This window comes from Schistocerca nitens, chromosome 1 (assembly GCF_023898315.1).
Source record: "Schistocerca nitens isolate TAMUIC-IGC-003100 chromosome 1, iqSchNite1.1, whole genome shotgun sequence".
Taxonomy (NCBI): domain Eukaryota; kingdom Metazoa; phylum Arthropoda; class Insecta; order Orthoptera; family Acrididae; genus Schistocerca; species Schistocerca nitens.
The window spans coordinates 812,394,096-812,466,184 of record NC_064614.1 but is presented as its reverse complement, the minus strand read 5'-3'; positions in this window follow the sequence as shown (position 1 = coordinate 812,466,184).

Below are 72,089 nucleotides of genomic sequence, written 5' to 3'. Positions count from 1 at the left end.
GTTGCATTGAACTTACATACAGCCAAGAGGCATTAGAGGAGCAGATAATGGACTGAAAATGAAGGCAAGCGTTCGAAATAGTCACCAATAAAAACAGTTACATGCACGTATGACAGAACCGTAATAAATTATGAGATTTAAGTGTTTTCTGCGAATCACTTATAGTTGTGTTCAGCTGTTATCTGTTCTTTGAATCTTTAGTTAGTATGCTTACGTCGCCAGCAAAGTTTTAGCCTTTCTGCGCTGTCCTTTCAAGACAGTAGAAGATCACCTATATTGTGTGATTGTCTATTATATGTGTAGATGAAAGGGGGCGATGAAACAAGCAAATAATCCTAGTATACATAGGTCTGGAAACCAAAAATTTCTCCGATACGATGTATGTACAAGCGCAGTCATGCCACTGCTACAACACTGATAATGACAGTGTTCCAGGTTCCAGTTCCCACAACGAAAAGCAAACGCAGTGTGCAGGTGTAGCATTTGAAGCGGTAGCTCCACACACTTTTTAAAATGAAGAAACGGCTGACATCCACTTCATGTGTCGGCTTGTTAATGGCAATGCATGGAAGACAGAACGATTTTATCACGGAGTGTAGCCTCAGAGGAGGCAAGCAGACAGCAGTGTGTTCACCAGGCCCCGTCAGTGCCTGCACGAAACCGGTTCATTTAAACCCAACCTACAACATGCAGGTAGACAAAGAGCAGTGTCGACACCACGAAGGGAGAAGAACAACAAGAGGACGCAACAGAGGGCGCAACTACCGGATGGCTTGCTGCAGCGCAGCATGTTTCGGCCTCCTGCACTTCTTGCAGCATAAGGTACTCGAATATTTGGAGGACGTTCCTTGTGGAGAATGGATGCGTGTAATGTACACGCATGATGGTGCACCACCACACATCCATGGGGGCGCTCGAGAGTGCGTAGTACGAATCTTCGTCAACAAGTGTATCGGTCGTGGCTCGCTAATACCATGGCTTCCCAACACCCCCGACTTCATCCGCTGGATGTTTTTATATTGGGGATTTTGGAAGCTTTTGTGTATTCTGGACCTGTGAATAATGTCGATGAACTAGGGACCGCATTGTGGATGGCTGTCACATAAGGCCCGGGATTTTTGAAGGTCAACGTTCACTGACCATGAGACGCGCTGGAGCTGCTTTCACGCGAACGGTGGAAATGCGGAACACTTGTAATATGTTTGTCCTGAAGTGTACATTTGCAGTTTCAGGGATTCTGTTTCAGGGAGTTGATGTACTCAGTCGTATTACGTCGTATAGAAAATACCAATGGTTTCCGAACTTATGTTTATTATGATTATTTGCTTGTTTCATCTCGCCCCTTTCGTTTTTACCTAATCACTATGTGTAGATTAAGAACAGAAGCGGAGCAAGGTCCTAATCTTGTGTGCCCCACTAGTTATGTCCCCCATCTGAGTTTGCGGTTATTTCTGTGACACAGTCTGTCAATGTGGTCGTGTGCCGGGGCTGTGGCATCGCTTCGCCACTCGTTATAGGACGGCCCCGGGATATTTTGTGGTACGGTCTGAGGCGTGCACCTCATTAACAGGAAAGGACCTTTGCCTTCTTTCCCTTTATGCTCGGAGGAAATTTTAATTGCGTGAACTCGAATTGACGGACCCGTATCCGGGGGCGCACCAGCATACCTGCTGCTCGTTCGACAGGGACTTCCCCACAATATACACACTAGCACGCACGCACACATGCACGCACACACAAACAAACTCTCTCTCTCTCTCTCTCTCACACACACACACACACACACACACACACACACACACACCTGTTTTGCGGAAATTCCAACCCGATTTCTATCGGTTTCGGATATTTACATTTTTGTTAAAAACAGAAATAAAGAGCTGTACCGAAGGCTTTTGTTTGCACTCGTGTAGTTACATTTTACATTAAAAACCGAAAACTGTTTCATTAGTAGGCCCGTTGCATGTGATAATGCAATTCACCTACGGACGGAAAAAGGCACGTATTAATCGCTTAATCCGATTGTGTCTCTCTGCCGTGTGTTTCCACCGATGTTGAAGATTATAAAATGGTTTTGTATTTCTATAATTCCAATTGCCGCCGTCGCACACTGGGAAGGGAGGGGGAAAAAAAGGAAATAAGTGTAATTGACAGCAGAGTGTCCGCTATCCGTAATTCGGAACGGCATTTTAATCGCATTTTTTAGTTCCGGTAATTTGCATGCCTGTCGCGTCCTCAGTAACCGTTTCGGGTGTCTCGTATCAATTCGACGGCGCATGCGCCGACAGCAAGTTCTTCTGGCACTGCAGGCTCTCCGCGTGTAAGGGATCATACTTTTTTTCTCTGCCTATATAACGTGTTTCACTATAGAATAATCCAGCAAAACATCTGTAAGGTATCGTCATAACGTTCGGTTTGCTGGCTGCTCCATACCGTTGTTAATCAGTATCGGCCAGCTCTTTTGTCGCTCGCTTTACGTTTCGTGTAGACAACTTCAACAGCGTCATCAGCCACAGTTAAATCTTGTTATTTTCTGTTTTTATTTCGGGCAGTTGGAAAAGGGATCGGGTGGGGTGGGGGGAGAGCATCAGCGCCAATATATCCACTTATAGTGAATGAATTTGCGGTATTTTTAACTTTTTTATTCATTTTATGGACAGTAAGTCCACGAGGAAAATAGATAACTCGTTTTGACTTACAGTGCGTAGCTCCATGGAGTCCTCGGAACATTTTTTCTCATTTACGACTCACTGGTCTTAGGGGACACATCGTATACACAATTTCTTCAAAAGTATCCGGACATCCTTTTGTAATACGTAATTGATCAGTCGAAGTCAGGAAAGACGGACGCTTGAGTATAAAATGAGGCTGTGAATAATGTGATGTCAGTAGAAAATCAGTAACGGCGGACGGGATCGGTCGGGAGGGCTCAGTGAGTTCGAACGTGGACTACTCACAGGGTTCACCTGAGGATCAAATCCATCACGAATACTTCAACTCTTCTAAAACTGCCCATGTCGGCTGTTGGTTGGTGTCATTGTGAAGTGGAAATGCGGTGGAACAACCAGAGCTAAGGCAAAACCAGGCAAATCTCATGTGCTGACGGACAGCGGCAGCCGAACATTGCCGCATGTAGGTGTAAAAAAACAACGCATGAAATCAACGGGGAAGGAATCACTCGTGAGTTGCAAAATGTTACCAGCTGTGCAGCTACCGCAAAGATAGTGCGTGAGGGGTGAAAAAGAATGTGGTATAACGACCGAGCAGCTCTTCATAAGCCACATATTTCTGTACGTAGTGTTAAGCGACTCACTTCAAACTGCATAAAATGGCTAAAAAAATGGTTCAAATGGCTCTGAGCACTATGGGACTTAACTTCTGAGGTCATCAGTCCCCTAGAACTTAGTATTACTTAAACCTAACTAACCTAAGGACATCACACACATCCATGCCCCAGGCAGGATTCGAACCTGCGACCGTAGCGGTCGCGCGGTTCCAGACTGAAGCGCATAGAAACGCTCGGCCTCCTCGGCCGACAAACTGCGTAAAGAGCGACGCCACTGCCCAGTGGAAACTTCTGGTGAAACTTCTTTATTATGTTTTTACATAAACTGAAGTAACTGAGAAGGTGAAACTTGTAAAAATCAATTTACTTAAACTGCTGACTGCTTATTCAATGTTCTTAAACTGCTCAGTGAAACTGAGTGTATTGTCTGTCACTTTGCTTGTCTTTATCGTTTGAACACTGACCTACAGAATTTTCACTGACAAGAAAGATTCAACCTAAATCCATTCATTTATTACGCATAATATACAAGCGCAACGCAATCTGACTGCAAACAGACACAAAAGAATGGCCCTGAATTAGAAGAAATCCCAACAAATACCTATACATTTCATAAGACACTTACCTCACAGAAAATCTTCATTACACGAACTACAGCGATACAGCAAGCACCAATACAGCCAGCTAAATAAGAGATTCTAACTACTGTAGGCTCTAACTACTAATAGGCATGTGGTTAGCAAAGGAAAGATTTTGTTGCAGAGCAAACAATGTATTTAGCAAATTTTACCTCAATAATGTGACATCCAGTTCAAAAATTTATGTACTCGTCCGTGACATCCAGATCCAAAAATTATACAATCATCAACAATAATACATTTCCATGACGGACACACGTCCAGATGGTCCACTTGCGCTAACACTTCAGGCCTCTAACCTCCATCAGTGCTAACTATAAACTTCCAACCTCCATCACTGCTGGCTTGACACCACTAACTGCGAGTCCGACCAGCCACACAGAGTCTCTTACAAAGGGCGCACAGCGCTGTCAAAGTTATTAATGCAGTCTATCGCGCTGCCAACTTACACACATATAAACAGTCTACTTACACTGGAAACGAGCGATTTGCAGTGAGGAATCACGCTATATCCTGCAGCAGCCCGAAGGAAAAGTTTGGGTTTGGCATATGCCAGGTGAACGCTATTTCTCGTCGTGCGTAGTGCCCACAGTGAAGAATGAATGAGGTTCTGTTACAGTAAGGGTGTGGTTTTCGTGGTCACGACGCGATCCCCTTACTGAGACTAAGAAATGCCTAACGTGGAACGATATGAACACGTATAATAGCATTGTGTACTGGGTACAGTGGAACATTTGGGGGGGGCGGTGACTGCTTATATCAGTACAACGGTTCACCCTGTCATAAAGCAGCATCACTGAGGGAATGGTTTGTAAGAAATAATGCACTGGTCTGCCTCGAGTCACGACTTGAATCCAATGTAACGCTTCTGGAATGAGTTAAAACGTCGACTTTTCTGCAGACTTCAGCGTCAAACATCACTACCTGCTCTGATTTCGGTTCTTGAGGAAAAATGGGCTGCCATTCTTTTACAGACATTCAGCCACATCACTGAAAATGTCGCAGAAGAGTTTAAGCCACCATAAAGGCGAAACTAGGACACATCCCGTATTAATGTCAACTAACGCGTGTTCGGATACTTGTGATTAGATAACATAAATCGCTCTGTTTCTCGTAAAACACTAAATAAATTTTAAACCGGAATTGTATCTGCTCATTCGCTGGATCGGGTTCAGAATACTCCAGTTCGCTATTCGTTTTAACGACAATTCCTCTAACACGTTTATCAACACGTCGTCCTTAGCCCGATTGATATGTTTCGTGTTGATTTTCACATTATGCTCTCTCGGTTCAAACATATCGCTAAACCTATGATCGTGATAGAATAATTAGAGGCCCCTCTATCGAAGGGGCGAATAAAATTTTGATTTGTAACAAAAAACAAACCGACGTGTTACTTTAACGCTCGGCGTCGCATAAAACACGTCAAGAACAGTAACTGTTTCGGCTGACGCCATGTACACATTGCAAAAACTAAATTACACGTGTGGAGTCTTGAAGCATGCCTTTTTCTTCCACTATTGCGTCGGGGGCCAATTTATACGCAGTAATACCTGTGGGTTCGTCGAAATAGTTCTCCACCTACCGAAGTACCATTCGTCGGATTGCGTGACGTCAGCTAAATAATACGAAATTGCCGCTCTTAACCTACTTGCCGTAACTTGCCAGCGTCCCGTGCGAAGTTCGCTCTGGCGTGTGTCATTTCCCCGAGCCTTGAAAGTTCTAAAGGCGAGTACTTACTGCGGAACTGATTACACGGTAGCGGTAATATCAGCACAGTTACTTCTCACAGGATGATCCGTATCGCGTAGGTAAAATATGCTACGTCAACACACTGGCAGAGAATGAATGTCGGATGTACGACGGTCATAATATGACAGACATAATCTGTAATGGTCGGCGTTGTCGCTACGGAGACATTTAAAAAAAAAAAAGCAAAGCTCTTAAGTGTAAAATGCATCCTTTCCGCGGTCCTACAGACACATTCATTCGTAATCAGTATTATTACTTTTCAAGTGGGAAAGTGTACACTATATTAGGTTAACAGAAGGGTCTGGATTTACAGTTTGGTAACTGATACCATAAGAAATCGCAAGTTTCGCTTTCTGACATAGTTAAAGTCAGTCGTAAATGCCATACATGTACCTTTCCTCATTTTTATCGATATACGTGTGCGTGTGTAGGCACGCGCGTGTATTCTACTTATGCGGCATTTCACACTACCTTGTACCAGAGGTGTTCTTTCATTACTATGTCTACTCACCAACTCCAAGGTAATTCCTTTTTATTTGTCTTTTTGTGGGTCGGAAGGGGGGGAAAACAGTTGTAGATTAATACTGTCACGAATGACAGTTTTACAGCACATTCACAGCATGTAGTGCTTAGCTAAATTGAATCTCCGACTTCACAACTTTTGGAAAGTGGCAGTCTTCTCAAGAACATTGCCAATATCGCCCAACGATGTTGTGCGAGGGCTATTTTATTTTTAGAGCTACGATCGGTCGCAAAGTGTAGCTGACAGTGTTTCATTTGCAACATTGAGGTAAACTTTCCAACTATTTCTCTACTTAGTCGCCGCTCCGACTTGGACATTTGTCGTAGCATGGTACAAGCTTCCCAATACTCTCGTCATACAAGGTGCCTTCAAAAATGTTCAAATGTGTGTGAATTCCCAAGGGACCAAACTGCTGAGGTCATTGGACCCTAGACATGCACACTACTTAAACTAACTTATGCTAATAACAACAACACACGCCCATGCCCGAGGGAGGACTCGAACCGCCGGTGGGAGGGGCCGCGCAATCCGTGACATGGCGCCTCAAACCGCGCGTACACTCCGCGCGACCCTGTGCCTTCCACCAGATCCCTACGCTGGTCTGTAGCTCACTGTGTGTGCCACAGTGCTGTCCTCATACCATGCATGAAATCAGAGGGAGCCAAGTCCGGGCTGTAAGGTGGGTGATCAAACACTTCCGATTGAAAACACTGCAGGAGAGACTGTAGCAGCTGCAATGTGTGGCCGAGCATTATAATGAAGAAGGGTCCATCTGATTAGCTGGGTGGTAACGTGCTTGCCTCCCATGCACTGGGCCCGTGTTCGATTCCCGGCCGGGATGGTGATTTTTCTCCGCTCGTGCACCGGGTGTTGTTCTCATCATCATTTCATCCTCATCATCGGACACAAGTAACCCAATGTGGCGCCGAATGAAATAAGACTTGCCCTTCGTGGTCAAACCCGACAGGGACCTCCCGGCCAACAATGCCATACGATCATTTCATAACATGAAGAAGCAAACGCATGGCAGGTACGTTACGTGGGCTGCGTTAATCAGGCGGAACCCCTCAGCAGGACTTCACACTTGGAGGGACACACAATTGCTCTTTATATTTTCATTGTGGGCTTAGAACTGAAAAGTACGACATGGCGCGATTGACGGGAATACTAGAGACATTGCGCAACACATCAGGGAAGATTTTCGTCGAATTTTCGCCGTGGCTTTAATTTCTCGACCGATCGGAGGTTTAAAAAATAGATAGTCCGCCTGTGTCGATATAATTCCAATTAATGGTTGTCGTCTCGTTTCATAGACCTAAATGTGAGATACAACGACCACATCTTCAAGCAAAATATGCTTCAGGCGTATCTCGTGTTACATACACTAACCGTTTTCTGGATATGAGTCTTCAGTCAAGTCTGATAGGGTCCACCTCGATTTCCTCTCCTGTGGCAAACGCTTCCTATCAGAGTGGCATTTACACCCAGCGTCTTCAATTGTTGCTGGGATATATTCCAAAATCCACCTTCTTCGCCGGCCTGTGTGGCCGAGCGGTTCTAGGCGCTTCAGTCTGGAACCGTGCGACCGCTACGGTCGCAGGTTCGAATCCTGCTTCGGGCATGGATGTGTGTGATGTCCTTAGGTTGGTTAGGTTTAAGTAGTTCTAAGTTCTAGGGGACTGATGACCTCAGATGTTTAGTCCCACAGTGCTCAGAGCCATTTTTGAACCCACTTCTTCTACAGTTTGTTACCAACGGAGGGATCAAAGCGATATTTCTACAACGGGCCACAACTGCTGTGGATACACATTATGTGCCTTTAATGCATTAATTTCCTTTGTCTTCTGGATCCTCGTGCTCTTGTCCATTGCTTTTTTTTCCATTTTTGTGGCAGTAGCCAATACCAAAGACAAGAAGATACCCTGAACATCTGTCCCTTCCTACACCCTCTTTGACGAGACCGTTGGCAAATTGATTGTGGCACATTATACCCGAAGCCTCCTGCTGCCACTGACGTTTATTTTTATTCAAGACCACTTCGCAAAGGGACAGAGAGAGAATAACTGGCGGTCTCGCTAGTTTGTTTCCTCTCTCTCTCTCTCTCTCTCTCTCTCTCTCTCTATCTCTCTCTCTCTCTATCTATCTATCTATCTATCTATCCATCTATTTATCTGTCTACCTGTCTATCTATCTATCTATCTATCTATCTATCTATCTATCTATCTGCCACTCCGTATACTCCAGCTATTCTCTCCACTGGCTGCTGGCAACGCTGAGACATGTTCTCCTATTCACGGGGACTCTCTTTCTGCTTCTGATTAGCCCTTGAAAAATTTATGAACAAGGAACGCTGTCACTCTCCATTCCTAAAGTAAAAATTGCAAAGCTTCCTTAGAGTCACCCACCTATAAAAATACAATGGCATAGTAGCCATTTCCAAATATTCACTAACACAAAAATGAGCACTTCCCGAAAAGAACCCCCTGACGTCATCGGCTGGTGCGTCACTTGGTGCACCACCTCTTGCTTCTGCGCATCACATCGTTAGCTGCCTTGTCAGCACCACTTATAAGAGTACAGTTTGTACAGACATAGTTATTACGCTCTGGCACATTGAAATGTAATACTGGAAATGTAATGATTTCCTTTAGAAACCCCGTATATTCCAAGAATTGGCTCGGGGTCGGGTACAACACCTCATCGTCCTCTTGAATGTTGAGGACAAATCTCTACATTAGCTGGATAGTGATGGAAGCGAACAGCCGCGGCATTTGTAGCCATCCCAGCATCCGCATGATATGCTTTAGAGTAATGAAAGGAAACATGAAACAAGAATGTCACGCAAATCCTAATACGTAGTGTTGTGGTGGCTTGTCACACAAGGATGTGAGCCACACTTGAACAGAACTCGACCACCGATTCGCAGTCATTTTTCTGCTACTCTGGCCATCCTAATGCTGGATTTTAGGCGGGTTTCCGCACATCTCTCGGCACTGCAGGGGTGGTGTCCGATAACAGCCGAAGAAAGACACTAGGAATTAATGTACTGAATCCTCAAACCAGAACTCGATTGCTGACCTTTGTCTAGTTGTAGAATTGAGGATGTCACTGTAGCTTATGAATCATGCGTGGAAAACACAATCGCTAATAAAGCTGGCCACAAAATGCAGGGTAAGAGCACGAGCCCTCGGTCGAACATCGTTGCAATCTCCCATGACATTGCAGAATGAAACTTTTATACTGGAATTACAATACTAAACCATAGAAAACCAAATTTGCACGATTCACAGACACACGGCCAAATCGACTGTCTTCCAATTGAATGAACTGCAGATGTGGCCACAGGAAAGGCACGCAGCACAAGCAAACGCTAGCCAAAAATAAGAAGCATATTGAATTGTGACGTGTCCGTGGCAGCATTGATTACAATAAATAAAGTTGCGCGGCCGCCACAATGTCTTTCATTAAAAATTGCCAGTTTAGGAGGATTAATCACCCATCGCAAGGCATTTTAACGTGTACAATTATTTTCATAGACAAAGCACTGTATAGGTCGCGTATTATATTTTAATGACCAGTTCCGGCCAAATTATTTCATTTTGGGAAAATTGGAAATTTGTAGTAAGTTCCTATGGGTTGGGTTGTTTTGGGCGAGGAGACCAAACAGCGAGGTCATCGGCCTCATCGGATTAGGGAAGTACGGGGAAGGACATCTACCGTGCCCTTTCAAAGGAACCTTCCCGGCATTTGCCTGGAGCGATTTAGGGAAATCACGGTAAACCTAAATCAGGATGGCCGGACGCGGGATTGAACCGTCGTCCTCCCGCATGCGAGTCCAGTGTGCTAACCACTGCGCCACCTCGCTTGTTAAGTTCCTATGGGACCAAACTGCTGAGGTCATCGGTCCCTAGGCTTACACACTACTTAATCTAACTTAAACTAACTTACGCTAAGGACAACACACACACCCTTGTCCGAGGGAGGACTCGAACCTCCGACGGGATGAGCCGCGCGAACCGTGGCAAGGCTCCTTGGACCACTCGGGTACCCCGCGCAGCCTTCATTTTCGGATCTTAAATATAGAAGCGATCATAAGTCTCACCGGCGCTTTCGTCCTCTCCATGTGACTCAACAAAAAATACCTGCACAAGATTGGAGTTTGTTCATAAAGTTGGGAAACAAGGTCATTGTTTTCTTCTGGCGAAACAATGCAGCGTTTCTATAACAAACGGCATTTGCCATGTGGCTATAACTGTTCTCGCTAAAATAAGATAAGAAGGATGTTTCTTTTCCTGCAACCGATAAAATTTAATAAAGAACATGGCAAGGATAAAATCTTGTTCACTGCAAAAATAAAACGAACACAAAAATTGTAATAATAGTGCTGGCCGAAGATTTGAATGATGTACAGGGGCTGGACAAAAGTATGGAAACAACGCGAGAAACGCTTGCTTGAATATAAAAGCAGATGCTAGCAAAGTAAGTGGCGCTGCTGCATTTGACCATTAATGGCGCCCGTGTAGCGCCCTCAACACAGTGCACGTGTCAGTCGTGATCGGAAGAGGGCTCAGTTGTTGGTGTTTCAAGAGGCACCGTACCAAAGATTTATACCGGAACGGGGAAAGCGGAAAAACATCATCCTCTAACTGACAACGCAGACGAAAGTGTGTGTTGAATAGTAGTCACAGACCGTCGTTGAAGAGAATTGTGGCGAATAAGAGGGCGACAGCTGAAAAAGTCACTGCGGAACTGAATATCGCACTCGCGAACTCTCTTAGCACCAAATCAACAGGAAGGGAGCTACATAAGCATGGATCTACAGGGCGAGCTGGTACTGTGAGTGATGCAAATGCCTGTAACAGTAAAACTTGGTGTCGAAGCCATAAAGCCTGGGCTATGGAGCAATGGAAGAATGCCATTCAGTCGGATGACTTCCGACCGAGTTTACGTCCTAAGACTGAAACATGGCGGTGGTTCAGTGATGATTTTGGCACTCATGAGCCCCATGATTACTCTGCAATGTTCCATTACTGTCAAGAATAATGTGACGATGTTGGCTAATCATGTCAATCCCCTTGTACAATGTTCGTTCCCCAACAGCGATACTTTGTTTCAAGACGATAGGAGCCCTGCTCACACTGCTCGCATCGTCCATGACAGGGTTTTGTCAGCACGAGGGTGAACTGTAGCATTCCCCGGGGCCGGTACAGCCACCACATCTCATTATCATTGAGCCTTTGTTGTCTACTTTGGAGAGAACGGTGCGTGATCATGCATCCAACTACATCCTCGTTACCTGAACTTGCCACTCTTTGGCAGGAAGAATGGTATAAGATTTCGTTGAAAACCACACATGACCTATGTTTATCCATTCAGAGGCGACTGGAAGCTGTTTTGAATGCCAACATATTTCCTGCACCGTCTTAAGCATGGCAATATATTGTGGGTTCCACTCCTGTTGTATGCGCTATATTGCATTGAAAGGAAATCTTCCCCTAACTCCTTTATGCCTTCCTTATTTTGTGTGTGTGTGTGTGTGTGTGTGTGTGTTTGTGTATGCGCGCGCACGCGCGCGCCGCTATGTATCTCGTGCTGCTGAAGACAAGTGCCCACGTGTTTCGGCGCCCGCAGTGTAAACACGAACACACCGAGCGGGTAGGCGTTGATTAGGCCTGTTTCCGGGCGCGAATGTGTTGTTGGCGCCGTAGCCAAAACTCATAAATCAGCGCCGCTATCAGGTGGGACTAGTGAGATCCCGTGTTGGCCGGCCGTGGTGCTCTGTTTGCGCCCGCCCGTAATTAGAGACTGGCGTGTGACAGCGCGCGCGACCAACTCGCGGTTCCTGCAACCGTCCGCGTTTCTGCCACTTAAGCCCATCCGTCGCCACAACAGGGTACGGAATGGCGTGCCGTGTCAGTTTATTCGCTTGCCTACTGTGACCGCGACGCTCCCCTCGTTGCTGACTGCTGTCACACGGCTGCCAATTAGCCAGTCGCTGGAGTTAGAGAACAGGGATTACTGTTTCAGCTCTCATCGCCAGCTGTTTGTCTTGCGCGTCACAGCAGAGGGGTCTCATTATTTGCCTCTGATACAGGTAAACCGAACACCGCAACTCTTTACGGCAGGTAATATCATTGGAGATGGTATATCCTTGACTCCTTTTGACATTTGAAATGGTTTACCCAGATAGTTATAGGAAGGAGCTATAGTTTTATGTAGAATCCATACCAGGGTACAACATGGCGTTTTTGTGTAAACAAATAACAATAATATCGTGTGACGAGGGCCTCCCGTCGGGTAGACCGTTCGCCTGGTCCAAGTCTTTCAATTTGACGCCACTTCGGCGACTTGCGCGTCGACGGGGATGAAATGATTGTGATTAGGACAACACAACACCCAGTCCCTGAGCGGAGGAAATCACCGACCCAGCCGAGAATCGAATCCGGGCCCTTAGGTTTGACATTCTGTCGCCTGTCGCGCTGACCACTCAGCTACCAGGGGGCGGACGTGTATACAAATTACTGCCATACATAAAAGATGCAGTAAGTCACACAAGAAGTCCTAGGTGTGACAGAAGGCTGAATCTTGGAACTTTGGATAAGTACGAGAGTTAGTCATAAAGTTTTAATTTCCACCTCGAAAAAATAAAGTTACGTAATTATTTTTTCTTTGTACGCAGGTATATGTCTTCACTCCTAGTAAATGCTCGCCCCCGGTAGCTGAGTGGTCAACGCGACAGAATGTCAATCGTAAGGGCCCGGGCTCGATTTCCGGCTGGGTCGGAGATTTTCTCCGCTCAGGGACTGGGTGCTGTGTTATCCTAATCATCATCATTTCATCCCCGTCGACGCGCAAGTCGCCGAAGTGGCGTCAAATCGACAGACTTGCACCCGGCGAACGGTCTACCCGACGGGAGACGCTAGTCACACGACATTTACATTTACTCCTAGTAAATATTGAAATCTCTATGGCACACTAACGTAGACGTTGCTAAGGGAACCAAAACGATGTGTCGTGCGGTAATTCGTTTTCTTCATTTGTGTGTTACTGAATTATCACGAAACAGATTTTCATCCTTCTAGCAATGTGTTGTTTCTTTAAAGATTTATTTAGATTAACGTGAGGCACGCAACAATTTTGTATCTAACTAGCCCACAAAACGTCTTGGTTAATCGTAACGTCCGCTTTAACGAGAACTAGGAAACCACGAACTACACAGCTACCTCATTAGATTTTTCAAAATAAGCTATTTTCGTAAATAATGCTGAATGAAATTTGTTGATATGATGAAAAAATCGAAGATTTCGTGTAATCTCGCGGAATATATGACACCCCTTGCTTCATAGGGGACGAGTAGCTGGAATTTCTGTGGGTATACTTCTACCAAACTGTAGTGCTGGAACATTCTCCCATACTGTAGTCTAGATGGTACTTTCTCCATATACTGGAAAAACATTAAACGGCCCAGAGCAACGAATGGCGTTAAGAGGAGAATTTCTGGCAGTTACACATGGCAGTAATTTTGACAAGTAAACCCCAAATTACTACAGTGTAACTGATTTAAAAGCGGCAGTTCATATGTCAGAACTAGCAGCGGAGCACTTTGTATAATCATTAAAAAAAAATTTGTTACTTATTTGTGAATGCTATTGAATTTCTACTGTGAGTAACAGAATTGACATATGGTAAACATGGTTGTATGTTTCATCGTTTGTTGACAACAGCTGTTGTAAAAACTGTTGCTAGATTAAGCCGAACAGAGTATATGTGCGGGTACGAAAAAGCAAACATAACATCTGTTTCACACAAAAGCAATTATGCGTTCAGACGAGTGCCATAGGGAAAGAGACTGAAGCATCAATAGCGTAGAAACATACTAGATAAACAAGTTGTACAATACGCTAAAAACTTTATTATGTGTTCTTTTTATAGTTTTCGCAAACATCAATTCTGTTACAGGACATGTTGTTGTTGTGGTCTTCAGTCCTGAGACTGGCTTGATGCAGCTCTCCATGCTAGTCTGTCCTGTGCAAGCTTCTTCATCTCCCAGTACCTACTGCAACCTACATCCTTCTGAATCTGCTTAGTGTATTCATCTCTTGGTCCACCTCCACGATTTTTACCCTCCACGCTGCCCTCCAATGCTAAATTTGTGATCCCTTGATGCCTCAGAACATGTCCTAACAACCGATCCCTTCTTCTAGTCAAGTTGTGCCACAAACTTCTCTTCTCCCCAATCCTATTCAATACCTCTTCATTAGTTACGTGACCTACCCACCTTATCTTCAGCATTCTTCTGTAGCACCACATTTCGAAAGCTTCTATTCTCTTCTTGTCCAAACTAGTTATCGTCCATGTTTCACTTCCATACATGGCTACACTCCATACAAATACTTTCAGAAACGACTTCCTGACACTTAAATCTATACTCGATGTTTTACAAATTTCTCTTCTTCAGAAACGATTTCCTTGCCATTGCCAGTCTACATTTTATATCCTCTCTACTTCGACCATCATCAGTTATTTTACTCCCTAAGTAGCAAAACTCCTTTACTACTTTAAGTGTCTCATTTCCTAATCTAATTCCCTCAGCATCACCCGATTTCATTTGACTACAGTCCATTATCCTCGTTTTGCTTTTGTTGATGCTCATCTTATATCCTCCTTTCAAGACACTGTCCATTCCGTTCAACTGCTCTTCCAAGTCCTTTGCTGTCTCTGACAGAATTACAATGTCATCGGCGAACCTCAAAGTTTTTACTTCTTCTCCATGAATTTTAATACCTACTCCGAATTTTTCTTTTGTTTCCTTTACTGCTTGCTCAATATACAGATTGAATAACATCGGGGAGAGGCTACGACCCTGTCTCATTCCTTTCCCAACCAGTGCTTCCCTTTCATGCCCCTCGACTCTTATAACTGCCATCTGGTTTATGTACAAATTGTAAATAGCCTTTCGCTCCCTGTATTTTACCCCTGCCACCTTCAGAATTTGAAAGAGAGAATTCCAGTTAACATTGTTCAAAGCTTTCTCTAAGTCTACAAATGCTAGAAACGTAGGTTTGCCTTTTATTAATCTTTCTTCTAAGATAAGTCGTAAGGTTAGTATTGCCTCATGTGTTCCAACATTTCTACGGAATCCAAATTGATCTACCCCGAGGTCCGATTCTACCAGTTTTTCCATTCGTCTGTAAAGAATTCGCGTTAGTATTTTGCAGCTGTGACTTATTAAATTGATAGTTCGGTAATTTTCACATCTGTCAACACCTGCTTTCTTTGGGATTGGAATTATTATATTCTTCTTGAAGTCTGAGGGTATTTCGCCTGTCTCATACATCTTGCTCACCAGTTGGTAGAGTTTTGTCATGACTGGCTCTCCCAAGGCCATCAGTAGTTCTAATGGAATGTTGTCTACTCCCGGGGCCTTGTTTCGACTCAGGTCTTTCAGTGCTCTGTCAAACTCTTCACGCAGTATCTTATCTCCCATTTCGTCTTCATCTACATCTTCTTCCATTTCCATAATATTTTCCTCTAGTACATCGCCCTTGTATAAACCCTCTATATACTCCTTCCACCTTTCTGCCTTCCCTTCTTTGCTTAGAACTGGGTTGCCATTTGAGCTCTTGATATTCATACAAGTGGTTCTCTTCTCTCCAAAGGTCTCTTTAATTTTCATGTAGGCAGTATCAATCTTACCCCTAGTGAGACAAGCCTCTACATCCTTACATTTGTCCTCTAGCCATCCCTGCTTAGCCATTTTGCACTTCCTGTCGATCTCATTTTTGAGACGTTTGTATTCCTTTTTGCCTGCTTCATTTACCGCGTTTTTATATTTTCTCCTTTCATCAATTAAATTCAATATTTCTTCTGTTACCCAAGGATTTCTATTAGCCCTCGTCTTTTTACCTACTTTATCGTCTGCTGCCTTCACTACTTCATCCCTCAGAGCTACCCATTCTTCTTCTACTGTATTTCTTTCCCCCATTCCTGTCAATTGTTCCCTTATGCTCTCCCTGAAACTCTCTACAACCTCTGGTTCTTTCAGTTTATCCAGGTCCCATCTCCTTAAATTCCCACCTTTTTTCAGTTTCTTCAGTTTCAATATGCAGTTCATAACCAATAGATTGTGGTCAGAATCCACATCTGCCCCTGGAAATGTCTTACAGTTTAAAAGCTGGTTCCTAAATCTCTGTCTTACCATTATATAATCTATCTGATACCTTTTAGTATCTCCAGGATTCTTCCATGTATACCTTCTTTTATGATTCTTGAACCAAGTGTTAGCTATGATTAAGCTATGCTCTGTGCAAAATTCTACAAGGCGGCTTCCTCTTTCATTTCTTCCCCCCAATCCATATTCACCTACTATGTTTCCTTCTCTCCCTTTTCCTACTGACGAATGCCAGTCACCCATGTCTATTAAATTTTCGTTTCCCTTCACTACCGGAATAATTTCTTTTATCTCGTCATACATTTCATCAATTTCTTCATCATCTGCAGAGCTAGTTGGCATATAAACTTGTACTACTGTAGTAGGCATGGGCTTTGTGTCTATCTTGGCCACAATAATGCGTTCACTATGCTGTTTGTAGTAGCTAACCCGCACTCCTATTTTTTTATTCATTATTAAACCTACTCCTGCATTACCCCTATTTGATTTTGTATTTATAACCCTGTAATCACCTGTCCAAAAGTCTTGTTCCTCCTGCCACCGAACTTCACTAATTCCCACTATATCTAACTTTAACCTATCCATTTCCCTTTTTAAATTGTTTAACCTACCTGCCCGATTAAGGGATCTGACATTCCACGCTCCGGTCCGTAAAACGCCAGTTTTCTTTCTCCTGATAACGACGTCCTCTTGAGGACATAGCGACTGAAAAATTTTCGTCTCTTTAAGGTACTAGTGCTTTCACCATAGTCCAGCTAAAGATATCAAAATTACACATACACGAAGCGTTTAACAGTTATATTGGACGAGTCAGCTTATATAACAATAAAACATAACCAGAAGTCAACAAACAAACTGAATGTATACAATCATGATTAATGAAAATGTGATACATGCAAAAGGGTTTTACATTCTATGTACTCCGTATGTTAAAGTTAAAAGAAATATAAGCATACAACATCCATGGGAATTTTCCCTTGAGTTAACTGCTGCGGATCGCATAAAGAAAAGCTCTGATAAACCATAAATTGCTGACTTTGAGATGTTCATGATGGTTATTGACAGTTTATACAGTTGGTTTCAAATTCCATGTGTAGCTTAAAAAGGACTCTTGTTATGTGCGTAACAGTTCACCGAACACACTGTGGGACAGAGACCTTGAAAAGAGTCACACAGAAGAAACGGATAGCCTTTATTTCTGCATCAGTAATATCTATAACTCAGGATGCATCATCATCATCGTAAGGATTTCCTTCCAACGAACTAAGTGGGAAATTGGTGAATGATATGTCTCCATACTGTATTCATATTTCTAAACTGCGAGTTGGTTTACTATAAAGAGTATCCAAACTCATGCACGCGTCAAAGGGAAACAACATAAAGCCCACACGGTGTTGAGTTTCAGATTAAATGGTTCAAATGGTTCTGAGCACTATGGGACTTAACTGCTGAGGTCATCAGTCCCCTAGAACTTAGAACTACTTAAACTTAACTAACCTAAGGACATCACACACCCCCATGCCCGAGGCAGGATTCGAACCTGCGACGGTAGCGGTCGCGCGGTGCCAGACTGTAGCGCCTAGAACCGCTCGGACACTCCGGCCGGCGCTTCAGAGGATGAGGCGAATATCAGTGTCCATTCTGTTTGTTTTTGGGCTGCATTAGCGTGTCATTTCTGCAGGATCTCCAGCACACTAAAGCACATAAATGCAGGAATTTGGCGTTTCTCTAATGGCGTATGTAGTACAAGATAGTGTAGATCATTATCTATATAAAGACGATCTGGGACAGGAATACGGTATTCCTCATATGGTAAACTACGTTAGCTGAAAGAAATGTAGTTGTCTCCCTCGCACTGCAGTAAGTTGCATCCCACTTCAGAATCCATGACAGTGTGTTATTCCACCTATCGAATGGATCTAGTGGGTTTGTCTTATGGAGTAGTCACACGACATGAATATTAAATTTATTGACAGTACCATCAAAATGATTTTCTTCTAAGACGTTATTTTATCACACACAGAATAAATTACAACTGAAAATTTTCAGTCGTCGGGGAAACGGGCGAGATGTAGTTACTATTTCTTGCTCCACCCTCTTTCTATATCTTTCATTCATTATTTAAACAGAAAACGGTTGTTATTCTTTTCCATTTTGCATCGCATAGATTTTCGAATAAAGACATCAACATTGCTGACACAAGATATTCCAAACGTTTGATTTCAACCACGCAATATGTTTTCGGGTAACTCGTAAATGATGTGAATATTGAGAAAGGCACATCTTTTCATTTCAACTGTTACAGGTAGGGGGAGGAGTCTAGGAAAGGTGGAAGTACATTTTCGAAGTACAACGGGCATTCACGACGTCAAAAGTGGCCCTGCTCGTTAGTCCAGTAATATACAGTACATTCATTCGCAACACGCAAATCCATCATCTCTCAAGAAATGTCAGCTCGTTTAGTGTGCATATATCATTTTTGAAGTTCACGGGTTCGTAAAGGTCTTTTTTTATTTCACTCATGATTATTCTAGTCAGACTATCAGCACGCCATAAAGAAAAGATAGCAAATCTCTGAAGCGTTTCAGTGCTTACAGCTGCAGACCACTCGTATCAGAGCTCAATCGTCCTTATACACTGCGACTCCAGAAATATTTGCGATTCTTACTTTATTAAATACCTGCTAACGGTTTATCTGTCATTTTTGGGTCGATAGCTTACGACAATCTGCTCTATTAAACGATGTTGACTGTATACTGCAATGATATCATTTTTATGATGTCATATAACATGTCTGATAGGAAATGAATCCCGGTTTCTTAGACTTGTGTGTGGATGTGCAATCTCGTGTTGGAGCAAAAGTTCTTTTGCATTTTTGTCAGGCAACACAAGACGAAAACCGTTCTGGAGCTTTTCCAGAGACAGCATATGTGCCACATAATTAATGGTTGACCTTTTTGGTCACAAAACTGTCATCATGTATTTTCCAACAGACGGTGCTGTCTTTAATTTCTTATTCTTTGGTGATGACGTGCAATATCACTACAGTGACTGTCTTTTCATTTCCGGGTCAAGGTGGTGCACCCAAGTTTCGTCACCTGTTTTGATTCGTGACAGGAAAGCCTTTCCCTTGGCCTCATACGGCTGCAAGACTTCAGATGAAACCGTGTTTCTTTGAATCTTGTGGTCTGTTTTCATAGAGCCTGTCTTGAGAAAAATTTGTGTATCTAAGAAACTAAGTCACTGCACAAGCACTTCCAATTCTCATCGATACCTGGGAATGGATTTTCACTATAGTTTCTTCCTACGCAACTAATAATTCTATAAGAGCACTTGCTTGCAACGAGTTTCGTATACGCCATTTTGATGTTTCACTACGGCTCTGCCACTTTTCGCAATTGCTAGAAACGTCGCCTCGGGCATGGATGTGTGTGATGTCTTTAGGTTAGTTAGGTTTAAGTAGCTCTAAGTTCTAGGGGACTGAAGACCTCAGATGTTAAGTCCCATAGTGATCAGAGCCATTTGAGCCACATATCTTTCCATGCGAGCTCTGATTTCCCTTATTTTATCATGGTGATCTTCCTCCCTATGTAGGTCGGTGTCAACGAAATATTTTCGCAATCGCAGGAGAAAGTCGGTGGCTGGAATTTTGTGAGAAGATTCCGTCGCAACGAAAAACGCCTTTCTTTTAATGATGTCCAGCCCAAATCCTGTATCATCTCTGTGACACTCTCTCCCATATTTCGCGATAATACAAAGCGTGCTGCCCTTCTTTTAACTTTTTCGATGTACTCCGTCAGTCCTATATGGTAAGGATTCCACACCTCGAAGTAATGTTCTAAAAGAGGACAGACAAGCGTAGTAAGTTCTGAGAGTCATAAAAAGGATTTAAAAACAAATTAAAGTGATAGTTAAGAAAAACAATACGACAACAAAATGTGACTAGTATTTCAGGCAATAATAAACAGTTTTTTGAAATATGAATTAACACCTACTATAGACAAAACACTGTTAACTGTAGTTGTGAAAAGCAATACAACAGCTTCTACCAACACTATTAATAATGAATGTTTTTATGTCGCACTCCATTTTTACAATAGCTATTGGATCTTCCATGGAAACCTTGCGTGTTTTTCTGATGATCAGATCACTTCCAAGTTGTTTTCCGATATCTTGCGTGTCTCCTCGCCACAAAGTATGAATTTTGGCTGAAACATTCCAGAGGTCGCAAGAAAATTCTTATAGTGATCTGAAAATTTAAAGAAGCAAACAGCCCCTCCAACGTACAGCCGAGCAATGCGACACCTCCCGCGGAAACAGAACCCAGCACGCTTGGGTGCTTCAGCCTCAGGCTACAGAAAATTTGTCGGGTTCGTGTGGAGCAGTGACCTTTACCTGCCGTGGGGAGTCCTGACCGAGAGGCAATCTGGTGGGCTGCGCCCTTTCCGTCCCCGTGTTATTACCAGTGATAAGCGCAGTAAAACTTGCTCCTAGGCACTGCGTGGTGTAGCCTCCTACAAAGCTACGCCCTGCCTCTGTTTCTAAAACAGAGGCAGGGCGTAACAATTTGATTGAGTTTTGGATTACCAGAAGCGGCTGGAATATAGCAACGCAGGTATAACGCGATTGCTGATTCGTCCATTGACACACAGGTATTCATATTGACTGACCCCAGTGCGTCAGTTTGCTCCTCTTAAAACATAATCAAGATGGAGGACGTGCAGAATTGATAAAGGAGTTACGTAAAGGAATTCCATTCCAGCAAAGCTATCCTTCATATATTATACACTTTTACATCTAGATTTATCCTCCGCAAGTCACTTTAAATGCACAGCGGAGGGAACTTCGCACCAGTATTAGCAGGTTTCTGTCCTGTACTATATTGTTATTGAGGAGGGAAATATTACTGTCCGTACGTTTCAGTAGGCGCCCCAATCTTTCTCACCTTATTCCTACGCTACATTTGCGGTATTGGCGGCAGAATGGTCACACAGACTGCTTTAAATACAGGGTTTCACGAGAAGTACGTCGTCTTTCTTCAATCAGCCCTCATTTAATTTTCTCGAGGACTTCTATGCCACTTTTTATATGGACTAGCAGCGCGCCCCTGAATTCCTTCAACGTCTGTCGTCATGTCTGCATGGTAAGGATTCCAAATTATATTGCCTTTTATGCAGCTTCCTTCACACACGAACAAATCCCCATTCACCTTCTCTACTACGTATTTCTCGCGATCATCGTATTTCATATCGCTTCTTAGTATAACCCTGAATATTTAAACGAGTTGTTCTCCAAATGCTCGCTAACAATCTTTTAATCGTTACATGACTGTCACAAATCCCTGCGCAACACTGACACTATTTTGTGGTTATTTTATTGAGAGCAGTGGTCATGTTTTCTTGGTATGTAAGATTTGTGTTTTTCCCGCTGGCAAGGTGTGCTTCCAGTGTGGCCTCTAAGTTCCTCTTTGTCAGCAGAAGGTCGTCAGTGAGTCTTATTAGGATAGGCGAGCATCCCCAGGTAGTTAAGCAGATTGGCAGAAGTGGGGTCTTGGCCTGCTCCCTGCTTTTGTTGGCTACAGCCGGCGCCTTTATTACTGAGGACAGAGACCTCCACGCCTGCCATCCCCAGAGAATAACCGAGCATGACATTTTGGTCTTTTCTATATTGACATCAAAGGAGGGGATGCCGTGGCATCACGTGAGCAGTATGGGAAAGTTGGTTGCTTTTGCTCCAAATTTTTGTTGTATCCAATCAAATTACACTACTGGCCATTAAAATTGCTACACCAAGAAGAAATGCAGATGATAAACGGGTATTCATTGGATAAATATATTATACCAGAACTGACATGTGATTACATTTTCACGCAATTTGGGTGCATAGATCCTGAGAAATCAGTACCCAGAACAACCACCTCTGCCCGTAATAAGGGCTTTGATACGCCTGGGCATTGAGTCAAACAGAGCTTGGATGGCGTGTACAGGTACAGCTGCCCATGCAGCTTCAACACGATACACAGTTCATCAAGAGTAGTGATTGGCGTATTGTGACGAGCCAGTTGCTCGGCCACCATTGACCAGACGTTTTCAGTTGGTGTGAGATCTAGAGAATGTGCTGGCCAGGCCAGCAGTCGAACATTTTCTGTATCCAGAAAGGCCCGTACAGGACCTGCAACATGCGGTCGTGTATTATCCTGCTGAAATGTAGGGGTTTCGCAGGGATCGAATGAAGGGTAGAGTCACGGGTCTTAACACATCTGAAATGTAACGTCCACTGTTCAAAGTGCCGTCAATGCGAACAAGAGGTGACCGAAACGTGTAACCAATGGCACCCCATACCATCACGCCGGGTGATACGCCAGTATGGCGATGACGAATACACGCTTCCAATGTGCGTTCGCCGCGATGTCGCCAAACACGGATGCGACCATCATGATGCTGTAAACAGAACCTGGATTCATCCGAAAAAATGACATTTTGCCATTCGTGCACGCAGGTTCGTCGTTGAGTACACCATCGCACGCGCTCCTGTCTGTGATGCAGTATCAAGGGTAACCGCAGCCATGGTCTCCGAGCTGATAGTCCATGCTGCTGCAAACGTCGTCGAACTGTTCGTGCAGATGGTTGCTGTCTTTCAAACGTCCCCATCTGATGACACCAGGATCGAGACGTGGCTGCACGATCCGTTACAGCCATGCGGATAAGATGCCTGTCATCTCAACTGCTAGTGATACGAGACCGTTGGGATCCAGCACGGCGTTCCGTATTAGCCTCCTGAACCCACCGATTCCATATTCTGCTAACAGCAATGTCGCGATACGATAAACCGCAATCGCGAGAGGGTACAATCCGACTTTTATCAAAGTCGGAAACGTGATGGTACGCATTTCTCCTCCTTACACGAGGCATCACAACAGCGTTCCACCAGGCAACGCCGGTCAACTGCTGTTTGTGTATGAGAAATCGGTTGGTAACTTTCCTCATGTCAGCACGTTGTAGGTGTCGCCACCGGCGCCAACCTTGTGTGAATGCTCTGAAAAGCTAATCATTTGCATATCACAGCATCTTCTTCCTGTCGGTTAAATTTTGCGTCTGTAGCACGTCATCTTCGTGGTGTAGCAATTTTAATGGCCAGTAGTGTAATTACACTTACCACTGTGCTTTGCTTGACAAGCGGAGGTTAACCAATTGGTAGGACACCGCTCCTCATCTTTGTTAATGTGTGTTTTGTATGCCAAGAACAGGAAGTTTGTTGTGTGTTCCTCAGTTTTTCCGGAAAATAGGAGATGCTCTGGCTCGTTACATTGGCAAAAGCATTGCGTTGTCCCCTCCATGTGAAGATTTTTGTTGAAGGCTGGTAATTGAGAGCAGAGATCGTCGTGTCTGGGCTGTTGGTCTTCAACCTGACGCCTGTGCTGATTGGCACACAGTAACTGATTTTTGAGGAAACGTAAGTGCACAGTTTCTCGGTGCAGTCCATATTCTGAGTAGTTCGCAAAGTACTTGTTGTCTTACGGAACGTGTGTCGCCTATTTGATTATAATTTTGGGTCCCTGTTTTCACGCTAACTTTGAATTCGTGAGCTGCCCAGATGAGCAAATCTTTCTGCATTTTCTTCATATAGTCTTCCAATTCAGTAACTGAACTGTCAGTGTCATAAAGAGCAAATAAAAATCTATTATATTCAGACCTGATTTAGATTTCGAAGTCCCGTTATTGTCCTACAACGTGTCCATGGATAGGCGACCCACGAAGAACAAATATAGCTTGTTGTATATCTAAATTATTGTTCTCACTGCGACGGTGTTTTCGTTGTATACAATGCCTAAACACAATCAATTGCTATCTGAAGTTGAAGAGAAACCCCCATGAATAATTACAATTTACTGAAGTCTTTCGGCATATCCTTTACGTTCGTCCAACGACGCTATCTACCTGTTGATAAAAGCATTCCCGTTCTTATAAACTGGATTCCGAAAGATTAGAGGAGAACGAGAAAACGGCCTGATGCAAAGTGGGGAGATGACATTGGAAAAAACGCAGAAGCAACGTTCGTGTGCATGGCGAAGACCGAAATTCATGGCGAGATCTACAGGAGTCCTTTATGTAAAAGTGAATGCCAAAATGGTACCGTCAAAGATGATCTATTTACAATACCAATGAATGATTTTGTTAGTTACACCGTGGGTTTGATTGTTGTTAAAATGAAACAAATAAAACGTTTTATAATAAACTAGTTGAAACCCGGCATTGTCCAGATAGGTATTTATTCGAAGAGTCTATTAGTCTATCTCCTTCTCCCCTCTCTCTCTGTCCATCTCCTCTTTCATCCTCTCTCTGTCCATCTCCTACAACCCCTCTCTCTGACCACCTCCTCCAATTCGCTCCCCACACTCTCCATCCACCTCCTTCTGCCCCTTTCTCTTTCGATCTCCTCCTAACCCTCTCTCTGTCCATGTGCTCTTCTTCCCTGTCTCTATCCATCTGCTTCTCCCTCTTCGTCCATTTGCACCTTCTTCTTCTGTCCATCTCCTTCTTCCTACTCTCTTTGTCCATCTCCTCTCTCTGTCCATCGCCTCCTCCCCCTTCTCTCTTTGCATCTCGTCCTCCCTTTTCCATGTCCATCTCGTTCTCTTCCCTTTCTCTGCCCATCACCTCCTCTTTCTTTTCTCTGTTCATTTTTCCTCTCCCTCTCTCTATCTCCTACTTCCCCTATCTTTGTCCATCTCCTTCATTCCCTTCTCAGTCTGACCAACTCCTCCTTCCTCCTTCTCTCTTCATGTTGTCACCCTCACCCCAATAGGAGACTAGTGGTTCTTACCCCCACTATATTTCTTTCCAGTTCGTAACTAAAATTTGTACTAATCGTTCCATGGTTCTAAAGTAAGGTTTTTATCTGTGGCGTTGTAGGGTACGCATATGTCAAATGTATTTCACATATAATTAACATATTTCACAAGTATTTTTTACAATTATCTCCAGCGAATTCCGTCCTGCAGTTTCATTTCCACGCATCTCAGTGTTTATGACGTCTTATCTCTTAAATTAATGTCGTACAATAATACAGTTTTTCTGCTATATTCAGCTTTGTATGTGAATACAGTCTGCAAAATATTCTATGAATAAAGTTGGTAGTAAAGAAGAAGTAATAAACTAAAACTTGATGCTTGGATGATAATTATACTGCATGAAAAGCGAACATGTAGTAAGTTTATCTTTCATCATTTTTTGGAGGTTGTCAGCGAGAAAAAGTTTCGTGAAAGAGTGAAATGATTTAGAAGTTTGTTGCGAGTCAGTAAGTTCTCTCATTCTCAATTACTGGATGACAGAAGTAAGGGCACTCGCGCATCGTGCTCTACACTGCTTCTTCATCCCCACTCCCACCCCTTTGGAAAATCGGTGGTTCTCACCGCCTCATCGATTCCTTCCAAACAGTAAGTGGTATGCGTTCCAAGTGTGGTTGTAATTGGTCCAATAGTTTAGGAGGTAAGGTGGAAAAAACATACATATATATGCATGTACATCCATTTTTGAGCCGGCCGAAGTGGCCGTTCGGTTAAAGGCGCTGCAGTCTGGAACCGCAAGACCGCTACGGTCGCAGGTTCGAATCCTGCCTCGGGCATGGATGTTTGTGATGTCCTTAGGTTAGTTAGGTTTAACTAGTTCTAAGTTCTAGGGGACTAATGACCTCAGCAGTTGAGTCCCATAGTGCTCAGAGCCATTTGAACAATTTTACATCCATTTTTGTAAACATTTGTGGATGATGTCATCTTGATTTTGTAACATGTCAGTTTGCTTTCGAATTATGATCCTTATTCTTGTTTCGAACAGAAATTGATTGTTTTTGAAAACTTCTTACTGCACGATGCTCATTATCCCCTCGAACTCAGATTCCACATCGATAAATAACGCAAAGTACCTTTATTTGTGTTCAGACGCACATCTTCGTGTTTTTACGCTGGTCCGCATTTATTGTTAGGCCGGAGGCGAGAGCAAAGGCTGCCCAGAGAGCACGAGACAAGCGTCCGTGTTTATCCCGCGTAATTACGGCTAACATTTAAACAGCTTAGCGCCCTGCGGTGCTGCACCGCACTGCACGGCTGCTCGCTTATTGAAAACGGGCCGTTTGCCACCAACTTGGCCGCTGTTTAATACCAAGTGTTTGTCCACGTGGAAACACATCCTGGCCAGTATTTTCCGTGTTTGGACACGGTGTTTACTGCGGCGGACCGGCGCGCAAATATGCACACGACCGGCCGGTGATGATCGCAAAATGTGCAAGCGAAATTGGGTGCGCGGAAGTAGGAACCCGCGTGTCAACTGTGCCCGCCGTATCGGTGTATAATTCGCAACAAGCAAAACGGCCAAGGACAGCTCCCCACGTGTCGCCTGCACCAGACCAAAAGTTCGTTTGTTGCGTCTGTAATAAGGCGAACTGGAATTTATACAGAGGTGTCTGCCGTGTTCACCTTAGTAAGTGCTCAGTAGCATTTAGCTCGTAGTTATTCCACAGGTATCTCTAGTTCTTCTAAAGCGTGTTACTAGATCCGTTGTATAACGATGTGTAGAGAGTCCATTGATTAGGACAGTTGATTCATATTTTGTAGCAGCCATGATCAAATTCCAGGTCCTCCATGGTATTTTACGTTCTCTATCTTATGATATGTCCGCCTCCTTAGCTGAGTGACCAGTGCGGCTGACCGCGATGCGGAGAGCTGGGGTTTGATTCCCGGTGTTGCCAGGGATTTTTCGTTGGCGAGAGGACCGGAACGAAATGCACTCAGTCTTGTGACGCCAACTGAAGAGCTACTTGTCAGACTTGTGGCGGCTCCAGTCCGTGAAAACTGACAATGGTCGAGAGGGCGGTGTGCTGACCACTCGCCTCTCAATGACGCATCAAATAACGCCATAGGTGAAGGACGACACGGAAGTCGTTAGTACCGATGGGTCAGCCAAGGTGTGTGGACGGAGGCTACGTTACGTTATGGTCTAAATCACTGTGAACAAATCCTGGTTTCTAAGGCTAGGCGTCTACCGTTGATTTCCTTACACAAGCTGTTCAGAAAATTACGAACTTCTAGGACTTGTAGAGGGGAGTGAGTACATCATATTTAAAATATGAAACCATGTCCGGAAACGTCATCCAACGACGCTAATAGCGTCAACGTTACACGCCTCACTCCGTCTTTAGACCACGAGTGGCCCATCGGGACCATCCGACCGAAGTGTCATCCTCAGAAAAAAAAGGTTCAAATGGCTCTGAGCACTATGGGACTTAACTTCTGAGGTCATCAGTCCCCGAGAACTTGGAACTACTTAAACCTAAGTAACCTAAGGACATCACACAGATCCATGCCCGAGGCAGTGTCATCCTCAGCTGAGGATGCGGATAGGAGGGGCATGTGGTCAGCACACCGCTCTCCCGGTCGTTGTGATGGTTTTCTTTGACCGGAGCCGCTACTGTTCCTTCGAGTAGCTCCTCAATTGGCATTACGAGGCTGAGTGCACCCCGAAAAATGGCAACAGTTGATGGCGGCCCGGATGGTCACCCATCCAAGTGCCGGTCACGCCCGACAGAGCTTAACTTCGGTGATCTGTCGGGAACCAGTGTATCCACTGCGGCACGGCCGTTGCCGTTCCGGGCCTCGGCGCCTCTAAATGTAAGTATTTACAGGGTGATTCCGCGATGATATTACAAACTTTGGAGAAGGATAAATGTATCAGTTTGAGGTAAGTGACCCTGTACCGTAAAGGAACTAGTCGAAAGTTATAAGTTGTGTGTGAAATCCTATGGGACTTAACTGCTAAGGTCATCAGTCCCTAAGTTTACACACTGCTTAACCTAGATTATCCTAAGGACAAACACACACACCCATGCCCGAGGGAGGACTCGAACCTCCTCCGGGACCAGCCGCACAGTCCATTACTGCAGCGCCACAGATCGCTCGGCTAATCCCGCGCGGAAAAAGTTATAAGTGAAAACCGTTCTTATACCTCTGACAGCAGAATACACGTGCCCGTACTGTAGTTTCTGAGATTTTAGGATTGTATAATTGAGGATTTTCATAAGTCCTAGTATGGACCAAACAAGAAAATATGGTTAGTAAACATGGTTTCTAGCGCCGGCCGGTGTGGCCAAGCGGTTCTAGGCCCTTTAGACTGGAACCGCGCGACCGCTACGGTCGCAGGTTCGAATCTTGCCTCGGGCATGGATGTGTGTGGTGTCCTTAGGTTAGTTAGGTTTAAGTAGTTCTAAGTTCTGGGGGACGGATGACCTCAGATGTTAAGTCCTATAGTGCTCAGAGCTATTTGAACCATGGTTTCTAAAATGCACACTTTAAGAGCTATGAGCTCTCGTTCAACAGAGGAGATGTGTTTCACACTAGCGAGGGTGAACAAATACTCATAGCTCCTCTGATATGCATTTTAGAGCCCACGTTTACTCGACATTTTTTTCTCGTTTTGGTCCATACTAACCCCTCTGAAAGTTGCTTACGCTACAATCTTACCAACAACAGTACCGGTACATGTATTCCATTGTCAGAGATATCAGAATGATTTTCGCTCGTAACATTCGACTAGTTCGTTTCCGGTACAGGGGCTCTTAACTTAAACTGATACATTTATCCGTCTCTATCAGCCTTGAAAGTTTGTAATAACATCATAGAACCACCCTGTATATACAGACATTTACGGGCTTCGGCGTCTATAACTTTGGCGCTCTGTAGCGTCGTTGGATGACGTTTCCGGACATGGGTTCCTGTTCACACTATTATGTACTCACTCGCCTCTACAACTCCTAGAAGTTTGTAACGGAATTTCCGGACACCTTGTACAGCGCCTACTGAACAATTTATTTACAGCTTCGTCTCTCCTGACATCTAGATGTCAACGGGACGTGGGACTCCAAATGTCCTATGATCTACTAGATCTCTATGCAATGGTTAAAGAGTGACAACCAGGAAATAGTTGGTGGTCCAGAACTTGATAAATGAAATGAGTGAACCAGCAAGGACTGGGAAAATGTACGAGCTGATTTACGGAATCCATAGAAATCCTAAATCAGAATCTCCATACATGCATCTTCAAACAGATAATGGGACGAAAGCTGTTACCACATCTTTATACAGTGGGTACGGTGCTTTCAGGTCTTGTTTTCTTTTCAGTCGTTTTCAGTAGTTACGTTGCACCATCTTCAGACCGTTCTATGATACCGCGTGATCATGAGAGTATCGGGTAATCATAATCATACAACCCATAGACGTAGATAAAATCACTGTTCGCTAATACGAATCTTTCTTCGAATTAGTGAACGACAGCAGTGCATTAACTAAAATTTGAAAACTGTTGGCTCTAGCAGACGATTCTGATGGCCGTACGGGTGAAGGTGTCATCGCTACTACTTGAAGATAAATCAGTATGGGCACATAGTAATATCAACTCAACAGTTCTCATTCTGAACTTCAGTCCCTTTAACCACTGCTGCAGTCCTGACCCCGGCTTCCTGGCAGCTATTGTACGAACCAGGAATTTATAATTCTCAAATTTATATACTTTTTAATTTTTTTTAAATTTACTGTCATTTATAGTGTCTAAATTACTTTTCAGGGTTGACTCACTGCACCTATAGACAGAAGGCACTAGACAGAGGGGCAAGGAGTAAAACAGGGGTGGTTCTTTTCACTCTTTTTAACATTTGTATTGACAAGTCTTCAAGGATTGGAAATCAGATAATTATTCAGGAATCAAATTAGATTAACACACTAAACTAAATGCGTTACTATTGACAGATAACAAATTAATGATACAAGAAACTGAAGGTGACCTCTACTTAATATTCCATCTGCTGAACCAAATATGTGCAAAATAAAATGTAAAAATTTCATTACATAAGACGAAAGTTGTGGCATTCCTACTTAAACACCCAGTACTGTCGAGAATCAAGAACAAAGTAACTGGACAAGTGTCACGTTTTTAAATATTTGATCTATGGCAGGGGTTACGATTATGATAATGATATAGATTGAAAGCTGCACAAATTTCAGGCAATTTGTGGAACAATAAACAAAATACTTAACTACAAAGCACGAAAAGATACAAAAATTAAGTATTATTATACTTTGGCGACACCATTGCTGTTGTATGGAAACGAGAGTTGGATAAATAAAAAGAAAGATGCCAGCAAAACACGAGGAGCAGAGAAGAGATTAAAAGTTACTAAATAAACACAGCCTAGGATCGCAAATAAGTCCGCTACGTAGCGACGGTGCGCAGTGTTTATCTTTGCTACATAGCGAGCTCCTCCTCGCTGCTCTGTCCAGCCGTCGTCATGGAGTTCTAATGGTCTGGCGATGATCATACTACTTTTTTATTTTAAAATTTTTTCCGATTTTTTGATCGCCGTTTCCGCAGAACAGTGTTCCAAAACAGATATGACACTCATGAGAATAGTTAAGTGCTGCACAAGAAGAGATGTAATGAAAAATGGAAAAATGAAGGTATTCGAAATGAGTAAAATGTAAATGCGTTTAATGATGAAATAAAATAACTGAATACAGAGAGAGGTGGAAACAGTATGTGAATATAATTCAAGATGAAAGACTGCCCAAGATAGTTCTGTAATACAACCTGACACAAAATAGAGGCTGAGTTCGACCAAGGAAACGATTGACATAAGAAATTGTGAAGAAGAAACAAGTTTATGCCCAATTCATGTATGTAAGACTTCGATGCGGTGATAGTGCGTCATCAATTCACCACTGAACAAAAAGTATAATGCGCTATAACAAAGATAAAAAGGAGGTGCTGAAGACAGTGACGTCCCCGAAATCCAGAGGGCAAAAAGTGCCTTCTAAAGTACTCAAAGAACACTAGCATCCCAGCGTCATAGGAGTTGATCGACGCGACTGCTTCAATTGTCGGCCCACGTGCTTACCCACATCTCGCACGACTGTACTTTCTGAATGCGATCCGCTTCATATATCTATTTCCGCTTAGGCCAGTGCACTCGCCGCCCCTCCCTTCCACCCCTCCTCCACCCCACCTATTGCAATGTTAAGTGCTTTCCGTAATTACGCTGTTTTATTAAAAGGTAGGATGTGGTGGTCAGTCACGCGCATTTATTAATTTCTCATAAAGCACTCTGTATGTCGATTACCTGTAATATCCTGCCAAGTACGAGTATATATTGGAGCTCTAATTAAACGTTTAATATTTAAAACTTTCGCCAACTGCACCTAGCCACATGGCAGGAACGGAAGCCTCGCCTCTCTTTTAAATAATTGGCATCGTTCTCCGAGCAACGAAAATAGCTTTCCTCTCATAGCCATCTGGGGAGCGTGCTGATATACAGTGAAATGTTCAGTCGTTTTCAACTTCGGAATACTCTATTCGAACATGTAATATTGCATCAGACCTGCCAAAATCACAACGGGGAAACTGCAGAAGGCAGTCCAAGAGAGGAAAAGAGGAACAAATACTCGTAAGGACTGTTGAATGGACAGCCGGAACTGCACAATTCCCATCCTAGAGGCCGTTTCATTGCTACCATGCAGCATATTGTACGTTACAACACACCGGACGAAACATTACCGCTTTCTGTCACTATTCTCTGGGAAACCAGCAAACCTGTCCATTGCACCTTATTTGTTCTTGATCCTCTCAGAACTCATCCGCATTGTTTACAGTCACCATGTGGAATTTTTTAGCAGTCACTGCCACAAAGTGAAGGGAACAACGAGTGTGCCTAATAAGGGTAATGAGTGCTATCGATAGGGGATCTCAAGTTGATTCCACATTTCTCGATTTGCAGAAGGCTTTTGACACTGCCAGCCGGAGTGGCCGTGCGGTTCTAGGGGCTACAGTCTGGAGCCGAGCGACCGCTCCGGTCGCAGGTTCCAATCCTGCCTAGGGCATGGATGTGTGTAATGTCCTTAGGTTAGTTAGGTTTAATTAGTTCTACGTTCTAGGCGACTAATGACCTCAGAAGTTAAGTCGCATAGTGCTCAGAGCCATTTGAACCATTTCTGACACTGTTCCTCACAAGCAGCTTCTAGTCAAATTGCGTGCCTATGGAGTAGCGTCTCAGCCGTACGACTGGATTCGTGATTTCCGTCAGAAAGGCCTCAGGTCGTAGTAACTGACGGGAAGTCATCTAATGAAACCGAAAGTATATCTGGGGTTCGAAAAGGAAACGTCCCCTGCTGTTCTTAATCTACGAGTATACAAATGTTTAAACGTTTTAGGAAACAGTCTGAGTAACCTTCAAATACTGTTTGCAGATGATGCCGTCGTTAAAGTCTAGTAAAGACATAAGAAGATAAAAATTAATCGCAAAATGATTTACAAAAGTTTCCTGTATGGCACGTATGTGGAAACTGACCTTCAGTAATTGAAACTGTGGGTACTTAAAAAATGTATTAAAATTCTTTTACACAGTAAATCACTCAGTTTTAAATATTCTCAATTCAGTCAAGATTACAATGACAACTCACGTTGGTACAGACATACAGAAAATATTGTGGGGAAGGCGAACCAAAGACTGCGTTTTATGGACAGAACACCTGGAAAATGCAACAGATCTACGAAAGAGACTGCATACGCTACACAAGTCTGTTCTCTAATGGAGTATTGCTACGCGGTATGAAACCCCTCCTAGAAGGGATTGGCAGAGAACATCGAAAGAATTCATAGGCAGGCAGCTAGTTTTGTATTCTCGCGAAATAGCGGAGAGAGTGCCACAGATATGATAAGCGATATGGTGTGTCAATCATTACAACGTAGTAATTTTTCGTTGTACGAGATCTTTATACGAATTTCATTCACCAACTTTCTCCCCTAAACGCGAAAATATTTCATTGACCACCACCTACTTAGGGAGCAAAGTTCATTGTAATAAAGTATGAGGAATCAGAGTTCGCACGGAACGACGTGCTATTCGACAGTGTAACAGTCGAGAAATGGTTTGAAAGCGGTTCTATGAAACTTCTACCAAACACCTAAGTTTCAATTGAAGATAGTCGTGTAGACGTAAATGTACGGTTGGCTATGAGAGAACACGAAATAAAGATGAATGTCTCGTCAGCATGTGGATCTGACATAGCATCGGCTCAGTCGTATCGCCTGTACCTTTATAAATAAACAATTCGCGTGACACGAATTATGGAAGCAACGGAGAAACATAATCAGGATGGAGTGACGTGACTATGAATTCTTTACAGTTCTATGAACTGAGCCACCCCGATCAGCAACTGGCTTTGGAGCTTTCACTCAGTAAATTACTTTCCTAAAGTCCTAGCTTTATAATGAAGATGCTAATGTCCCCGTCTGATCGTATTTCCAGCAAATGACTCAGCCACTTTCGGAGCATTGAGTCAGGTTTATTATCAAACCCTTGCGAAAAATTTTGAACGATTTTTGTATTCCTAGTATTTGAATAATCGACTATAATAAGGGTACAGTTCGCGCCACGGTTCACTAGATTTTATCCATAAGACATATTGCATTATAAAGAACCCTGATAGTATCGAAAATGAAACGTAAATTTGTCTGTACATGAGTTCATGTGAGGGTTTAGTTTAAAACTGTTCACTTAATGGTTGCTTCAACTAATGTTCTCCTTGACACTAACGAAGTTGGTGCCTTCTGTATATCGTATACTCATTAGTTATAGAAAATATTCCTGACTGTGACGCAAGAGAAAGTTGTAGAAACATTTGCAGACGATTAATAACGGTACCTGCAGCTTATTACGCAGACTTCACTGTTCTATTCTATTCTATTCTGTTTTATTCTAGTCTACTCTATTCCATGCCTAAGTGTGTGCAGGACGATAATAAATAGTGAGACGCGAGCAGGAGGAAGTAATTCATCAGATTTAGTTGTAAATCTGGCAAATTTTCCGGAGATACATCGTGCTCGCGCCGTCGCGCCATATTAAAATAGTTTACGTGATATGAAAATATTTAGTACACTGATGACTCGTTGAATAAGGGACCCAGTGACTATGAGGTAACCTGCTGGAAATGAAGAATTTTTCTTCATTTATAAGGTAAGGTGCGAAAGGGCGTTGACGATTTGCGATGATTGAGTACCATGTTCAGGCAGCAACACTTCCAGTCGCTTTGTCTCTATCTGAGCAGGAGCTCAAATATGATACAAGTATCTTGTCCTATAACGAGTCAAATAGTCGTCAGCTATTTTTCAAAACCCTGTCTTTATTAGCTGCCAGTTACAAAGTGCTGCTAAAAACCTATGCAAGTTTTCCACATGGAGTTGGATGGAAAGGTCACTGGCGTCTTTGGATACCGTAATTGGGCGAAAACCTTCATAAGACACTTCCAACATGTTGCACTACTGTTAGGTTGACAAGCTGATGAATGTTGCTACAGTGTGTAGCCATGTTTGCGGTCTTCGTATCCAGCAACACCACGCAGCACTGCTTTGCGTACATGGACGCCTTTTGCTCATTAAATTCTTAAGTATATGGTGATATTTGGGAACAAGAATGTGAGATGATTGTTACAGCAGCCAAACACTCATTTATAATCTCACTAGACAAAATATTACTCACTTTCTTGAAGGGTCTCACTGTTCACTTTGGAGCACTGTAGATGAGGTAGAACTGTTATCAGGCGGTCAAATGACCTTGCAACACTGACGTAAATCATGGCAGTAAAGTGCTGTGTATGTGCCAGTCGTTAGTATGGGCTCTTGCATTAAGATGAGTCAACATTAAGACTTGACAGGATGGACAGACAGGTGCTATCGGGTCAGGAGGCGCACGTAAAAACACCGCAAATAAAGTTATTACATTTGTTAGGGTAGTAAGGCAGATTCTCCAACGTGTCTACAAGCTATGGTGTACCACTCGCAGCTACACACAGTGTAACGGGTATAAGGAGAGGTATTTCTTTTGATGACTGATAACGTTGTACTGAACAACATTACAACAGTATTTACGATATTTGCACACTTACAATTACAGCCATTGCAAGTCGTGCGTTTTCAGGGTGGTTAATACCTCCAAGTACAAGTGACAAGGGCAAGCAAGCCATTAATGTATATTTGCCCTGGGCAGCAGGTCAGGTGTCGAAGTATGGACGCGTGTCCATACTGGGAGGCGTAGTCCACTTAATCCGACTGTGCAGAAAACATCAGTTCGTAAAGTTCGTGACGTGTTTGTGGGAAGACTGTTCGATGCAGAGAAGAAACAACCAACACACGCGGATATGTGTACATATTGAGGTACCACATATATAAATATCTGCACTTACACTCGGTACTCCCTGTATAACACGGAGTAATAACAGTTATCGTAAAAATATTCTAACCGACCGTGAATGAAGGTCCATCTCCACCAGTTTTCGAGCGAACATTGTGGAGGAAACCGCATGAAAAGGACGGTTGGAGTCGGCCACCTCCCAAAAGGTTCGGCCACTTCCCAAAAGGCCACTGCCCACAGAGGTACATGAGGCTACTCGTCTTCAGTGGGCCAAACAACATACAATCTTGAGAGTAGCATGTTGTGTGATCCTACGAGTCATGATGAAACCTGTTTTAAAATGGTGCAAGGCATCGATTGCATAGGTTCAGGTTACCTGGGTGTTTATTTCAACATTCTCGGAGACCAAGTATTGTCCTTTCTTCTATATTCTCATTATTGGTATGGTGTGGACACATCCATCTTCAAGACGGCAACAGCTCTGTTCACACGCTACATTCATACGTTCCTTGTTTCACGAACATTCAAGCACCTGCTCGCAATTCGACTGGCCTGCTAAATCATCATATCTTAATTCCAGAGAAAACAAAGTATAGTAGGTGCCCTAATCTCTTTATCCTAGGTCTGTACCCGTGTCAGTGCCTATTAATTTCGATGAAATGGAGTTCCACTGCTGACTGCTTTTACAGAAGAATGATTTATAAAGAAATATACAACATATTTATAAAAAGTGGAATACCAGCATTGAAATCCGGCACAAGAGGTATCAAAATCAATGATAAACAAATGCACTATATTCGATTTAGTGATGACGAAGTAGTGTTAGCAGCTGATAAAACAGATATGAATCATATGCAAATTGGAAATAAACACAAATATGACTAACATAGTGGTGATAGCTGAATCTAACAGAAAATAAAGGCAAATATTAAAGGAAGAAATAAAATGCTAATGAGTGAAAATCATTTATGCTACTAGGAGAATACATTAACAGATGACAGTTGAAGTATAAGTGAAAAAATAATTGTAGTTACTGAATAAGCCTTCAAAACTAAGAATTACTTATTAATAACAACCAGATTAATACAAAACAAGAAAAAAATTCATCAAGGTATTTATTTGGAGCGTTTTAAGCTCGAGAAACAATAAAGGAAACAAATCATGCGATAGGGATACGGATGTAGAGAAGAGCCACATAAACATTGTGGACTGAAAGAACATCTAATGATGAAATACTGCCGGCCGGTGTGGCCAAGCGGTTCTAGACGCTTCAGTCTGGAACCGCGCCACCGCTACTGTCGCAGGTTCGAATCCTGCCTCTGGCATCGATGTGTGTGATGTCCTTAGGTTAGTTAGGTTTAAGTAGTTCTAAGTTCTAGGGGACTGATGACCTCAGATGTTAAGACCCATAGTTCTCAGAGCCATTTGAACCATTTTTTGATGAAATACTAAACGAAATTAAAGAGTAAATAAGAATAATTAACGCAATACAGAGAAAAAAAGCTACTTTATTTAGACACCTAACTCGAGATAACAGCTTCATGAAAAATATAAAAATGGCTCTGAGCACTATGGGACTTGACACCTGAGATCATCAGCCCCTTAGAACTCAGAACTACTTAAACCTAACTAACCTGAGGACATCACAGACATCCATGCCCGAGGCAGAATTCGAACCTGCGACCGTAGCAGTCGCGCGATTCCGGACTGAAGCGCCTAGAACCGCTCGGCCACCGAGGCTGGCATGAAAAATATATTAGATGGAAAAATATTAAGCACTAAATCAACAGGAAAATTCCAAAATCGTCATATTATAAAGTATTATCAGTGAACGAACTGCAGAAGCTACAACCATACTGTAAAGATGCTGAGGAACAGGGAAAGATGGCTACTTCAACGCGACCTGCTTTTAGTGTCTGACGATGACAGAGGAGGGATACTACTTTAAGAAATAGTTTAATTGCTGGGAACTGTCAGGATTCGCGCATCGTCTTGTACACTGTGGGGGAATACTTAGCACTCTGGGCTAAATGTAGGGGTGAGAAGCCGTCACAGGGGCGCGACCGCATGAGGCCGTGCTACGTGAAGCATAGTTCGGCTGCGGCTGCGTCGCGGGTAGCCGTCAGCCAGGCGCCACGGCCCGCGCCTGCTGCGTCGGGCACACAAAAGGATTAGCGGCCAACTCTCACGACGACGCCAGCCATTTGAGACAGGCAGCGGTGAGGGAGTGGGAGGGGTAGGCGGGAGCAGGCTCCCTTTTTTCCGCCGCTGTTTCATTGGAAGCTCGCGACCAAAAAAAAGAGGAAGCGAAAACGTGGAAAAAAGTCGGGGTGTAGCGGTTTTTGGCGAGCGACAGCAGGCGCGCCGCCCCTGGCCTGCACACGAAAGGCGAGCCGCCACCGCCGCCGACGCCGCCTCCACCGCGGCCGCTCTTTCAAGTAGAGCAGAGGGCCGGCAAACAACGAGTCTGCGGGCAGCCTCTCCGTCACACTGGCCGCCACTCTGCGCCAAGTGGGCTGCTGGGCCGACCTCTGAAGGGCCGCAGCGAGGGAGCTGCGCTTTGTAATGAACCAGCTACCAGTCAGTCACTCTCATCGCATCGATAACTGACTACTTAGCGTTGCTCGATTACTTATTTCTCCCTGTATTATACAGAGTGTAACATTTTCGGTTAGTTGGCCCTATGCGTATGCTCTGAAACATGAGGGTGCTGTGTTGGGAAATCGTTACTCTAACCAAATAATGGGAACTGTAATGTCGTGCAGTGCAGGAGAGTACTCTGGCGGACACTAGAAATTCGTCCAAGCCCGCATCTCGTGGTCGTGCGGTAGCGTTCTCGCTTCCCACGCCCGGGTTCCCGGGTTCGATTCCCGGCGGGGTCAGGGATTTTCTGTGCCTCGTGATGGCTGGGTGTTGTGTGCTGTCCGTAGGTTAGTTAGGTTTAAGTAGTTCTAAGTTCTAGGGGACTTATGACCACAGCAGTTGAGTCCCATAGTGCTCAGAGCCCTTTGAACTATTTTCGTCCAAGTTCTCGCTTGGCAGCTGACGGCAGCCAAACCGCCTGTGTCAATAACCAGTAGACTGCCAGTTACGGGCAAATGTTGAGCGAGTTGCGGTAATCACAGAATCTGTCGCAACACGGAAGAACAACCGAGCGCCCGAGTCTGCAAACCAAGCATAATGACGTCACGGAAGCCGAGAGATACCGTCATACTAGTGACAAAGTAGTTTCGTCAGAAAGGTCAGTTTCAACGCAACTTTAAGTATTCATGTGTCGAGCCAGCAGAACAGAGCCCTGAAAGATGAAGCAGCTAAAGTCTGAAGTCAGTAGGAGAGCTGACAGCGAGGAAAAACCGGGACACATGATGCAATAGCCATCCCCACCGCTGCAGAGCGCACAGGAATCGCCAACATAAATGTACCAACCTTCTTAACAAATGTCTCATTGCTGATTGCTGAGTGATGGTTGCCGACTGCCCAGTGCTTAGTCTCAGCCCTCGTGTCAGTTGCAGCTATCATGTGATGCGGGAGCCCGTGGAGGTCTACCCTCAGCACGCTTAGCTGTCTTCGATCGTCTACGGAACTGCGAGCCCGGTTGTAAGGGCGCTGCTGCTGCCAGCTGTTCTGCCAACGTCCGAGGAAAAGCTGTTGGGACGCAGAGGCCGCCATCAACCTGCAGGCCTGCTGGAGTCTGGACGCGTCATCCGCCTTCGAGTGGGTGGATACCGCTGCTGCTCATTCCGTTCCTGAGGCCGACACCGATGCTACCGGTCCCTGTTTCCTAAATTGGAGCCGAGAGCCGACCTCTGCGAGCCAGCGAGTAGTTCAGGTGGACATGGGACGTGATTCCCGAGTGCAAATCATGGACGTCCACGAGAGCACTTTGGAGATCGATTCGTGAAGCTGGAGGTTGCCTGATTCCGCGGTCGACTGCCGCCCCGTGACGAAACAGCCTCCACCCAACGCTGCGCTGTGCTGGCCGTACTACTGCGAGTCGATCGCATGCTGGTATTCCGTCGCTAACGAGGCCCTATTCCACCGGTACGGCTGAGGAGCGGCGCTTTGGAAGACAATCCTGTATTACTGCCCAGTAAATTTGTTATTGTCAATTATGTTTTCTTGACGCTATCGGGCTTAACTAGGTTCTCACCACCGCATCCCTCCCGGCTCTCTCCCGATGGCTGTAGGAGTCTAGGACCGGGCCCCTATAGCAGTAAGGGACAAACTGAAATGGGCGACACGTACTGCGTCGTTGTCGATGACGAGAAACGACTGAAAAATACGTTTTCTCGTCGCCCATCGACCGTCCGGAGCACGTCTTTAGAAGCAAGCGTTGTCTTTTCTTGGCCAACATTCTCAAGAACAGAGACGCCAGAGCTGCGCACCCAAAGCGTGGCGTCAGTCTGATGGCGAATGTGCACGGAGGAAGGCGTGTACAAAGTGCGACAGCGTGTTGTAAGTAGTAGGGATGTTATTCTACTTCAGTTGTGTGTGATATATCGCTTAACCCTCCTAGTACCGCTTGGGTCAATATGTCACCCCATAAGCACTTTGAAAATATGTCTCTCTTATTTTCAAAACGATTTTTTTCCCCAAAATGTGTGGCTTTCTGTCTCTGAGTCAGTTGTATTCCGTGATTTTTCAATTTTTATATTTACAACACATTAAAATTTGTTCATGGTTTTTGCACTGAGTACCACTGTGGCCAATATCAGCCAGTTTAAATTGTTTTTTGTTTCTTGAATGTAACATTTATGAAAATATAATGTTGGATGCTACGTTCAACAGCTGTTGTACGAGACAATGAAAATACAACAATGAAAATATTATTTCCCATTAATTTTCGTATCGATTGTTAGCGTTTCTTGCTCAGCTCTTGTTGTGCCCTCCCTAGTACCACTGGGGGAAATGTGACCCCATAAGCACATTGGAAAAATCACATCTCCCTTGTTTTTCAACCTACTTCTTTTTTTCCAAAATATATGACTTTCTGTCTCTGAATCAATTGTATCCAATGATATTTGGTTCATTTTTACATTTGCAACACTCTAAAATTTATTCATGGTGTTTTGCACCGAGTACCACTGGAGTCAATATGATCCCAATCTAAATTTCTTTTTATTTCTTGAACATTACATTTATGAAAACTGAAACACTGCTGTTACGTTGAACAAACGTAATGCATATTTTTATGTAAGTTTATTAAAATACTGCCAATGTATCCGGTATAAATTACTTGGTGTTTATATGGCCCCAGTGGCACTCACTGAGACAAAAAAAAACCGATAGGGTGTTGTGTGATGTCCTTAGGTTAGTTAGGTTTAAGTAGTTCTTAGTTCTAGGGGACTGATGACCATAGATGATAAGTCCCATAGTGCTCAGAGCCATTTGAACCATTTTGAACTGCCGATAACAGGAAGGTTAAAGTGTTCCACGAGCATAGTTTTTGTGATAAGTAAGAAGTGTTATGCCATACCTAAGTGTTATGCCAATAGCCAAGCAGGCTGATCCTTCGATCCTCAGCAGATCCAAATGTATTGCTACATTCTTTAAAAGTGCCTGAAGATGGAGTCATTTGATTCTGAAATCGATACCATATAAATCTGCACCAGTGAACAAACTTGAGTCCAGAAATATCAGGAAGAGAAAAATAATGAAACATTTGTTTTCATTCGTAAAGAACTCATATTCGGATGACTGGAGTTAAATTACGTGTCCAGCCATGTAGGTTTAGGTTCCCAATGGTTACCTCAAATTGCTTGTGGAAATTGCTAAGATGGTTCTTTTGAAAAGAACACAGTCGATGTCATTCCCCATTCCTACGTAGAGTACGCAGCTCAGGAGAATGCCTGCGAGAAGACAACCTGCAGGGAGACAGTTGTTCCCCTCCTTCCATTTCTCCTCACAGCTGCCAATGCTCTGTGCCATTGGCTGTCCGAAAAATTTGCCTTGGTGCTCGGCCTCATTGTCAGACTTGTAACGTTTTGTTGTTCGTCGCAAACGGCCTCCCATTTTATTTTGCTCCATATGAGCAGCCCCAACACCAAAGGGGAATACTTCAATGAAATGTGAATGCAGACGTCATATCCTCATTGCTAGCAGACATGGAGTAAAAAGACCACAAATGTTTTAAGTGAATAAAACGAAACTTATGCTTTGACGAAAAAACGCTTTTCAGTAGTTGCCTACACCGTTCACATATAAACTGTATAACATACCTATTGACAACATATACACAAAAATTAAGAAAATAACCGATATTGTTCCAGAACTATCAGTAGACTGAAGAGCTGAAACGGTATGATATATGTACGTCTCTCGAAGCGATAGGCACTGTAGTAATCAAAGACTTAATATAAGAAGTGCAGAAGGAGCAAAATATATCTCTCGAACCTCATCAAATCATTTAAAGAACGCCATTGTTCCTCCGCCAAGGGCTGATAATAAATATTTCTTTCTAACAATCGGTTTCAGTTCTCAGACCGTCATGAGGTATCATTTATACCAGCGAAGAGAAAACGTGAAATGTAATTCATATTTAACGGTCAATACAACACTATCTGGTGAATACGCTCAGGAAAATTCACATAATAAGGTGTCTCACACTCACTTAATGTCATTTAAAACAGCTTACATGTCAGTATTGAACCTGTAGCATCTAAAAGCACAAAATTCCTCCTACATCACTGGAGTTCAAAGTACAACATATAAGGTAATGGAGCTGAAATTGTTCATACATATAACAAATATGTATTAAATATTTTGTTTTTGTACGATGTTACGTGCGATCAAGTAGCAAAACACATTACACTGTCAATAAAAAAGCGCCAAAGCTAATGAGCGCGTTAGTTACAAGTTCCATTGAACATTTCGAAAATTTTCTGTTCTTTCGGACATGTCCGAAAGAGCAGGAGACCTGGCTCCTATTCAGCCTTCCTCACCGATTTAAATCAGTGCCTACTCGCAGTCAATGTGTTTGATACCTTTCTGTCTTAATTCTTAGTGTCTGTTGGAACAAAAAGATATATATCCGGTCTTGGCGGTGAATCTGTGACGTTTCAGTGCCTATGTAATTGCTTTAAGGAAAATGTTTTTAGAACGGAACACGTTGCTCTGATCTAGACCCTAGAGCGCATCCGACGCTGCCGCATTCGTACCGCATGTATTCTTCTTAGCGGCGGGCGGTAGTCCCTTCCAGAACGAAATTTTCACTCTGCAGCGGAGTGTGCGCTGATATGAAACTTCCTGGCAGATTAAAACTGTGTGCCAGGCCGAGACTCGAACTCGGGACCTTTGCCTTTGGCGGGCAAGTGCTCTACCAGCTGAGCTACCCAAGCACGACTCACGACCCGTCCTCACAGCCCTAATTCCACCAGTTTGGTAGTCCCATCGTTCGTCATAATCTTGATGGCCTCATTACCAGCAGGACAGGTACACTTGATGCTCCTTCTCTCGCGTTATCTATAACGGAGTAATTTGCCGACTTCTGGAAAAGATAGCCGACAGAAACTACCAAGACAGAACCGTATTTGTTAGGCCAGCCGGGGTGGCCGAGCGGTTCTAGGCCCTACAGTCTGGAATCGCGCTACGGTCGCAGGTTCGAATCCTGCCTCGGGCATGGATGTGTGTGATGTCCTTAGGTTAGTTAGGTTTAAGTAGTTCTAAGTTCTAGGGGACTGATGACCTCAGAAGTTAAGTCCCATAGTGTTCAGATCCATTTGAACCATTTGTTAGTGAAGAGGTGCAAGTAGTACATGTTCAGAGAGATGGTAGTGCAGCGCAACGCGCAGACGGTTTTGGGGTGATTAGTACTGGCAGGTGGCGCCACGGAGGAGAGTTGTGCGGACGGCGCGGTTCCCTGCGGGAAGTGGTAGAGGGTCATTTCGGAAGCAGAGGCGGACGGAGCGGCCGGGAATTAAATAAGGCCCGCGTGAGTCGAAACATCATCCCGCAGCCCGCACTAATTCTGGAGGTGGACCAGGTGTCTGGGCGGCCTAATTGCTTGTTAGGTTTTCCGCGGCCCCCTCGCCCTGTCTTCGCCGCCAGCAGCCAGGGATCTGCAGCGCTGATTGCTGGCGAGGCGCGCGGCCTGTCCGCTGGGGTAGCCGCCCTGCGACCGCACCGGGCGCGCTGACTGCGGTCTGCCGCAGCTCGGAGGCTACAGCCTACACGACTCAGGTACGGGTGTCGGTGCCGAGCACGCGGCTGCCCTAATCGTGCCATTATCTTTCTTTCTGGAGCTATTTTGCATTGCGTCGCTGCTAAGGCACGCATTACGGAGTGAAAAATATACTCGAAGACAAAGAAAATTGTGCACCGCGAAGGAATCATCCGAGTGAGACGGAAATGGGTGCGTGTGATGTACATCTACAGACAAACAAATGATTACAATTTCACGATAACTGATGACGTATTCAAGAGAAAGAACTTCACAAATCGAGCAATTCAACAACACGTTGTTTCACCTGTGACTGTTACGCAAACAATTATTCGGCTTGGTGTTGGTTAACAGAAGTTCTTGGATATCCTCTTCGTTGATATCGTACACCAAATTCTGTCCAGTTGGCGCCTTAGATCGTCTAAACCCCGATACGAGTGGATGGCCGTGCCCATAATGCTTCTCAATTGGGGAGAGATCCGGCGTCCTCGCTGACCAAATTAGGGTTTGGCAAGCACGAAGACAAGCAATAACAACTCTCGCCATGTGCGAGAATGGCTTGCCATGAAGGGTAGCAAAACGGGGCGTCGAATATCGTCGACATACCGCTATACTGAAGGGTGAAGTGGGTGACAACCAAAGAGATCCTGCCGTGGAAAGAAATGGCACCCCGGACCATAACTCTTGGCTCTCGTGCCTTACGTCGGGCGACGAACATGTTGTACCCCACCGCTCTCCGGGGCGTCTCCAGACACGTCTTTGCTGGTCATCGCCGGCCGTTGTGGCCGACCGGTTCTAGGCGCTTCAGTCTACGGTCGCAGGTTCGAATCCTGTCGTGGGCATGGATGTGTGTGGTGTCCTTAGGTTAGTTATGTTTAAGTAGTTCTAAGTGTAGGGAACTGATGACCTCAGATGTTAATTCCCATAGTGCTCAGAGATATTTGAACCATTTTTTGCTGGTCACCCGGACTCAGTTCTAAGCGGGACTCGTCACTGCAGACAATTCTGCTCCATTTAGTGAGAGTCCAGGACGAAGACGTGTCTGAAGATGCCCTGGACAGCGGTAGCGTACCAACCTCCCTGTCATCAGCGATATGGCCCAACTATCAGAGGTTCTGGTCTAGGGCGCCGTTTCATGATTATAGCCATACTCACAAAACACTCAGGCATAACATGTCTGGAAACTGACTGCTCACAAAGTTTCAGTAAAACCCATACAAATGATCTGTGTAACAAACTACTCTATCACTACTGTCAAACGGAATGAGGTCTCCAGTTGGTGCTGTAAGCCATTTCCAACATCAAAATTTAATTATTTTAAATGTTACTGAGCATTATGCTCGTTACTAGCACTTTTAATTTCTCGAGTCACCGTGACAGGAACAAATTAATCTTAGTGCAATCTTCATTTAAAAAAAAATGGAAACGTGAAGCAAGTCCATTAGAGATTCTGCCGTGGAAGGGGAGCATCATTGTACATCGAAAAATGTGTACTGGGACGACATAATAAGGAAGAGCAGAGTTCACAGACGTATGAAGAAGTTTGCTACAGGGAAACCAACATAAATTGTGAAGCTTGCAGTGCCCACTGGGACGTCTCCAGATGCGATCACTGACTCCCAAGTCAGTGAGTGGACGAGTTGAGCAGACTGACATGTCACAATCCTTAAATTCGCTGAACAACTGAACTGTGCTCAAACTTCACACAGAAAATGATGCGAAGTTATGGTATCGCAAATTTTGTGGAAGTCGATAACTCGGCAGTTGACAATGGGTTTTGGGAACTGGAAGGGAAAGGAAGGGGGGGGGGGGGGAGGCTGCTCTAATTTTCGTTTGAAGTCAATGAAGACAATTTTTTCGGTCTAATTACAGAAAATCAAAAATCTGACCACGCCGGTTTCACAGTTTTCGCATGTCGAGATAGCGTGTGATTGAGGACCTGGAGTACTGGACTATTACATAACACGTTGTGTGGAGTTGTTTCTGTATTGTTTCTTTGAGAACAAGAAGGAAGTTATTGTTGTTGTTGTGGTCGTGGTCGTCGTCTTCAGTCCTAAGACTGGTTTGATGCAGCTCTCCACGCTAATCTATCCTACGCAAGCCTCATCATCTGCGAATAACTATTGCAACCTACATCCATTTGAATCTGCGTACTTTATTCATATCTTGGTCTCCCTCGACAATTTTTACCCTCCAGGCTTACCTCCAGTACCACATTGACGATTCCTTCATGCCTCTGCATATGTCCTACCAACCAGTCCCTCCTTTAGTGAAGCTGTGCCATAAATTTGTTCTTTCCCTCTCTCCCCAGTTCGATACATTAACGCCTCATTTGTTATTCTACCTATTCGTCTTATCTTCAGTATTCTTCTGTAGCACCACATTTCAAAAGCTTCAATTCTATTCTTGCTTGAACTGTTTATCGTCGATATTTTCCTTCTTTTCAAGGTCACACTAGAAACAAATGGCTTCAGAAAACACTTCGCAACATTTAATTTTAAATTAGATGTTAACAAATTTCTCTTTTTCAGAAATGTTTTTATTGCTTTTGCCAGTACATTTTACATCCTCTCTACTTCGGCCATCGTTAGCTATTTTTCTGCGCAAACAGCAAATCTCATCTACTACTGTTAGTGTCTCATTTCCTAATCTAGTTTCGTCAGCATCCCCAGATTTTATTCGACTACATTCCATTACTTTTGTTTTACTTTTGTTGCTGTTCATCTTACAACTTCTTTTCAAACCACTACTATTCATCCACACTGGCGTCCAAAATTAAAGAAATAAACGGAAATTTTGCAAGGTTGCGTTTATTTTGTCACAAAACCGTATAAACAGGTGATAGTAAAGTAGAAACAATGTAAAGAATACAGAACGAAAACTCCAACGTTCTATAACAGTAGACAAAAATGTTCTTCGTTTTTTCTAATTTACCGGATTTGCACACACATACCGCCAACTGGTTCAGGTGTTCAGTATGGAGTGTGACCACCTCTGGCAGCAATACAGGCTTGACAACGACGGGGCATGCTGTGAATGATGTCATCAGTCTCATGTTGAGGCAATAACGCCCTTCTTCCTCCAGAGCTGCTCGAAGTGTTGGAGAGTGGTTGATGGGTGCTGAAGTGATGCAAGTCGTCTCCCTAGTGCATCCTAGGTATGGGATTCAAATAGGGGGAGCGAGCAGGTCACGCCATGCGTGTAATATCGTCCGTTTCCAAGAAAACATCAACCACCCGTGCCCTATGATGTCGAGCATTAACGGCCATCAGTATGAAGTCCAGGCCCACAGCACCTCGAAACAACCGCAAATAAGGTCCCAAGATGTCGTCTAAATACCTGACAGTAGTTAAATCTTGCCGGTTCAGCCTACAATTTCATGAAGATGTGTTCGAGTAGTCAACATAATTCTTGCGCATACCATTTGGGATCCTCCTCAATACTGGTCTCTTTCCACAATGTCTGAGTTTCGAAATCGTGTTCCACGTTCCGTCCAGATGCTAAAGCATCGAGAATCACTCTCCAGACTAAATCGGGACTCATCTGTGAAAACAACATTGATCCACTGTTCGACCGCCCAACTGGTATGTTGGTGACTCCACCCTAGAAGTTCCTTCTGTGAAGACGCGCCAGAGGTAGAGATACAGCAGATCTCCGACAATAAAGGCCAATTTGCCGAAGCCTTTTACACACCGTTTGCCTCGATACAACTCGTCCAGAGGATGCTGTGGGCTCACATGCCACATGCCATTTGCCTTGCAGTTCTAGGGCGGTATGTCGCGCCCTTAGAGCCAAATGACGGCCCTTTCTTCTGCAGTCACACGTGGTCGGCCCTGCCCTGGTCTTCGGGGTACACTTTCGGTCTCTATAGACTGTCGCCACACCCGAGAAACAACAGAGCGATTCACACTAAGGAATCGGGCCACATCAGTTTACGACTGTCCGGCTTCCTTTCTTTCTCTAGTCCTCCACCACAGGGAGTCTGGTAGGCATCTTCTCTGTGCCACACCGCACCGGCTGTGACTGTGTACACAGCGATTGTGAATGTGAGACTACCTGGCAAATACTACCTCGTTTCATAGATGCCCTGACGTCATCGTTGGCATGGTTGCCCGTTGACCAGAATACCATCTTCCGTGCAGAACACGATCGTAAGGACATCTGGTTGACAGTCTGTATGATTGTATCGTGAATTAGACACAGGAGCGGAAATAACGCTTCGTTGCTTTAGTTTTGGACACCAGTATACATTATCGTCCCTGGTAGAACTACAATGTGTGCAGTTAATCTCAAAGTTTTCATTTCTGCTCCCTGAACTTCAAGTCTTTTTCCTATTAGAACCCAATAAAATACACAAATATCCAACTCAAAGCTGAGAAGCAATTCTTCTTACCTTTTTGCTACCTTACACTCCCTCTGTGCCCCTGTGTTTAGTGGAGCTAAAAGGAAATAAATATATATTGAAGGACATTACAGTCATTGAACGTTGAAGTTAATGTTTCCTGGCGAGGAAATCAAACGCGAATACTGCCGCGGAAAAAAAAACCGAAGAAAACCTGTCACAGCGTGGGTGTAAGACATTAGCTGACGTGTAGGAACAATTTGGATGCGAATAAATGAAGATTAGTCACGACGGGGCCTTTATGTCTAGCAGTAGGTGTCGAATTATTAATGATAATGGTAATGGAAATACCGTGTGGCTAGGGCCTCCCGTCGGGTAGACCGTTCGCCTGGTGCAAATCTTTCGAGTTGACACCGCTGAGGCGACTTGCGTGTCGATGATGATGCAATGATGATGATAAGGACAACACAACACCCAGTCTCTGAGCGGAGAAAATCTCCGACCCAGCCGGGAATCGAACCCGGGCCCTTAGGTATGACATTCTGTCGCGCTGACCACTCAGCTGCCAAGGGCGCTCAATGATAATGGTGGTGATGATAATGCTGTAACGAGAGCATGTTCGTGGCTGTGTACACGTCTGTTTGTTTTCACGTGCAGTTGAATACAGACAGGATAAGAAGATGTGCGAGTGTGCCGGGTTGTGTGTGTCTGTGTGTGTGTGTGCGTGCGCTCGTGTGTGTGTGTGTGTGTGTGTGTGTGTGTGTGTGTGTGTGTGTGTGTGTGTGTGTGTGAGGGAGGGAGGGAGAGAGAGAGAAAGAGAGAGGAGTGAGCGTGGCCTGTGGCAGGAGGCGGCTCGGCGTGGCCGCAGGACGTGGTCGTGGTGGGGCCGCCTCCCTGAGGGTTTGGGCTTGTCGCGCGCATCGAACAAGACCTGGCGCGTGTACTGGCCAAGCCGGGCAGCACAGCAGCCAGCCGCGCCGCTGGACCACCACCGCTCGATACCACACACCGACACACTACCTGCTGCCTGCCGTCTGCCTAGGCAGCGGCGTGCTACCACGTCTGCTCCTTCCAGACGTCATGAACGCGCGCTTTCCGCGCCCGGTTACATCTACGTCTCTACACTGCAGGCGTTCATCGTCCCCCACAACCATGTACCACGTTTCTGAAGAACCCCCCTGTAGTCACTTAATCCGGTCGACATCTACCTTTCGCTGTAGAGGATACGAGGGATCTCCACTTCTTTCTGTCCGCAGCCGCCATCAGTTTCTCGCTCGCCATCAGTCTCCTCTATTGCTGTGCCTCTTCCTTTCCATTTCCACCTGCCTTTCTCGGCTGTCATCGTCCTTACTTCCCGTCTACCACAGTCTTGAAGCGGTGCCCCACGGCAGACTCCTAACTAAGGTACGAGCATCTACATCTACATCCATAGTCCGCAAGCCACCTGACGGTGTGTGGCGGAGGGTGCCTTGAGTACCTCTATCGGTTCTCCCTTCTATTCCAGTCTCGTATTGTTCGTGGAAAGCCGGCCGGTGTGGCCGTGCGGTTATAGGCGCTTCAGTCTGGAACCGGGTGACCGCTACGGTCGCAGGTTCGAATCCTGCCTCGGACATGGATGTGTGTGATGTCCTTAGGTTAGTTAGGTTTAAGTAGTTCTAAGTTCTAGGGGACTGATGACCACAGATGTTAAGTCCCATAGTGCTCAGAGCCATTTGAACCATTTGTTCGTGGAAAGAAGGATTGTCGGTATGCCTCTGTGTGGGCTCTATAAGCTCTCCGATTTTATCGTCACGGTCTCTTCGCGAGATATACGTAGGAGGGAGCAATATACTGCTTGACTCCTCGGTGAAGGTATGTTCTCGAAACTTCAACAAAAGCCCGTACCGAGCTACTGAGCGTCTCTCCTGCAGATTCTTCCACTGGAGTTTATCTGTCATCTCCGTAACGCTTTCGCGATTACTAAATGATCCTGTAACGAAGCGCGCTGCTCTCCGTTGGATCTTCTCTATCTCTTCTATCAACCCTATCTGGTACGGATTCCACACTGCTGACCAGTATTCAAGCAGTGGGCGACCAAGCGTACTGTAACCTACTTCCGCTGTTTTCGGATTGCATTTCATTAGAATTCTTCCAATGAATCTCAGTCTGGCATCTGTTTTACCGATGATCAACTTTACATGATCATTCCATTTTAAATCACTCCTAATGCGTACTCCCAGATAATTTATGGAATTAACTGCTTCTAGTTGATGACCTTTCTTTCTATGTATTCGCAGCACATTACACCTGTCTACATTGAGATTAAATTGCCATTCCCTGCACCATGCGTCAATTCGCTGCAGACCCTCCTGCATTTCAGTACAATTTTCCATTGTTAAAACCTCTCGATGTACCACAGCATCATCCGCAAAAAGCCTCAATGGACTTCCGATGTCATCCACAAGATCATTTATGTATACTGTGAATAGCAACGGTCCTACGACACTCCCCTGCGGCACACCTGAAATCACTCTTACTTCGGAAGACTTCTCTCCATTGAGAATGACAAGCTGCGTTCTGTTATCTAGGAACTCTTCAATCCAATCACACAAGTGGTCTGATAGTCCATATGCTCTTACTTCGTTCATTAAACGACTGTGGGGAACTGTATCGAGCATATGGGATTGGTTCCCAAATATGTGAGTGGCTCGAAGACTTCTCAAGTAACAGAACCCAGTACGTTGTCCTCGACGGTGAGTGTTCATCGGAGGTGAGGGTATCATCTGGAGTGCCCCAGGGAAGTGTGGTAGGTCCGCTGTTGTTTTCTATCTACATAAATGATCTTTCGGCTAGGGTGGATAGCAATGTGCGGCTGTTTGCTGATGATGCTGTGGTGTACGGGAAGGTGTCGTCGTTGAGTGACTATCGGAGGATACAGTATGACTTGGACAGGATTTGTGGTTGGTGTAAAGAATGGCAGCTGACTCTAAATATAGATAAGTGTAAATTAATGCAGATGAATAGGAAAAAGAATCCCGTAATGTTTGAATACTCGATTAGTAGTGTAGCGCTTGACACAGTCACGTCGATTAAATATTTAGGCGTAACATTGCAGAGCGATATGAAGCGGGACAAGCATGTAATGGCAGTTGTGGGGAAGGCGGATAGTCGTCTTCGGTTCATTGGTAGAATTTTGGGAAGATGTGGTTCATCTGTAAAGGACACCGCTTATAAAACACTAATACGAACTATTCTTGAGTACTGCTCGAGCGTTTGGGATCCCTATCAGGTCGGATTGAGGGAGGACATAGAAGCAATTCAGAGACGGGCTGCTAGATTTGTTACTGGTAGGTTTGATCATCACGTGAGTGTTACGGAAATGCTTCAGGAACTCGGGTGGGAGTCTCTGGAGGAAAGGAGGCGTTCTTTTCGTGAATCGCTACTGAGGAAATTTAGAGAACCAGCATTTGAGACTGACTGCAGTACAATTTTACTTCCGACAACTTATATTTCGCGGAAAGACCACAAAGATAAGATAAGAGAGATTAAGGCTCGTACAGAGGCATATAGGCAGTCATTTTTCCCTCGTTCTGTTTGGGAGTGGAACAGGAAGAGAAGATGCTAGTTGTGGTACGAGGTACCCTCCGCCACGTACCGTATGGTGGATTGCAGAGTATGTATGTAGATGTAGATGTAGATGTCCATTATGAAGTTTGTCAGGAGACTTTTCGACATGTATAAATCATCTGAAGTGTTTCTATTGAATAATCTTCTCATCAGGCATTGCATAAATGTTTTTGATTCAAATCGCTCTGTATCGCATCCTGTCCCTCCTAGTCTTGATTTCAGCTTCTTGGTTTTGACTTTTTCCATGCTTACTCAGTATCTAAAATTCGCAGTCATTAAAATTGTAACACTAATAAGGATAGCAAATAAATAAAAGCCTACGTCAGAGTTCACCAAACGTAGTGGCTTGTGATTTTTGCCGTGCAAATCTTTCAGCATATGATTTCAGTAGATGAGAGATCTACCCGGGGAAATAGTTAAATACTCTCAGTATCGACGTAGGGTAGGACAGCACGGGCGTCATGTGGTATTGTGTCAGTTTGCTGAAACATAACTTCACCGACGTTTCAACTATGACACAGGAAACGTTGTGGTAAAGGCGAACGTAAGACCGCTTTTTATTGGCAGAAAACTTAGAAGATGCAACAGATCTGCAGAACTAAAGAGACTCCCTACACTACGCTTGTCCTTACTCTTCTGGACAATGACTACGGAGTGTGGAACCTTTTCCGGGTATGATTGACGGAGTACACTGAAAAAGTACAAATAAAGGCATCTCGGTTTTTACTATCGCGAAATGGGGCAGAAAGTGTCATAGATGCGGTAAGCGAGCTGTGGTGGGCCCTTTCAACGAAATTTCAATCATCATTTTCTTCTCTAAATTCGAATATATTTTGCTGACTCCCACCTACGTAACAAGGAATGACCATCACGGTAAAATAAGAGAAATAAGATATACCACGGAAATATTTAGGTTTTCATTTTTTTCCATTTGCTGTTCGAGAGTCCAAGCGGCGATAAATAGCTTGAAACTGCTTCTACGAACCCTCTGCCAAGAGTGAATTGCAGAGTAGTGATGTAAAGTAGGTATCTCGAATACAGGGCATAGGCAGCGGTCTTAACGCCTCAGTAATGTAATGGATGCTGTCCTTGTTACAAGCTGTACGAACTCGATGTGAGTTTGCTGTGCAGTCGTTGATACTCCATACTATGACGCCAGTTGCTGGATTCGTATGATGGTGATGATGACGAGTGAAATCTGGCAACTGCTGTTCGTCTTGGAGAATCCACACACGGATACGTCCATTGCGATGTTCCACACAGAACGGGGATTCGTTTGAGAACACGGCTTGGCGTCGCTACTGTGCGAGTGTCATCGTTATTCCTCTCGCTGCTTGCCTGCGTTGTAGCTGTCTGTGCTGCTGCGTCTTGGGAACGCGCCAACAGTGGTGGATGTGGCAGTGCGTGGCGTTCCAGACGTCGTAGCGCCGCCCGAGTCGTACTTGTCTTGCTGCAATGTAGCGCGTTTCCTAACTCAGGGCTCACGACACGCGACCCTGCACGGACGGGCGAGCATTGTGTATTTCCTCTCGGGCACTAGTCACGTGGGGCCTGTGATGTTCTGCATTCTTTTATGGTCATCCCAAGCCCATCGATTCAATATTAGCACGGTCGCGTGAGATCCCCGACCACCAGAGGGAGTAATGTCTCGATAGGACACGATCCTGCCCGCTGTCGAATTTCGACACATGTTGGTAGACATTTCTTTCTATTACAAATGGTTCAAATGGCTCTGAGCACTATGCGACTTAACTTCTGAGGTCATCAGTCGCCTAGAACTTAGAACTAATTAAACCTAACTAAGCTAAGGACATCACACACATTCATGCCCGAGGCAGGATTCGAACCTGCGACCGTAGCGGTCGTCCGGTTCCAGACTGTAGCGCCTAGAACCGCACGGCCAATCCGGCCGGCTTTCCTCTTACACAAGGCGTAACTAGATCTGCTCACAAAGAATCAACATTAAAATGCGACTTATGAATCAGAAACCCTCTGTTTAATCTTTCTTTATGTAAAGAATATAAATAGCGTTACTCCTGCTTGATTTGTGTGGTTGCGCTGAAATAATGAAAAAAAATGTTCAAATGTTTGTGAAATCTTATGGGACTTAACTGCTAAGGTCATCTGCCCCTAAGCTTACACACTACTTAACCTAAATTATCCTAAGGACAAACACACACACACACACACATGCCCGAGGGAGGACTCGAACCTCCGCCGGGACCAGCCGCACAGTCCATGACTGCAGCGCCACAGACCGCTCGGCTAATCCCGCAAGGCTGAAATAATTATCATTTGCATATTTATTTATTTATTTATTGCCACTTACAAATGACCTGCCACGTTGTTATAAGACGGGTCGTACTTTCAGAATACGAAATTACATATCGAAAAATGTATAAGTAGCAGTCAAATAAAAACGAAACAGGTGTAGAAACAGCATGCAAACTGTTTATTATTTCAAAACTAATCGCCATAGACGTTTGTACATTTATCCGACGGTGAGGTAAGACGGTCAGCACCTTCATCGAAAAATCTTTGCTGTTGTCTGTTGTAATGAAACTGGTCTGACTACATCATGTTTTATGTACCAACTGTAATTTCAAATACAAGATCATTCATCGAGCATTTTGCGATATTCTGTTTCAATCATCATAAATTTTGTTATTATTTCTTACAAAATGATTGTCTCGATTATTTTGATGAATGTAAGTGTCAGAGAGGTATGTAAGCATGAAGAAATTTAATAATCTTTGACCAATGTGTTGTTATCTACGAATTTACCAGTCTATGGACTATCAGTGGGTAGAGTAAGTTGGTTGCTGTGGGTTAAATTTCCGAGAGAAGTTGTGTATGGCCGCACGTGGTCAAATTTGAGCGAGTGTTGCCCATTCTGTCGAAATATCAATATTCAAAAATGTCTTTTTATAATTGTGAACCACAAATAAAAAGTGTTATTTAAAATTTCTGAAATGATTTCAAGAATACATTAACAAAGTGAAAAGTGGAACGTGTTCATTGTTTCTATTAGGATTGATACAATGAAATGAAACCTGTGAACTCCAGCAAATCCAAATATTTTCTCAATATTCTACAGGAAAGCGAGGACTCCTAGATATGAACCACGAGAAACAAGGAAGAAAAACTGTACCAGCTAAGTACTGGTTATTTCGCCATTCCGGCTAGCCGCGCGGTCTAACGCACTGCTCCCCGAGTGGGAAGGCGTGCCGGTCCCCGGCACCAATCCGCCTGGTGGATTAGTGTCGAGGTCCTGTGTGCCGGACAGCCTGTGGATGGTTTTTAAGGCGGTTTTTGATCTGCCTCGGCGAATGCGGGCTGGTTCGCCTTATTCCGTCTCAGTTACACTATGTCGGCAATTGTTGCGCAAACACTGTCTCCACATACGCATACACCACAATTACTCTACCATGCAAACATTTGGGGTTACACTCGTCTGGTATGAGATGTTACCGAGGTGGGGGGAGGGGGAGGGGCACTGGGAGCCGAATCGCACCACAATAACCCTCGGCTCGGTTCGGTGCATTTGTGGGTGTGTGTGTGTGGGGGGGGGGGGGGGGGGGGTGAGTGGAGTGCTGTAGCCTGTTGTGGGATTATGAACCACTGAAGGCTACGGCAGCGACGAAGCCTCTCCGTCGTTCCTAGGTCCCCGGTTCAATACACAAAACACACACCGGTTATTTTGATCAGTCAGCGTTTCTGAATTTTCCGCTCTGTTTACTCGGTGTGCTGATACGAAGAACAAAGTATATGTCCAGAAATTCAGCAGAGACAGAATTTAAATAATTCATCTGAATTAGTAACCAGGGGCAGGGGGAAGGGGGGGGGGGGTCAGATTTGTGTGCACCTCTTTATACGAAGCAAAACGGCGGTCACAAAAGTTCCTCTACAGGGCTCCAAAAATATGAACATCTCGTTGGAAGAGATCGGTACCGTATGGAAGATGTGTACGGGATTCCCAGGGAAACTGCTGCAGCGTAGTCGAAACAACAGGCACCTAACTCCGGGTAAGACACAAAGATCTTTTTCTTTGATTGCAAGAACCCGATGGTCATTGACTTTCTGGAACACGGCACCACCATTGACGCTCAACGGTGCGTGGACACTTTTCAGAAATTGGAATTCGCCGCCAATTCCAAACGCCCAGAAATGTTGACGGACGGCATCATTCTGTCGCAGGTTAACGCCCGTCCAGTTGTTGCCAAAATTGTTTGGACTACGTTGAAGAATTTTTGCTTGGAAGCACTTTCACATCCTACACACAGTTCCAATCCCATCCGATGCGACTTCCCTATTTTCGAAGTCCTGAAGAAAGATGTTCGTGGCCCTCGATTTGCTCCGGATGAAGAGGCGCACGCTTGGGTACTATCATGGTTCAGTAGGCAACCGCAAAACATTTTTCAATGAAGGCAGTCGTCTCACAGTGGGATAAATCTGTTAATGGTTTTGGCGATTACTTTTGAAATAACAAATAGTTTAATTACTTTTTACCATCTGTCTCGTTTTCATTCGATTGTCCTTGTAATAAGATGTCATGCAAGTTTGACTTTCGTTGCATGCCACTTTCACGCTGTTGTAATTTTAGTGGTCAGCAGTGTACATTACAACACGGACGTCTGCTTCTTTGATGTGAGACACGTAGAATCATGATCCACATTGAGGACTACTTGGTGCCCAACCATCTATTTACTTAATTTTTTTACAGCCGTATTTGTACTAACGTTTTTGCCTACTACTTAATCACAGTTATCTGAGCTATGTATAAAAAATGGAGCTTAAACGTCAGTCTTGGTATATTATAAATGATGACTAACTGAAAACCTCAGCTGCCGACAGGTGTTGTTGATATACCTCGATGTGGACAGCTGAAAATGTGTGCCCCGACCGGTACTCGAACCCGGGATCTCCTGCTTAGATGGCAGACGCTCCATCCATCTGAGCCACCGAGGACACAGATGAATAGCGCGACTGCAGGGACTTATCCCTTGCACGCTCCCCGTGAGATTCACATTCCCAACTGTCCACAATTCTACATATGTATTGTACATTATAGACCTTCGTATATATTGGTATATTATGATCCACATCAGACTTCCGCAGTGACAGTGTCATGGTGAAATGTATAATACAATTTCCCGTCTCCGAAACCGTTAAAACGGACGACATCGTACGGCATTAAAATCCACTAGAGGCGGATAACTCGCTGCAACGCACCGTTCGTCACTAGGCAGAGGCTATCGAATTTTCGATAATCTTTTCGAAGAAGTGTTTTTTTTAGGCGTGTGTGGAAGGGGTGCGTAACTTATTAAGTTAATTTTTGACAGCCGACACTGACGGTGGATGGCACGTCGCATACCACACTTTTATTGGTTTTACCTCCGGAATGTGGAATTGTTAATTAAGAGAAAAACAGATCGCGCGGCTTCCGTTCCTCAGTCATTATTTCATATTGTGACGCGATTCTCTGTGTAGTAACGGCGGGCGCGGAAAATTCCGTTCCCCGTGTCATCGAATTACGATAAAGCTAATTCAGTTTCATCCGGGAAGATGCGGGGCCGACTAGGAGGTGAGCGTAGTAGCTTCCCCACATTATACGGCCCGTCAGCGCTGCGGCAAGCCGAAGCGAACAAGCTGACGTTTACATGCTGCTTCGTGTTTACGGCTGGCGCGCAAAGTGCGGGCTGCAACTGTGAAAAGTGGCTCGCAGGCTTAAAAATAGGACGCTGATTGATTTTTATGCGCTTATAGCGTCGGAAACGAGTTTCTCGATTACAACAATAACTAATAAGTATAAACGGATGACAACGTAACTCGATATGGGTGTTCTTTTTCTCCTGATGCTGGCTGAAACCGTGCGTGGTGCCGTAGAGACGGTTGCAGATATTTTACCTCTCTCACAATTTGTCGTCACAGCTCTCGTCATAGGATGTCGGCTACATGTCTTTCACTTACTTTTAGACCAGCGTAACGCGAGCGTACGTAATCTTCGCTGCTCGATATTTCGTATATGGCTTTCTTTGTTGCACATTTTTCAAGACAAAAAACAATGTAACAGGAATCTTGTCACTGTAGCTGAATATTGCACATTACTTAAGTGACTTATATAACTCCACGTCGCTTTCAGCTGTCGATTTTTTTTTTCATCGACTATCCTATCCAAAATGTACTACCACAGCAGCGGATTCCCCTATCACAGAGTCGTTGGTGGCGATTTTTAGTTTATTTTTGCGCTCCATCAAATTTTCGGCCTTAGGCCGTTTTCAGTCACCCCTTGTCGTTTTCGTTAATATAGGTAGTCTAGTGAGGAAGCATTGTATTAACTGAAAACGGTTCTTTCAGTGGATTGAAGCACCCCTTGTCTTTTTCGTTAGTACAGATAATCTACTGATGATGCATTGTATGAACTGGAAATGGTTCTTTCAGTGGACTGAAGCACGGCTATATAATCATGCGCCACAATGTCCTTCAGGCATTCTGTCCAACACCGCTTACACAAAAACTTACGAAGAGAAACACAAACTTATTGACAGTAGAGGTGAACTTAACTTCGGTGATCGGACCAGAACCGGTGTATTCAACAATGTATAGCCGTTGGCTGTAGAGCTGAAGCTGAGACACATATTACATTGTAAAAGAGCTTTGACGCAGATCTTCGTCATATATATTATAAAATTTCTTTGACTAAAGTACGTCACTGGAGTCAATACACCACTGAAAAATTATTCGTCACAGTTTTTTGAGAACGGGTGCCGAACAATTAATCGCAGTGCAGCAACATATACAGGGTGGTCCATTGTTCGTGACCGGGCCAATTATCTCACGAAATAAGCGTTAAGCGAAAAAACTACAAAGAACGAAACTTGTCTAGCTTGAAGGGGCAAACCAGATGGCGCTATGGTTGGCCTGCTAGATGGCGCTGCCATAGGTCAAACGGATATCAACTGCGTTTTTTTAAATAGGAACCGCCATTTTTTATTACATATTCGTGTAGTACGTAAAGAAATATGAATGTTTTAGTTGGACCACTTTTTTCGCTTTGTGATAGATGGCGCTGTAATAGTCACAAACATATGGCTCACAATTTTAGACGAACAGTTGGTAACAGGTAGGTTTTTTTAAATTAAAATACAGAACGTAGGTACGTTTGAACATTTTATTTCGGTTGTTCCAATGTGATACATGTACCTTTGTGAACTTATCATTTCTGATAACGCATGCTGTTACAGCGTCATTACCTGTAAATATCACATTAATGAAATAAATGCTCAAAATGATGTCCGTCAACCTCAATGCATTTGGCAGTACGTGTAACGACATTCCTCTCAACAGCGAGTAGTTCGGCTTCCGTAATGTTCGCATATGCATTGACAATGCGCTGACGCATGTTGTCAGGCGTTGTCGTTGGATCACGATAGCGAATATCTTTCAACTTTCCCCTCAGAAAGAAATCCGGGGACGTCAGATCTGGTGAACGTGCGGGTCATGGTACGGAGCTTCGACGACCAATCCACCTGTCATGAAATATGCTATTCAATACCGCTTCAACCGCGCGCGAGCTATGTGCCGGCCATCCGTCATGTTGGAAGTACATCGCCATTCTGTCATGCAGCGAAACATCTTGTAGTAACATCGGTAGAACGTTACGTATGAAATCAGCATACATTGCAACATTTAGATTACCATCGATAAAATGGGGGCCAACTATCCTTCCTCCCATAATGCCGCACCATACGTTAACCTGCCAAGGTCGTTGATGTTCAACTTGTCGCAGCCATCGTGGATTTTCCGTTGCCCAGTAGTGGATATTATGCCGGTTTACGTTACCGCTGTTGGTGAATGACGCTTCGTCGCTAAATGGAACGCGTACAAAAAATCTGTCATCGTCCCGTAATTTCTCTTGTGCCCAGTGGCAGAACTGTTCAAATGGCTCTGAGCACTATGGGACTCAACTGCTGTGGTCATAAGTCCCCTAGAACTTAGAACTACTTAAACCTAACTAACCTAAGGACATCACACACATCCATGCCCGAGGCAGGATTCGAACCTGCGACCGTAGCGGTCGTGCGGTTCCAGACTGAAGCGCCTTTAACCGCGCGGCCACTCCGGCCGGCCTGCAGAATTGTACACGACGTCAAAGTCGTCGCCATGCAATTCCTGGAGCACAGAAATATGGTGCGGGTGCAATCGATGTCGATGTAGCATTCTCAACACCGACGTTTTTGCGATTCCCGATTCTCGCGCAATTTGTCTGCTACTGATGTGCGGATTAGCCGCGACAGCAGCTAAAACACCTACTTGGGCATCATCTTTTGTTGCAGGTCGTGGTTGACGTTCCACATGTGGCTGAACACTTCCTGTTTCCTTAAATAACGTAACTATCCGGCGAACGGTCCGGACCCTTGGATGATGTCGTCCAGGATACCGAGCAGCATACATAGCACACATCCGTTGGGCATTTTGATCACAATAGCCATACATCAACACGATATCGACCTTTTCCGCAATTGGTAAACGGTCCATTTTAACGCGGATAATGTATCACGAAGCAAATACCGTCCGCACTGACGGAATATTACGTGATACCACTTACGTATACGTTTGTGACTATTACAGCGCCATCTACCACAAAGCGAAAAAAGTGGTCCAACTAAAACATTCATATTTCTTTACGTACTACACGAATATGTAATAAAAATGGTGGTCCTATTTTAAAAAAACGCAGTTGATATCCGTTTGACCTATGGCAGCGCCATCTAGCGGGCCAACCATAGCGCCATCTGGTTTGCACCTTCAAGGTAGACGAGTTTCGTTCTTTGTAGTTTTTTCGTTTGATGCTTATTTCGTGAGATATTTGGCCCGGTCACTATCAATGGACCACCCTGTATATACTGAGGCGACAAAAGTCATAGGATTGCAATGTGCACATGCAGAGCTGGCGGTAGTATTGCGTACACAATGCATAAAAGGACAGTGTATTGGCGGAGCTGTCATTTGTACTCAGGTAATACATGTGAAAAGTTGTTAGACGCGATTATGACCGCACGACGGGAATGAATAGACTTTGAACGCGGAACGGCAACTGGAACTAGAGCAAGGGGCATTCTCTTTCGGAGATCGTTAGGGAATTCAGTATCTTGAGATGCACAGTGTCAAGAGCGTGCCAAGAATATTAAATTTCAGGCATTGCCTCTCGCCATGGACACTGCAGGAGCTGACTACTTTCACTTAAGACAGAGAGCAGTGGCGTTTCCGTATAATTGTCGGTGCTAACAGACAAGCAACACTGCACGAAATAATCAGTGTCGGACGTAAGATGAACGGATCCGTCAGGACAGTGCTGCGAAATTTGTCGTTAATGGCCTACAGCAGCAAGCGACCGATGCGACTACCTTTGCTAACAGCATGACATCGCCCGCAGCGATTGGATAGCCGTGGCCTGATCAGATGAGCCCCGATTTCAGTTGGTAAGAGATGACGGTAGAGTTCGAGTGTGGTGCAGCCCCCACGAAGCCATGGGCCGACGTTGTCAACAAGGGACTGTGCAACAGATGGTGGCTCCATAATGACTGGGTTCTCTAGTCAACTGAAGCGATAATTGTCTGCAGCTATTCGTGAACTTCATATTCCCAAACAACAACGGAATTTATGTGGACGACAATGCGCCACACCACCGGCCACAGTCGTTCGTTATTGGTTTCAAAAACATTGCGGACAATTCGAGCGAATGATTTGGTCACCCAGATAGCACGGCATGAATCCCATCGAACATTTAAGGGACATAATAAAGAGGTCAGTTCGTTCACAAAATCCTGTACCGGCAATACATTCACAGTTATTGACGGATATAGAGGCAAAATGACTCAATATTTCTGCAGGGGACTTCCATTGACTTGTTGAGTCCATGCCACGTCGAGTTGCTGCACTAAGCCCGGTAAAAGGAATCCCGACACGATATGAGAAGGTGTCCCATGAGTTTTGTCACCTCAGTACAGTGTAATGTTGGCAGCGAGCACGCGTGCTTGAAAAGAACGAGGAACGGAAATCGATTGTGGGTGAAACCGCCGATGGCGATAAGAGAAACTATAAATTTCCACTACAATCTGATTCGTGACATAAAGTGCTACGAAAATTATTTGAGAATGGACGCATTTGTGCTTCTGAAAATAGCTCCTTATTTGCAAAGAATGTACAAGTACAAGAAATTCCATTTCTGCTAAATATATTTTCATGGTTACACTAAGATTATCAGCCTTAGACGAAAGCTAAACGATAACAATAAAACGAAGTGTTTACTACAAATACGAAAACAACTGTGATGTTTGGACCCACAAAATAAAATAAAAAATATATCACTTTCAGTTTCTGAGCCAAATATTTACTAGTTATGTCATTTACTTTTCTCATTACGTCGTCCTCCGTGCAGCAGCTTCTAACGCAGCCGCTCAATGCAGCTGTTTTGTTATATACACTTTATACATCTGAAATGCTTTGACTTGCAGAGCAAATCATTTTCTTCACATTGAGACGTGTTCGTGGTGCTAACGGCGACACATCAAGCAGACTTCGATGCCATTCTAACCAGCGGGTAAACACTTACATCGAACACAAAAAAGGTGAACATGCTCCTGTTTATGAAAAAACTCCCACTGAAAAGTGGGGTGCCAGCTGCCTCGTTCTACCTTCCCCAGCACCTTAAAAAAGTTTCCCAAAAATTTTGGCATGCGAACATATATGCACTCTTTTTAACATGCAAATCACCTTTCACTTCTACAAGTTCCCCTGATTGTAGCTCGCTCACACCCACTATTCCAATGCCGCAAACTGCTCAATCCCAACCATTCGCACTTGCCCGTCCTCACTCACTCATTCAGTCCAGCTCACTGTGACTAACTTTTTGTGTGTCTCTGTCCCTGTCCGCTGTCTCACAGCACAGTCTTCTTCGTTTTGTCCCACCAATACTGACTCCTCTCACTGTGGCTGTCTCCCTCTTGCCCTCTCTTGCTGTTACTATCTCATTCAGCATTCCCCCTGCTCCTGTCTCTTGTTGTCGTCATTATCTCTCTCTTCCTAGCTGCCATTAACATATAGTCTGTCTCTCATTAATACTGGCTCTTTTTCCTTCTCTTCATTTCCCTCCCACTGGTACTGCCTCCACACTTTTCCTAGCACTGTTCTGTCACTAAGAGCTATGTTCCACTGCCAATATGTCCCTCTCTTTCTTTCACACTGCCAGTGTCTCCTTCACTCCTCCTGTGCCACAACCACTGTTAACTATCTTCCAGTATTTATTACTTTTCCTCTATTTTCCACTGCCACTGTCTCCTCTCTTAGCATAAAAAGAGCGAATATCTTTGGAGCCCAAAATTTTTAAAAAAATTTTGAAGGTGCTGAGGAAGGTAGAAAGAGGCAGCTGGTACCCCACTTTCCAGTCAGAGTCTTTTCATAAACGGAGCATTTTCGCCTTTTTTTGTGCTTCGATGGGAGCATTTTTCCGCTGTTTCCCATCTTTTCCCTGCTACAGAAGGAAATCTCTCATGTGTAAAGAACATTATGGGTCAATAACATTTTGATAGTTTTCTTAAGTGAAATTGAAATAATGCGTAACTAGGCAGTTTTGTACCTCAGACGGGATTTTATGTACACAAAAACTTTGCATGTGTTTCAGTATTACAGAAATGGGGTTCCCAGAACACTTTGATAATAACTGACACACGTAACAGTATATTTATTTGTGGTACGGCACTTTATAAACTACATTTTCGCCTGACGCCGGTTGTACGTGCTTAATTTAGATGTATAGTTAGGGTAACTTTAAACCTCTGTAAATCGGAAACGGATAAAGATATAAGTAAAATTTTCAAGATTTTTCGAAATCGGCATCTTAGGAAAATACGCTAAAAATTTCATCCATTTGTTGTGCATAACCGTCTTCTCATCCGCGGCTTGGATTTGGTACCCAAAAGCCGTGTTATTCCGGTTTTCTTAGGAACTGCCCATGAACTGAATTGTGCCTCCATAAGCTCCTTAATGTTCACTGTAGACCACATCAAATGCAAAAAGAACCAACCGATTTGCTTCATTTGTTGGAGGAAATGTGCATTATTCAGACTTTGACTCTTTACTGTAGGATAGTTACAGTAAGACGACCCTTTCTGTTCGGTGTGCAAGCGGTCCCTAGCTTAAGGACTATCCAAAACACTTGACCCTACCTTTCTGTCACGAACGGAACCATAAGTATGGGCCCGGGAACAATCCCGTTTTTATGCGCGGCGTTTTGGAACATATTAGGTAGCGCATTCTGCGCACACGTACCGATAATAGTCTTAATCTAACTATTGGCAGAAGCGCGAAGTATACAGTGGTGAACTTTTAAAAAAGATCTATAGAGGCTCATGGCGGATGACATCTACAGTAGCAGGGTTGAGTTGAGGCGGTGGGCTGTTCTAAGGATGACGACAAATGGTTGCTCATAGAAACGTAATTAGCACTCACATATTACTGAAGTACTAACTACAGCCCCTTCAGCGCCCATCAGAGTGTGTGCTGAAGGTAGGGAGTAGAAAGGCACTGAGGCAATAGACGGCGCGTCCCCTGCTTTGACACCAGCGGCTCACTGGGGATGTTGAAGTGAGATGTGCGTAGCTACATGTAAGCAACTATTTTTTTCAGTCGTCTAAAATATGAACCACAATTCTGTTTTAATTTCCTTCTTTCCCTTTCGTCGGTAAATGGACGATATTGAAAATACTCATTTCCTTACGATCAGTGAATTAGCACGTTAGCGCTCAAGTCAACAAAGTGACATCAAAGACTTCCATCATTCTCTGAGCCACATATTTATTTTTAATCGACTGAAATACATCTAAAAGGTTCATAAAGTAGCTACATGAAAGGGTCCTGGGAACAGGTCGGTAAAAAAACAACGAAACGAAATTAGTGGTCGTAGTAGTTTCCCTAACTCTTGAGTTCATCTGATCTTTTTCCGCCCTAGAACGACGAATAAAAGTTGACGAACTCCAGCGCTCGGCCGCAGTGCGTTCCGTTATAAATATTTTATTCCGCCAACGGAGAATATGAAATTGCGCGCAGTCAGAGTACAAAGCTCGGACCAGGCGGGAGAGACAAGAATTGCGATAACCTCGGTGGTCAAAGGGCGAATGAGTTTCTCGCTAAGCTGGGAGCTGTCCGCGGCAAAATACACTTGAGCGAGGTGAATTTTTTTCTTGCCCGCCGTAACAGAAAGACATCGGCGGCGGCTGTTACACTTGGCACGGTGGACCGCCAATTAAAACTCGCCGGCTGGCGAAACTTTGCGCGAAATTCCTGGTGCCCGCTGCAGGCTTTCCACGCGAAGGCTTCACCCGGCCCGGCCCGGCCCGGGGCAGTCATTCATACGACAAGTGACGCAGGAGGCCGACTTTGCTGTCGGTTGCCTGCGCTCGCGTCGCCCGCACTCGGCTGCTGCGTTCTTTTAAATCTGCCGCAGGGGGGGGGGGGGGGGGCAGGTCACGGACGGGCTCACGTGTGCAGTTCTGTCTCCTCTGCAGTGCGACACAAATCACTGCCGAGCACGCCTCTGTGGAGACAGACATTGGGAACTGCAAAACTTGTCGCGCTTTGAATTTTAAGCGATAGTCTTCGATCGTGGGCATTTACGTAAGCAGGTAAAGGATGTAGCTTGCACAATTTTAGATACAGGTATACGAGGTGTGGCAGAAAAGTAATGAGACTGGCGACGCTGGGAGCGATCTGGTTGTCCGCAGCTCTTGGTCGTGCGGTCCCGCGCCCGGGTTCCCGGGTTCGATTCCCGGCTGGGTCAGGGATTTTCTCTGCCTCGTGATGACTGGGTGTTGTGTGACGTCCTTAGGTTAGTTAGGTTTAAGTAGTTCTAAGTTCTAGGGGACCGATGACCATAGATGTTAAGTCCCATAGTGCTCAGAGCCATTTGAACCATTTGATCGATCTGGCAACGCTGTGTTGTTCAACTTGTGTAGGTCGGTGTGTCCGTCCCTTCTGTATGGTCAGTGGGAGTTTCAGCTCCCTACAGCCATCACATGATTTTTGAGAGTGAAGTTGCGCTTTTGTCATATCCTACGAAAATGGAACAGCGGAATTTAGAGCAACGTTCTGTCATCAAGTCTTTTGTTAAACTGAGGAGTCCGTGAGTGTGACGTTTAAAATCTGACACAGGCCTATAGAGAATATTCCTTATCAAGAGCACAAGTTTTTCGCTGAATAAATCATTTTTGGAAACCCGTGAACACTTCAAAGATGAACCTCCCTCACGGAGAAGTTCAACTTTAAAAATAGACGAAAATGTCGAATGTATGCCTGCTCTTGTGAGATTGTTCTTCCAGGACAAACTCTCAACCATGAAATGATAATGAAATCAAGACCCTAAGCTGTCGACAGGCGTTGGTACATATCAACGGGGACAGTTGAAAATGTGTGCCCCGACCGTGACTCGAACCCGGGATCTCCTGCTTACATGGCAGACGCTCTGTGCGTCTGAGACCCTGAGGGCACACAGGATAGTGCGACTGCAAGGATTTATCCCTTGCACGCTCCCCGTGAGATCCACATTCGCAACTTAATGTCCACACACTACATTCGTAGTGCCCCTGCCCATTACACTCATTACTCGCGGCAGACAATCTTACCGAGTCCCGTAAGAGTTCGTACAATGCGTGTACATTCACCACAGAAGAAGAAGTAGGTCAATGGCCGGTTAGCCTTAACTATGTGAACATGGTATCTGTTCCTTCGGACATGTCCGAAAGAACAGATAAACTCTCAACCAGGTGTTTTGCAAAGATATCCTTTAACGACACAGGAAAAGCGTGAATCAAGTGAGACCGGACATTGCAGACAAGTGGATGCTGCATCATGACAACGCTCCATATCACATAGCCACTTCCGTCACGGATTTTTTTACCTCCAAAGTCATTCCTGTTGTTTCGCAGCCCTCATATTCACTTTGTCTGAATCCTTGTGACTTTTTTTCATTTCCAGAAATTGAAAAATGAGTTAAAAGTACGTCGTTTTGAAACCTCGGAGAACATTCAAAAGAAGAATTTGATCGACATGTTAAAGGCCCTACCAGCTGAAGCCTTCGAGCGCTGCTTCCAAGACTAGGAACAACAACTCTGCTGGTATATAGCTGCCGAAGGGAACTGCTTTGAAAGGGACAATATTGTTACTTCAAAAAAATAAGTACTTTAGTGTATAAAAAATCGGTCTCATTACTTTTCTAACACAACTGGTAAGAGGGACGGGGGAGGGGTGTATTGGTGTCCCAAATCCCAAAAGAAAACTTTTACTAAATGCGTTTTCACAGGGCCATCTCACGCAGCAGCTGTTACGAGGTGAGTTCAAAAAGGAAGTTACAGATTAAAATGGCAGACCAAGTAACTTTTATTTAATCCTGCTCTACAATTCGAAGAGACACACAAAAACTTTTCTAGCTTTGCAGCCATGATATTCCACCCCAAGCGCCACTTCACAGTTTAAATGTGATGGCGCTAGCCGATGTGTGGCACAAGAAATGTAGTAAGAGGCAGCCAACAGATGGTAACGTGGATACCGATACCGTCAGAAATTCCGACAGCTTAGTAGTCTGGTAATATGACTGGGTGCCACATCAGGGGCCAGCGCGCCAAACCTCTAATTTTCATTTTGCAGTATTCTGGACTCGGTACACTCCCACAGGAAAATATAAGAATAAAGTTCTGTCTCCTTTTATTAACAAAACGATTTTCCTCAACACATATGGTCTCCGTCGACCTATACTCATACTGAGCAAAGACAAAGTGCAAAAGTATCAATAAACTGGAAGTAAATCTCCGACTAAACGGGAAGTTCACTAATGCTTGATGACACAGTCCTGTTACTGGAACGCCCAAAAAATTTTCCGTGATATAATACAGTCCTCCCACTAGACTGAACACTCTCAAATCTCTAGGCGCAGACTCCCACTGGGAGGCGTAAGTCCGAACAGAATGAAGTTTAAGGTTCCGACGAGACCAGAATAATTTCAGATTCTCTTCAATCTCGCCGGAAGAGTCTGACAGTAACGAATGATATCAATTGTTCACGCGAACACGTCGCCGAACTTAGCGCTATCCACTCGAGGCGAAGACGGCGTGCGGTCGGGGGTGGTGCTGTGTCCGTAGCGGAAGGCATTCGCTGACTGGCTGCGACGGAACTGCCTGGCTCGCAATCAGTGTTGTCCTAGATGTGAGCAAAACGGAGCTATACTTACTTTAGACTGGCCCTCGGGACACGGCAGATGCAGCGAAAAGGTGCGCAAAATGGAGCCACATCTGTCGCGGTTGTTTTCCTATCTTGTGTACGAGAAGGCCCTATGCGGGTCGAGATGTAAACTTCTTGTCTCACTGGACTGTGCAAGTGTTGAGTCGCAGGGGCAGTGATTGCCACAACCCACCTGACAGAGGTGTGGAGCAGGGTGGCGTCACCACGTCGTGACTTCCGCAACACGCCACATTTTTTAATTTTTTTCTGTGAATCATTCCAAGAAACCTCTCAGTTGTAAGTTATCGTCCACTTGCTTCAGAAGCTATTATATAAAAAAATTCAGTAACATTAGAATCAGTATATTCAGACGAAGCACTTCTTGCATTATAGGCTAGCGCCAAAATAACGCGTCCAGGAAAGTAATTGGTTGGTTCAAATGGCTCTAAGCACTATGGGTCTTAACATCTGAGGCCATCAGTCCCCTAGACTTAGAACTACTTAAACCTAACTAACCTACGTACATCACAGACATCCATGCCCGAGGCAGGATTCGAACGTGCGACCGAAGCAGCCGCGTGGCTTCGGACTGAAGCGCCTAGAACCGCTCGGCCACCGCGGCCGGCCGAAAGTAATTGGTGCTGCCTACTTCAGTCTGATAGGTGGGACCGTATGGTATAGTTCGCTTTACAGGCCGCACGATAAAGATCTGAAATGCGCGCCGTGTAGTATGATTTAAAATAATCTTCTCTCTGAATGCAGTGTTGAGAAGATTAGCCGGCCGCGGTGGTCTTGCGGTTCTAAGCGCTGCAGTCCGGAACCGCGGGACTGCTACGGTCGCAGGTTCGAATCCTGCCTCGGGCATGGATGTGTGTGATGTCCTTAGGTTAGTTAGGTTTAAGTAGTTCTAAGTTCTAGGGGATTGATGACCTAATATGTTAAGTCCCATAGTTCTCGCAGCCATTTGAACCATTTTTTTAGAAGATTAGAGCATAGGATGTTCACCTTTGAGAAGATTAGAGCATAGGATGTTCACCTTCATTGCTAAATGTAATTTCTACAATGTGTTTAGTTTACCAGGATTATATTAAAATTATGAACTGTGTTATGAGTGACTTTGTAGGCCCATGTGTGTAAAGTATTATTTATACTATTTATTCCTCCAAGAGCGCTACTCTTGCAAGTTTCGGGGGAATAGTTTTGTGAAGTTTGGAAGGCAGATGATGCACTGGCGCAAGGAGAGCTTTGACGAAGTGTCGTGCTTGGGTGGCTCAGCTGCCTACGAAAAGCAGAGAGCCCAGAAAAAAAATGGAAAATTGTGGTAAGGTCTTATGGGACCAAACTGCTGAGGTCATCGGTCAAAAATGGTTCAAATGGCTCTGAGCACAATGGGACTTAACTTCTGAGGTCATCAGTCCCCTAGAACTTAGAACTACTTAAACCTAACTAACCCAAGGACATCACACATACATGCCCGAGGCAGAATTCGAACGTGCGACCGTAGAGGTCACGCGGCTCCAGACTGTAGCGCCTAGAACCGCTCGGCCACAAGGCCGGCGTCATCGGTCGCTAAGCTTACACACTACTTAATGTAACTAAGGACAATGCACACTCCCATGCCCGAGGGAGGACTCGAACCTCCGACGGGGGGAACCGCGCTAAACGTGACAAGGCGCCTCAGATCGTTTGGCTACCCTGCGCAGCACAGGTCCCGGGTTCGAGCCCCGCTCCGACACACAGTTTTAACCTGATAGAATGTTTCATCTTATTACCAGTTTATAGCTTTAACTGCTTCATGCGTTACGTATGAACAAAAGCTGTTGGCATTCTAGTTAACTTTGGACATTCTGTTGCAAAGAGTAAGAGTCTTAGCCTACTCACTATATAGTTTCTTACAGCCTCGGCTCAAGAAAAACTGATTCTCGATCAACTGCTACGTCTGTGTAGAGACAATGACATCTTTAGAACACACTGAGTGCGAGGACAATAGCAGACAAGATCACTCCAGAATCGTCAGTACATTCTGATTATTTTATCGTGGTAAAATATATGACACTATTTTTCATCATAGTCGTTAAGTTTGTGTAAACAACAGTCGGTACATCCTACCAGTCTTTTACGTCCTAGACGATAGAAATCCGCTCCTTGGCTACACCGCCATCCTAGAACCGCTATGTGAAGGTCCTCAAATCTGCGATTGCTGCGAATCAGTTCCTCGATTGCCTGGACGCTGTCGCCTGTGGTCGATGTCGATGGACTCCCTTCCCGAGCAGCAGTGCACACGTCCGTGCCGCCTTGGCCAAACTGGCGGCACCGGTTCACCACGGCTGGACACGACACTGCATTTGGTCCATACAGCGCCAGAATTTGGCGCTGAGTATGTGTGCACTTTAGACATTTGCCAACAAGAATCTGTGCCGCGTACATCAGTTCTGGAGTACGTTTCCAGTTGCCGCGCCATTTCTCTTCCACACTGTGACGCACCGCAGCAGAACTGTGTCTGCAGCAAATGCGGATCATGTGGTCTCTCCTGACACTGCGGTGTTCGGGTCGTGCAATGGTCGTAGCGTAATATGACACGAGTAACTTATTTTTTGAAGCCTCCTCGTTGATATCGTACCAGTCTTTATCGTTACCGCCGTGTTAGTCTGTCTACAGTTGCACCAGACGAGTAATCCGTTCGCTTCAATTCAACCTCGACAAATCTGTCATTTTTAAACACCACGCAATCAGTCTCAGAAGCAGAACACAGGCGTTTCTGTTGGTCATTCGGTGTTCCCACTGCAAGAGTTCCTCTGGGAAGTTCAGCCACGGCTTTTAACAAATTTATTTCGAATAGGTTCTTGGAAACGTATGCCTTCATAGGAAAGCCTCTATCTTTAAGCCAGCACAGTAGATTCCATCCAGAAACCACTTAGAGCGATGCTTCATGTTCAGCCTGGAAAAAGTACTTTCCACTGGGAACTGGCTCTCAAGTTTCCAACCGTCAAAAGGACGACATTGCTGCTGGTCGTGGTTTGCGAAACTGTTCTGCTCCTAACGTTTCGTCCAAAACTGCGCTAGAGATCTTCAGAGACTTTCTCCTCTGTTGTTGATGGGTAAGACGTCTGAGAGCGACATACATAGGCGTGCAACGCTCCTTCTTCTACAGTATACATGTCGCTCTTAGTCATGTCACAAAAATGTTCTCTACAATTACGAGTGTGTTATGTCGGAGCTAAGTGAATTCGGACGTGGGCATATTGCTGGTGCGTGCATGGAAGATGCTTCCGTAACCCAGGAAGTTGACGTGTTACGTGTTTCAAGACGCACAGTATCGAAGATTCATACCGCATACATGGAGAGCGGAAAAACGTCACCCGCTAAGTGACAACGCGGATGAAAGTCTGTGTTGATTGATCTTGATGGAAGGTCATTCAAGGGGACTATGACGAAAACTAGGAAGGTGGTAGCTGCAAAAGTCTCTGCAGAACTGAATGTCGCACTCGTGATCCCTGTCAGCACCAAAACAACACGAAGAGAGCTCCATAAACTGTGAAGTGCAAGGCGAGCTGGAATTCCAAAATGACTCATGAGTGATGTAAATGCCCATAACAGGAAAACGTGGTACCAAAGATTTTGGCTGATTAGATCCATCGCATGCTACAATGTTTCTTCCCCAGTTATAATGCTCTGTTCCAAGACGAGAGAATCCTTGTACACACATCTCGCATCGTCCGGGACTGGATTGGATTGGATTGGATTGTTTGGGGGAAGAGACCAAACAGCGAGGTCAGCGGTCTCATCGGATTAGGAAAGGACGGGGAAGGAAGTTGTCCGTGCCCTTTCAAACGAACCATCCCGGCATTTGCCTGGAGCGATTTGCGGAAATCACGGAAAACCTAAATCATGATGGCTGGACGCGGGATTGAACCGTCGTCCTCCCGAATGCGAGTCCAGTGTGCTAACCACTGCGCCACCTCGCTCGGTCGTCCGGGACTGGCTTAGTGAGCACGAAGATCAATGATCGGATCTCTCCTGGCCCTCACAGTCACCGGATCTCAATATTATTCAGGCTTCGTGGTCTTCTTTGGAAGGAAGAGTGCACGATCGCTATCCACCTGCATCCTCGTTACCTAAA